The sequence below is a fragment of the Parasteatoda tepidariorum genome, chromosome 2, assembly GCF_982258835.1.
Source record: "Parasteatoda tepidariorum strain Cologne lab strain chromosome 2, Ptep-v5.0, whole genome shotgun sequence".
Taxonomy (NCBI): domain Eukaryota; kingdom Metazoa; phylum Arthropoda; class Arachnida; order Araneae; family Theridiidae; genus Parasteatoda; species Parasteatoda tepidariorum.
Genome location: NC_141756.1, coordinates 18,126,771 through 18,198,859, shown reverse-complemented (window position 1 = coordinate 18,198,859; position 72,089 = coordinate 18,126,771). Strand labels below are relative to the sequence as shown.

At 28.9% G+C, this 72,089-nt stretch overlaps 3 protein-coding genes across 4 annotated transcripts; all 3 read right to left on the bottom strand.

The window, feature by feature from the left end:
• Positions 1-19,839: 19,839 nt before the first annotated feature.
• LOC147814563 (uncharacterized) lies at positions 19,840-33,717 on the bottom strand. The gene is made up of 4 exons (XM_087156918.1): positions 33,619-33,717; positions 27,495-27,544; positions 24,917-24,950; positions 19,840-21,281 (listed from the first exon to the last, which is right to left on the bottom strand). Exons 2-4 carry the CDS (start codon positions 27,519-27,521, stop codon positions 20,914-20,916), a joined length of 429 nt encoding a protein of 142 aa, XP_087013044.1. The 5' UTR covers positions 27,522-27,544; positions 33,619-33,717; the 3' UTR covers positions 19,840-20,913.
• A 6,278-nt stretch (positions 33,718-39,995) lies between these two features.
• LOC107454834 (uncharacterized) lies at positions 39,996-51,312 on the bottom strand. 2 transcript variants are annotated; one of them, XM_087156917.1, is made up of 5 exons: positions 51,170-51,266; positions 48,399-48,464; positions 48,261-48,300; positions 45,633-45,666; positions 39,996-42,033 (listed from the first exon to the last, which is right to left on the bottom strand). In XM_087156917.1, exons 2-5 carry the CDS (start codon positions 48,410-48,412, stop codon positions 41,432-41,434), a joined length of 690 nt encoding a protein of 229 aa, XP_087013043.1. In that variant the 5' UTR covers positions 48,413-48,464; positions 51,170-51,266; the 3' UTR covers positions 39,996-41,431. The 2 variants fall into 2 exon arrangements, with proteins under 2 accessions (XP_087013043.1, XP_087013042.1); XM_087156916.1 differs by lacking the exon at positions 48,399-48,464 and having other exon boundaries at positions 51,170-51,312.
• A 9,860-nt stretch (positions 51,313-61,172) lies between these two features.
• On the bottom strand, positions 61,173-71,862 carry LOC107454833 (uncharacterized). The gene is made up of 5 exons (XM_071177205.2): positions 71,686-71,862; positions 69,937-69,985; positions 67,381-67,414; positions 64,593-65,009; positions 61,173-61,915 (listed from the first exon to the last, which is right to left on the bottom strand). The coding sequence occupies exons 2-5, from the start codon at positions 69,961-69,963 to the stop codon at positions 61,803-61,805; spliced, it is 591 nt and encodes a 196-aa protein (XP_071033306.1). The 5' UTR covers positions 69,964-69,985; positions 71,686-71,862; the 3' UTR covers positions 61,173-61,802.
• Positions 71,863-72,089: the final 227 nt, after the last annotated feature.

Genomic DNA, 72,089 nt, shown 5'->3' with positions numbered 1-72,089 from the left:
TAAGATGCGAAAAGAAAAACGAAACATCATAATCTTCGTAGACAACTGCGCTGCTCATTCCAAGGAGAATAAGTACACTAACATCAAGTTGCAGTTCTTACCACCAAATTCTACTTCTGTTCTACAACCAATGGATCAGGGAGTTATTAAGGTATTTAAGCAGCATTATAAAATGCGACTTGTGAAACGGATGCTGGAAGGACTTGAAAATACTGGAGAGCTAAAAAAAAGTCAATATGTTAGAAGCGATTGAGTTAATTGTATCAGCATGGGAATTAATAACACCATCTGCCATTGCTAACTGTTTTCGGAAAGCTGGATTCTCTGACGGAGATACAACTGAAGAATATCTCTTAGAAGCTGAATATGAAATATCAGATGAAGACGAAGAAACAAACGTAAATTTTGTTAATGATTGGAAGTCATTCAAAAATAAACTTAATTTCACAGCATCGTTTGAAGAATATGTATCCGTTGACGACGAAATTTTACCTTGTGATATGCTGACATTAGAGGATATTTGTGATGTTACAAATGATACAGAAGAATTCAGTGAAACTGAAGAAGATATTGCTAAACCACCTAGCTTTTCTGATGCCAGGAAAGGGCTGGATACTTTTAGGAAATTTATTTACACTATTGAAAATGTACCCCCGGAAATGTTTAAATTTTTACAGCAGTTGGACAATTTTCACTTAAAGGTAGGTGAGAAAAGACAAAAACAAACCACTTTACACGATTTTTTCTCACAGAAATCTAGTCAATTATTGTAACAACGTATATTACATTGTATGAAACAAAAAATAAAGTAGGTTACTTTGTTTTTATTTATTAGCAATTTTTTTTCTAAATGAATATTAAAATTCAATATTTATTTCATTAGGCTGAGAATTTAATATAAGTTACACAATTTCAAATTTTTTAGTTTTTTATTAATGTGTTTTTAAGTTTCACCGTTTAATAAGTTTTCCCGTTTAATAAGTCGTTTCTTTCCACTCCCTTGAAAAACTTCTTAAACGGGTTCTACTATATATATATATATATATATATATATATATATATATATATATATATATATATATGTAATACAATAAGTAAATACTTTTGTATTAATAAAAGAATTAAATCTCTTTCGTTTTCATAAAATGTCTTTGTTAAAGAATAAGCGTAGAGAGATTCTATTTTGGGAATTCAAGGCTGAAAACATACCATTGAAATATAAATAGATTTATATTTCAAGGGAAGAGTTATTTTTAGAATCGTGCCCTTTTTCAATTCCATATAAGGAAGCAGAAATGATTTTCCTTAATGCGTAAGGATACAAGGAATGTACGAATGTGCCTTTTTACCTAAAATCTATGTTGGTATAAAACCTAAGAGCGCATAGTTTTGCGTGTCCTTTTCATCATAATGTGATCCTGATAAGCTGTGCCGGAATTGTCCGGAGTCTTGTCCACTCCCCCTCCTTTGCAGGAGTGGGGACGTGACTGTTATCGATACCAGCTATATATAAATAAACCTGTTTAGAACGTATGATGGCTTATGACTGCAATTATTTCAAGCTAAATACAACACTGATAACAGGGTTGGAGCCCTGTTATTACAAGTCGACAGGATAGTTGCTTCTTGCGGAGAAAGTTTACCCATTTTGACTGCTTCGTGGAAATTTTCCATCACCCCCGGAGGAGAAAAAAATCGGCAGTGAAAAAAACGTTGAAGGAAGGAAGGAGGGACGATTTTCTCTCGCCGCTTTCAGAAGAGACCTTGGCTGGAGATTGTCCCCTGAAACCAGTGAAAGTATCCCATCCGATGACCCTACAATTCCATAGTGCCTATAAGTTGGAAGAAACATCATCCAAAGTAGTGATTCGACACCGAGTGATCCTACAATTCTTACTACTCAAGTCGTAAAATAAAAAGTGAATGTGCGCGAATTTTAATCATGAATATTCATGAATTGCTAAGATTTAAGTACGCGAAAGAAAAAAGAAAAAAAAAGTGATATATTTTGTGTCTCTCGTCAACGAAAATAGATGAAGGTCAAATGGAAAGGATTTACTGTAGATATATTTTTTTTTCTCTCTCATTATTTTTTCTTTCTCAATGTTGTGATTGAATATTTTAGTAATATTAGATATGAGTAGTAATCTAAATATTTTATTTTGAATAATGGAATAGAGTATTATAATGATTAGATTGAATTTCTTGTGTTTAAATATACTTTTTTTTATATAATATTGATATAATATTGTTCTATCGTGCATATAAAATGTTTTTTTTTTCTTCTCTTCAACGAAATTGATGAAGGTCGGCGTTGGAGAGTGGGTTGTTCCTATTTTATTGAAGTTAAATTTGAGCCTTGCTCTAAACTTTTTTTATGAATAATTCAATAGTATATTATTATGATTAGATTGCATTTCTAGTGTTTATATTGTTTGTTTTTTTTAAATTATGATATAGTACTGTATTTATCGTGCATTTTGAAATGTTTTTGAAGAAAAAAAAAATATGGTTCAAACGTCAATTAAATTAGTGACGGCTAACTAAATTAAGTTTTTTAACTTTTGTTTCCAAATGATTTTTCAGATCTAACCACATTAAAAATTAAATTTTCCAAAACTATCTTTTGAACCTAACAATGAAAAGTTTTCAAACAAAATGAAAGAAAGTGTAATATTTTTACTTTTTCGGACTTGGTCAAAATTAAATATTCCTAATTTAAAAAATGCGAAACCCAAACAAACGGACAGTTAACACTTAACAAAATTTGTGAGACTCCCTTATTAAGATAGGCCAAATTTTTAACTCAGTTAAGTTTTTTATACTTGATACTGATTTACCATATGCTTTAGTAGGGTTGTAGACTTGCAGGGATTTTTGTTTGTTTATTGATTGTGTCGGGCCAGTTGTTATTCTATTTGGTAAGAGACTGATCATCTCTGCTAATTCTAAAAGTGACAACTTATCTTTGCACATTAAACAGCAGAATTCTCAAAATGTTAAGGTTAAAAATGGTGAAAAAGATGTTTCAAAAAAAGTAAACATCGAAAAAAGAAAAGAATGATGTTTCAAAAAAGTAAGCATCGAAAAAATGAATGTTAAGGATGTTTCAGTAAAAGTAAACATCAAAAAATAGAAAGAAAGAATGTCCAAAAAGTTCAAATGATTCGAAGATAGATCTAGGTAATGGATGCGTTCATTATCAGGTTAATATCGACGAAAAAATATGTAAAGGGTAACAAAAACAAAAAAGCAAAGGAAAAATAGGAAAAAGAAGAATGACCAAGAAACTGATTACAAAAACAAAAAGAAATTTAAGTAAACAAAATTTTGAAAAAGTACATGTATCAAAGCATAGGAAATATCAAAAACCACAAATGTTGAAATTAAATTCTGAATAAATGACACTTGTTGTCCAGTTCATTTGCATAAAAAGTTTTGTAAATTTTTGTGTGAAAAATTTTTTGAAAATTTTAGTAGAAAAGTTATATTTCATCAAGTAAAAAATATTTTTAATTACCTACACAGAATCTTAAAGTCTGATTAAATGACACTTGTTGTCCAGTTCGTTTCCATAAAAAGTTGTATATTTTTGTGTGAAAAATTGTTTTTGAAAATTTTAGTAGATTAGTTTTATGAATATGTTTAATTTTTCTTTCTGTTTAGTTGAGTAAACAGATAATTTGCATAATCATGTTTTTCATATTTTTGTCATTGTAAATAATTTTTTTTCTTCTTTACATAATTGAAGAAATGTTGTTTGTAGTAAGGAAAAAGGAACAGTCGTACCAACCTAAAAATTTTAAATTTAAAGCATTCTAAATTTTTTTTTATTTTGGTTTGCCAAAAATTTTTTTGGGGGGGGATGTAATACAATAAGTAAATACTTTTGTATTAATAAAAGAATTAAATCTCTTTCGTTTTCATAAAATGTCTTTGTTAAAGAATAAGCGTAGAGAGATTCTATTTTGGGAATTCAAGGCTGAAAACATACCATTGAAATATAAATAGATTTATATTTCAAGGGAAGAGTTATTTTTAGAATCGTGCCCTTTTTCAATTCCATATAAGGAAGCAGAAATGATTTTCCTTAATGCGTAAGGATACAAGGAATGTACGAATGTGCCTTTTTACCTAAAATCTATGTTGGTATAAAACCTAAGAGCGCATAGTTTTGCGTGTCCTTTTCATCATAATGTGATCCTGATAAGCTGTGCCGGAATTGTCCGGAGTCTTGTCCACTCCCCCTCCTTTGCAGGAGTGGGGACGTGACTGTTATCGATACCAGCTATATATAAATAAACCTGTTTAGAACGTATGATGGCTTATGACTGCAATTATTTCAAGCTAAATACAACACTGATAACAGGGTTGGAGCCCTGTTATTACATATATATATATATATATATATATAATAAATTTTTAGTAAATTAGTATTGAGAGCAACATGATTAACGAGTCCAGTTTCGGCATAATATTTTATTTAGCTAAACGATGGTGAAATAGCAGTTTCACCCCTCTCCAGATGGAGAGGGAGAGACAGAGTTACAGTCAGATCTGACGAAGTTTAGTTGGTAAACATTATACACCAAAAAAGCCACGCTAAAACATTGCTCCTGCATTATATAGGATGATTAAAGGTTGTGAAGAGGTTAGTCATATTGCCTTTTTCTGTGTATTCTTGCGCCTCATCAATTTATTTATTACTCATAGCAAATCGTTTAATCTTTCCATATATGGAAGTGAAAGATCTTAAAATAACTTCTCTTTTGAAGAATAAATCTAATTATTATTCATTGGCATGTTTTTAGCCTTGAAGTCCCAAAATAGAATTTCTACCCTTATCTTTTACTAAAGATATTTTATGAAAACGAATGAAGTTTTAATGCTTTTATTAATACAAAAGTATTTAATTTTTGTATTACATCCCCCCCAAAAAAAATTTTGGTAAGCCAAAATAAAAATTTTAAAATACTATGAATACATAAACTTTATGTTGGTATGACTGTCCTCTTTCCTACTACAAATAACCTTTTTCCAACATGTGAAAAAAATTATTTACAGTCACAACAATAAAACATAATAATAAAATTTATCTGTTTAGTGAACTAAACAGAAAGAAAAATTAAACATTTTATATAATTATTCTAAAAAACTTTTCACACAAAAATATACAAAACTTTTATGCAAAACGACCTGGACAACAAGTGTCATTTAATCAGAATTTACGATTCTGTATGGTTAAAAAAAAATATTTTAAAATTTTTATGTGAAAGATATGGACAACTAAGTGTCATTTAATCAGAATTTTAGATTCTGTATGGTTAATGGGGTTTTTTACTTGATGAAATTCTGTATTCCCCGTTTAAATGGAGGAAAACAGAGTTTCATGAAGCACTGTGAAATTGAGAGATCCAGACTGGATAAAACAAAAATAGTTTTTAAATTTTTTTTTTTTCACTGTGTTGAGGAAAAATATTCAAGTTTCCTCGCCAAACATCTCCACACGCGATTCGGATCTCTCAAAAATATAGGGATTACTTCTTCCTTTGAAGAAAGTAAAAACATTTATTTTGAACATTATTCATGATTTAATTTTAACATTTGTGGGTTGTGATATTTCCTAAGTTTTGATACCTGTACTATTTCAAAATTTCGTTTTCTTACATTTTCATTTTATTTATTTTTTGTAATCTTGGTCATTCTTTCTTTTTCCTATTTTTCCTTTTCTTTTTTGTTTTGTTACCCTTCACCTTTTTTTCCGATGTTTACTTTTATTGAAACATCTTCAACTTTTATTTTTTCGATGTTTACTTTTGCCGAAACATCAAACCTTTTTTTTTTTTTCGATGTTTACTTTTGCCGAAACATCAAACCTTTTATTTTTTCGATGTTTACTTTTACTGAAACATCCTTAACTTTCATTTTTTCGATGCTTACTTTTTTTGTAACATCTTTAACTTTTCTTTTTTCGATGTTTACTTTTTTTTTGAAACATCTTTTTCATCATTTTTAACCTTAACATTTTTAGAAGTTTGCTGTCTAATGTGCAAAGTTAAGTTGTCATTGTTTGAATTAGCAGAGGTGATCAATCTCTTACCAAATTAAGTAACAACTGGCTCGACACAATCAATAAACAAACAAAAATCTTTGCAAGTCTACAACCCTACTAAAGCATATGGTAAATCAGTATCAAGTATGAAAACTTAACTGAGTTAAAAATTTTCGCCTATCGTAATAAGGGAAACTCGCAAATTTTGTAAAGTGTTAACTGTCCTTTTGTTAGGGTAACATTTAATTTTTCACATTTTTTAATAAGAATATTTAGTTTTGACCAAGTCTTAAAAAGTAAGAATTTTTTAAATTTCTTTAAAGTTTTTTTTTTTTCGATTTAATCGTCATAAATCATTAAGAAACCAAAAGTTTAAAAAAAAACTTAATTTTGTTTGCCATTACTAATTTAATTGACGTTTGAGCCGCATTTATTTCCTTCAAAAAAATTTTAAATGCACTATAAAAACAAAATATCATATTTTTAAAAAAAAGCAATATAAACACAAGAAAAGCAATCTAACTCTTAAAAATATTCTATTCAATGATTCATAATAAAAAGTTTTCTCATAACTCATATCTAATTTCCATAAAATATGAACACTCTACTCTCCAACGTCGACCTTCATCAATTTCGTTGAAGAGAGAAAAAAAAATAAATCATAATTTAAAAATGAAACGAATATAAATATAAGAAATGCAATCCAACATTAATAATATACTCAATTATTCAGAATAAAAAAAAATTTTGATCACTAAAATATGTAATCATAATAGTATCATAAATTTTGAGAAAGAAGAAAAAAAAAGAATTTATATATCACTTTTTCTTCTTCAATATTTGGCGAAGAGGAATAAAAATCATTCGCGCACTTCACTTTCTTTATCACTCGGTGCCGACTCACTACACTTTTTTTTTTTTTTTTTTCACAACATCATGATTAAGACTTTTCTAAAACACTAATCCGCACACTTCCATTGTGTTTCTTGGGCACTAACAGGCACAAAACTTTATGAGGGCTCAGGCAAAAGCGAACGGTCTGATTCCAGGCATCAGCATCGATAAGGAACAGATTTTGACGAAGGGATGAGGAATCCTTCAGACGGCGATAGGCGATTTCTTCCGGGTGTCTAGGATGGGAAGCTTCGGCGATTCTCTTTTTCACCCCCGCTGGGTGATGGGATGAAAAATTGCCATAGCCGGCCTCTAAAGAACTGCGTAGCACTGCCAGACCTAAGATTCAAATTTTTAAACACTAGTTTTCTTTTACAGGTTTCCTCCGCAAAGCAAGCATCCTGCGAGGCTTCTAATAATTTTTTAGTAAATTAGTATTGAGAGCAACATGATTAACGAGTCCAGTTTCGGCATAATATTTTATTTAGCTAAACGATGGTGAAATAGCAGTTTCACCCCTCTCCAGACGGAGAGGGAGAGACAGAGTTACAGTCAGATCTGACGAAGTTTAGTTGGTAAACATTATACACCAAAAAAGCCACGCTAAAACATTGCTCCTGCATTATATAGGATGATTTTAGTTGTAAAGAGGCCCAGTCATATGCCTTTTTCTGTACTCTTACGCCTCATCAATTTAAAGTTGATAGGAAAGAATTATAAATATTTTTTTTCTTTTCGTGAAAATGATTCATAAATTCACCGAGAGAGAAGGAGAAATTGAAGCTTATTTTTCTTTGAGTTCTGAGTATGGAATGTCGAACATCTAAGTAGACCATCGTAAACCATTCCGGAGTGTAATAACACTTCATCGACGATTAAATCCAAAGCAGTGGGGAGTCCAAGGGTGGTGAAATATTGAAGCTCAACTCTCTAGTTGCATCCTTCGCCTTCAGAACGTTAGACATAAAATGCAGCATACACAAACGGAAGGTAGTACACGAACGGAAAGTACCACTGGATGTAGGTATCATTTAAACAAATGAAAAGTTTGACGATTAAAGAATTTGCTTTTTGTTGAAGATACTCGATGAATTATTAATTACCATGAGTTGCAGAAAATTTTGACTTGAAAAATTTTCAACTGTCCATGCGAATGAGATATTCGATATTTTCGATGCATTTTTTCACCGCTGATTTTTCCGAAGTCCCAGCCTGGCTCCGCTAATCTTAATTTTTGAGATAGAAATGCGTAAGTTTCCTCCGCAAGCAACTGTGCTGCCGACTTCTAATATAAGGGCAACAACCCCTATATTTTGGTGGATTTATTTGTCAAGAAAGCAGGAATAATGAGAACATATTGTGCACAAGATTTTATTTACTAAATAGATCGTGAAGCCGAAGTCACATCCCCGCTCTCCCGGCTGGAGAGGGGGGGGGACAAAGTTCCAGTCAGATCCGACGGAGTTTAGATGGTAAACATTATACACCAAAAAGTCACGCAAAAACATTGCTCCTGCATTTTATAGGATGATTTTTAGTTGTGAAGAGGTTAGTCATATTGCCTTTTTCTGTGTATTCTTGCGCCTCATCAATTTATTTATTACTCATAGCAAATCGTTTAATCTTTCCATATATGGAAGTGAAAGATCTTAAAATAACTTCTCTTTTGAAGTATAAATCTAATTATTATTCATTGGCATGTTTTTAGCCTTGAAGTCCCAAAATAGAATTTCTACCCTTATCTTTTACTAAAGATATTTTATGAAAACGAATGAAGTTTTAATGCTTTTATTAATACAAAAGTATTTAATTTTTGTATTACATATATATATATATATATATATATATATATATATATATATATATATATATATATATATATATATATATATATATATACAAGGTGATTCTAAAAAGATGGGCTTAGATTAGAAAAATCTGTGCTGTGGCTAACTATTAAATGTTGTGATGTAATGTCCTGTGATTGTCTTGTTCTTAAAGCCATTAGTCTTTATGTGTAAACCCTGATGGATGCTGCAATAGAAATATTAAATAATTTTAATCAGACACTTCCCCTCTCTTTCAGATGTAAGTGACTAAATTGGAGATCTGCAAAACGAATTGAAAAGAATCGAGCAACAAACCTAACATTGCAATAATTTAAACTCCTCTTTTTATGTCTTGATTTTTAAGTGACAGATGTTTCAAATCCCCTAGTATGAGTTGAAGTGGTACTTCCACCCAAAAGAGCTGTGAGACCCCTCTGAAAGTGTCGCAAGTAACCATATGCCTGGAAAAAGATGGATATGCCAGGTTTAATAATTTTTTTTCCGTTAATGTGTGCTTATAACACTTTCCTAGTAATTAAAAATGTTCTCTTAAAATGTATACTTCTGTGCTCTGTGTTCTGTGTCCCTCTTTCACTCTGTAATTCAAGTTGATTCGAACTAATGTATGCAATCCCTTATTAGATTCACAGTTTGAAGAGATGTGCTTTTATCTATATACTTAACCATTGATTGAAATCTTAACAAGGTATCTTGATTGCAATATGATTTGAAGAAACTTGTTCTCTTCTAGCATTTGCCTGGATTCTACTGATGATTCATATTTGTCCCGGGGAATAGTCTCACAGCATTGTCTGCTTAAAGCTTTTCTGTGAGATATGTTTACCAGGACTTGATGTTTCTACAAGGGTGTATGCAGATTCTCATTTACTTTGAAGAAAATCTCTGTGCCGTAACAAGATAACATTTCAGTCATTGATTTTGCAGTATGTGCTAGATATAATTGTATATTTTTAAATTCATTAAAATAATTAAGCTCCTTATTTTCCGGCACGGTTGTAAGTTATTAATATAGTTGAAATCTTAGATTGGATTCTGACCCACTGCTGAATTTTAAGGTAACACGATTTCTATGCTTCTGTTTTACAACTGACTAAGCAGACAATAGTTATAAAGAAGACCTTTAGCTGCTCCTTTTCTCAGGACAGGATGTTGCCACTAGTAGTGGTCACATCTGCACCTCATATAATTACACGTGCAAGCATTATAGAGTCAAGCTGGCTACCATACTCTTTGTCTATATATTGTGTAAGAACGAAAAGAAATATACATACTTCAAATTCTCTCATCTAATTTGATAAAAAAAAATTCTTCCTATTTTATACTTTTTACATATGCTGTACTCTTGCCACTAAAAAATAAATAAATGAAAAGAAAAAATAAATATATTCAAAAGAAAATGTATCTCATTTATTTGTCCTTTCTTGAAAATGCATATCAAGAGAAAGATACTATTTTATAGTATATATATATCCAAGGTGCTACTACTATAACACTACAGCTATTTCAATTTAAAGGAATCTCAAGTTAGAATTTAATGTTTAATTAAAATTTAGAAATTACGTCCAATAGTACGTTTGTTGAAGTCATTTGTCTAAAATATTGATAATTACTGAACAAAAGCTAGCTCTTGACCCGAGAAGAAGCCTGAGTTTCGGGAAACGAAAAGCGTTAGTTAATTTATTTTTAACGAACTAATTTTTATAACTGTAATTCAACTTTTTTTTTATTTTCAACTAGCTGAATATCCGCTTTTCGAACAGGAATGATAAAATTAAGAAAAACAATAACTCGGCACTGAACAACGAAAAAACTGAACGGTATATACTGTCAAAATTAATAAGCAAAAACATAGCAAAACCTGTTTACTGTAGTATTATATCCTTAATAATTAATTTTTTAAAAAAATATTTACACATAGTACAAAAGTTATTAGAAGCTTTATCAACAACTGTAATAATAAACTTATTCTTAAGTATTTTAATTTTCTCAAACAAATTGTTGTCAATAACGGTACCACTAGGATAAAAACAAAATTTGAAACTATTTAAATAATATTTAACTTTTTCTTCAATCCTTGTCTCCCAATCTGTAAAACCTTCAATGGGCCAATGATATTTTGTAGAAACTTTAGCAATAAAACAATCAAGATCGCCTTTAGCCGATAAAATAAAATCATCATTTTTCATTTCAAACCTTGTTCTAAATTTAGATCCTCTACTCAAAATACTAATAAAATCCAACAATCTCTGAATTCCCGGTAATAACATGACCATAATCTTTATCAATATACTGAGAAAATTCGTCTTTATTACAATAACAATCAGTCGATAAAATACAATTTAAATTCCGAATTCAAAAATAATTACAAACTTACCCTAGGTACGTTATTATCTTATTTAACGTTATTATTAATGTTATCTTATTTAATGTACGTTATTATTATTATAGTAATTTTAATAAAAGAGAGAGAGAGAGAGAGAGTAGAATGATAAATTTAATATTAATGCTTTTTGCGTAACATAATAAAGACATCACTAATGAATTTAGGCCTAATGTCTTCTAATCTAAATCAATTCTATATGCATTTAGAAGTCTATAATCTTAAAAGACCCATTTGATATATTGGTGTTGATGACTTAGTATGCACAGCAAGTAAAGAAAAAGTTTCCAATGTTTTTAGGTCTGGAGAGAGATGAACGATTTTGTCTGAACATTCAAAGATTTTAGTGGACAATTGCTTGCTGCCTTCTGCTACTTTTGATCCACCCATGATTAGCATTATTAAGCCACCACCAGCCATGCATGGAGAAAGAATCAAGTAGCTCAGAGAAAGAAATGTTCGGTATTCTGATTTATATGTAACAAGTACACTGATTGTGACGAATAAATTGCTCATTAGAGCTAAATACAAGAAAAATACTCCAGAATTGAGAGATTTTTGAATTACTGCGTAGCAGTGATATATCTCTTTATAGATACAAATATATCTTGATAACATTGCGCGTGTACAATCGCCATTGATTATCTTTTTCTTTAACTTTTTGGCATACAAACGTAATAAATTATAGAGACAAAAGTAGAAATTGTCACAAATTAGTAAAATGAGTAAGCAGTGTACATTTCCCATATTAAAGCTGAAAATTACTGCAAAGAGTACTAAACTCGTAAATTCTTTATAAAATGTTACTCCTTCAGGTAAAGTGCTTTTTACCAGATATTCATTGCGAACAGAGTTACCGCCGAAATATAAAATATTTATAGCAAACATGCCAGAAGTAAATAATAGTCCAATTAATATCTTCAATCTGACATTTTGGTACCCTATATAAGCATGGTGATCCAAAGATAAGGTGATATAATGTATCTTTCTGATGGTTTCAACAATACTATGTCTATTTACGATCAAAATCCACATATTTATATATCCTAAGATGCTACTCGCATTATAAGATAATGAGGTTGTCAGGTGTGGAAGAAAAAAACGAATATAATACAGGTTAATCAAGCAAAGAATTGTTTTAATTATTGTTGTGAAGGAAAACCAGGTTTTTTCACCACAAGTTAAAGCATAATCATTTTCTTTTAATGAGCGATGTGTTAAAGGAAATCCAAGAGCAGGAAGAACCCGAAATAGCACGGTAAAACCATTATTCATTCCGTTTGATTTTTCGCGAATAAATTGATTTTCTCTTGATATTTCACCGTTTGAATCAATAGAATTCTTCACAACAAACCATCTTGAATTTAGTTCAGCCATGACTTTTGATTGAAATAACGAACTAGTTATGGCATTTATAGTAAAACATTTAACCAAATGATAACTAAGATCTAATGATCAATAAGTAAGGAAAAGAAACTAAGGATTAAAAAAAAATGAAAGAATTATATATACATACTTATACAAATATTACGTATTAAATCTCTAACAAATGTTACTATAATTTAGTATCGAAGGAAAAAAAGAAATTTTGACAGTTAAAGATAGTAAACTAAATTATTATAATTATATTTATATGGTAATGATAATGGTTAAAGATGTTTTATGATAATTTTATGATTTTGTATATAAATCAATGAAAGAATAAATTTTTTGTAGAAATGGACTTTTTAAAAGTTTGATGTTATGGCGTATTTTTAGTTTTAAGTACTGCGATTGTTTTCATCGTTGCATGGATACGTTTCAAAACACTTCATGCAATGTTTTTTTGTTGTAACTTAGATTAAAAAAAAAAAAAACATTGTACCAATCTTTAGTTATTTGTTAATCAATAATGAGGGCAGAAATCGTTTCTGAGAAGACAAACAGATAAGGACAATATTTGCTCGTACGCCACAATAACCGAAAAAGCTGATGAAACAAATATAAGTATTATCTTGCATTGTAATATGTTGTTGTTGTTGTTTAGTATTTCAGCAAATTATACCAGGGAGATGTTTGGACATCGTCGAACTGCCTCATCTTTCTTGTATAGTGCGCAGGAAAAAAAAATGTGGAACATTCTGAATAACTTTTTATCTAGTGATCTGGTTGTCACATATTAGGATTCAATATTTATGGTTTATTGGTTTGACCTGAAATATGCTAATTAGTTGACACAGACGATGTTTCAAGTTACTAAATCAAGCACAAAAAAGTACTTTATTTGTATAAACATTCTTTTTTCCGATGGATTTGGATTTCTTAACCTCAAAATATAGGGAGAGAGATTATGGCCCCAACATCGGGGAATTACGGTCCCATTAGATTAGTCGGAAAGCGGTAGAAAGTTTGGACTCTTGCATGAATATAACTTTTTGTGTATTTCAACATATCTTAAAGACCTTTAAAGAAAAACCAATTTTTTTTCGCACATAAATACAAAATTAGTTTATTTAAAGATAACTCCATGCAAAAATAATTTTTGATAATTATTTATTATTTTTTGTTATTTTAGTTAATTAGGAAAATTAGTTATATTAGGAAAAAGTTTTGAATTGTAAGCTTATCATCTTTATGAATTTTTCAAAAATTTTATTGCACAAATTGGTATTAAATTAATTCCCCGATTAATTCAAATCCATCCTTTTCTCACTCTACTTGAAACTGGATTAAGCAATAATTATTTGTACTTAAGAGAAAGACACACTGTACACTGATGTGTTATGTTTTAAAAACTTTTTCTTATCTAAGCTAATAGCGCACCAAGAGGGGACCACAAGTCTTGACTACAAAACAAATCACTCAGTACCTTTTTTACATTCTAAATGATGTGTAAGTGAAGTATAGTTTGTCTAAAGTAAGAACTCTCCTAGACATTTGTCTGAACCCGTGGCGGTGACTATATGGTAACGAGGTATAATTATTTCAAATGTAGGTGTGGGTCACTATTTAGGACAGGTTTTGTCTCGGTGGGAGAGAAAGAAAATCTTTTTCTTCGTATTGCCCTAAAGCAGTGATTCCCAAAGTGGTCCATATCGACCCCCAGGGGTCGACGACAGCCTGAAAGGGGTCCATGTCAAGTGAAAAAAAAATTTGTGTTCATGAAATGAAAATGGGGGTCAACGATAGTGGATCTCATCTAAGCACCTCAGACCATGTGGCGGGGGGAGTTCTTAGCATAGACAAACTATAAGTACTCTGTTAAATTCTGCATCCATTTATAATTACATTCATGTTTTTAAAATATAGAAAAAAACAAGTGAGTGCGAGCGAAAAGGACACATAGCCTCTAACATAATTGGACATAAATAGGAGAACAGTTTTTAAGTTATCTTAAGTTAAAGTTAATTTTTTTTTCCTTTGGTGTAATTTAGTTATGCTAAAATTATAAGCAGTAAAATTATGAGCTTTTGCAGTCACATTCAGTGATCGCGGGAGTACCTATAGTGTGGAGGGACTCTCCCCCCCCCCTCCCTGTATATGTAACATAAAAAGTTTCAACTCATCTTTTTATGTTATTCCTTTATCGATGTTCTTTTCTTAATTTACTATTCTAAACTAAAAGCTCTTTCTCACACTTTAATATTCACATCATGTCTTTTAATCTATTTTTCATGTCTTTTAATCTATTATTATTATTTATTTAAGTGTTACTAAATCATGCATTTAGTAACATTTTTGATTTTTCCCTTTATTTGAACTGTGAGAAAGACTTTATCACTCGCCCTATTTAAAAGATCGATTTTATTTTTTATTTTATAACCGTCGTTGTACAGCCGACCCAATTTTAGGTTTACGACTACTAATGTTCAACTCTGTAGTCTTTTAATTTTGAACCAATTCAGAAGACAAGGAAATTTTTGTTTCAGTACCCCCAGAGGTATTGATTTGTTATAGGAACATGGAGGACTTTACGACTCGACAGATTTAACTTGCATCAGTTACCATTTACTACACGAGGAGTCTTCGGCCGGCGGTGGTCGAACCCACGAACTCTTGGACATAGGTCCAGTGCCCTACCATCCAGACTATCCCGGCCTTTAATAGATAGATTTTATTTTTATTTATATCCGTCGTAGAACAGCTGACCCAACTTTTACCTTTTCTTGGGTTTACGACTACTAATGTTCAACTCTGTAGCCTTTTAATTTTATAATTAAAAATTGGAAGGTTCCACCCCTTGTTCACGTTGCTGATCAACCCTTTCTCTGCTGCCCGTTGCCGATCAAAACTCGTGGGTGCTTCTCATTAATCATTGCTGATTAAGAGAAAAAACGGTTTATTTCCATTTTTTTTCTTTCATAAATTACTAGTGAATTGCTATTTACATTTTAAAGATGACTAAATTTAGACATATCAATAAAATTGGTACCAATCAACAAAATTGGAAAATTCATACTTCCCGTAGAGTTCATACTCAGTGAAGATGGACTCAAGGGAAAGAGCATTCGGCTCCGAATGAGGTGAACCAGATTCGAATCCCAATAAGGGCTGGTCGATACGAATTCCGCACCCGGCTCGCACCTACCACAGTGCTGACATAAAATATCCTCTACGATAGACGGATTATGGGATTTCGTGGTTTTTTTCTTCATGTAACGCAAATGCTGGTTAGTTCCAATGGAAATTTCTCCCATCACTTGATCCAAGAGTTTCCTTGTCTTCTGGATTGGGTTCAAAAGTACAAGGCGACGGTATTGAACATTGGTAACAGTAAACCCAAAATTGGGTATTTTATGCTTCAAATAAATATTTTTATGTATTTATTATTTGATTGTTACAAAATTGTTTTTCTAATAAAGTTTAAAAAAAAAACATTTCAATACTTGCCACTTGACGTAACTGTTAATACTCAGCAGTAAATAATCTGTAATCAAAAATCTAATCTAACCTCATAAAAATGAGTATTCAACTATATTCGAAAATAAATTTTAGGTAACAATAATTTTTTTCATTTTCAATACAATTTCCAATGAATTTTTATCATCTCAATATCATTGTTTATCATAATGTGCTTGTATTCACAAATATATTATTACTTTTCATTATTTCCAAATAAATAAATAATAATTGATAACCACATAAAAATTTTATTGATACATTTCTTTTTCAACAGCAAATTCTAGCCATAGTTTTATTAACTTTTCAACGCATGTTATTAAAACTGTACGTTACAAATTCATTTATAGCACTAGTAGAAACACTTTCAATTTCGAATAAACATAATATATAAACACTTAAACATCAATTTAAACTTTACTGCAGAATTATTTTCTATGTTACAATTACAATGCTTAATAATTAAGTACAAATGCTAGGAAATATGCATTGGATGATTAGACTTTACATGGCATAACTATTATTATAATTCAAATCCGAATTTTCCTTGCAACAGAAAGTAAGAAAATTACATAAATATTGCAGCTTAACTTTTATAAGAGAATTCTTAATAATTTAAAAGTAATTAAGAGCACCTGTTAATATACTCTTAATATCAAAATGACATAATTTTTCTTAAAAACAAATAATAAACTTAGCAAAGAAAGCATACATTTTTATTGTTACATTTTTTAATATCTAAAAATTCTAAAACATTTTTGCCTAATTTCATTTCTTAAGCACAAATCTTCTCTTTTCTAATGGTTGTTTATAAAATAAATGTAAACACAATCCTTCAATTAATCCATTGTGGCAACACACCAAATACCAGATTATGCACAAACACAGACACTTATGCACGAAATTATTTGAATTTTTATTTTAATTCTCAATAAACGCGATAACTTTCCGAATTCTGTTGTTTGTTTTTTCTAATGCCACTTGCCACACGGGCAAGCGTTTCTTGTTTTTCAGTGGCGCCATCTATGGCCAAGAATTCGACTTCTGCCACACGATACGTCGCACCCGTTTATAGGGCGGACCCATTCATACATCCATTCATTCATTCATTCATCCACAGATCGTAATTTTGACCTGAATCAGAGAACGATCGATCTCCAATCCAGTACCCCCAGAGGTTTTGATTTGTTATGGGAACATGGAGGACTTTTGTGACTCGACAGATTTAACGTGCATAAGTCACTTTACTACACGGGTAGTTTTCGGTCGGAGGGGATCGAACCCACGAACTCTAGGACATGGGCCCATCTCGCCCTACCGACCAGGTTATCCCGGCCGTTTTAAATTCTTGCAACCAAGAGTGATATTCAACAGCCAATCACAATGTGAAAAGCCCATTGATCCGACGTTATCATCTCCTTGTTGCCATTTTGTAGTAGAAACTATGGTTTAAAATTAGTTACCAATTCCTACGAAGATAGAGACCCGAAGATGAAGCTTGGAGACGGGGGATAGAGGACTATCTCTTATCGCCCACCCAGAGTTTTTTTTTTTTTTAATTGCAAAATATTTTTTTTATTTGCAAGTTATTTTCTTAATATTTCAAAAAGCTATTCTTGATTTATGTAAAAATTATTAAATTTCAGGCAATTTATCAAAAATTAAATGAAATAACTCTATATTTATCACTTAATGTAAACGGTTTTTTAAAACCCATAAATGTCTTTTAATTATAGCTAATTTAGTTAATAATTTTAGTTTGTAGTTATTTAATTAAATTTATGTTATGAGTTAAGTTATTAATTATTTACTAATTATAATAAATTTCTTATAAACATTGTATAATGATTTTTAAAGAAATTTTTTTTTTAGAATGTGTAACTGGTATTATTTTTAGTATCATTTCAACTCATTTTTGTTTCATACTATTAAACGATTTAGTGCTAGTTTTGAACTCTAAGCTTAGATTCTGATTTGCTAAAATTAGAAATGTCTAATTAAAAATTTAATAAAATATTTGTGTTTAATATTCTTATGATTTTTATCTAATAAGTTCTCGATGGTTTTAATGTTGATTTACATTTTTAGTTTAATTTATGAGCATTTTAATTTTTCTTTTTAATTTACGATAACAGTTCATTTTAATTTACGTTACTCAAATTATACCAGTTGGCATTACTAAGTGTAGTGTTAGCTCCCTCATAAGTTTTTAAAATTACAATTTTTTTTAATGTTATTTAAAACCTCTAAAAGTTACATTATTTAAAATCTCTAAAAGCTATTTTTGATTTGAATAAAAATTAATAATTTCAGGAAATGTTTAATAGTTTTACCAAATAATTCTATGCTTATCACTCTTATGCTATTTATAAAACCATATTTTTTTTCATTATTTTACTATAACTTAATGATTTTAATGTTAACTTGCTTTAATTTTAGTTATTTCTTTTAATTTACTGTGCAATATAATTTTTCTGAATTATAGTGATTTTTATCAACATTTTATAAAAAAAAAATTAGGAGAATTTTCAGTTTTTTTTTTTACTGTCAAAGGTTTTCATTATCGTTTCAACTTATTTTTTTATCATACCTACTTTATTTTTTTATTCGTTAATTTATATTTAAACCACTATTTCAATAAAAATACATTTGTGTATATTAGGATTATATTTGCTTTTGTATTATTTTTTTAATCGCCTTTCGGTTCTTTCGAAAATCAAAAATGCTTTAAGGCTTTTAACATTTCACTTTTATGTCTCTGACTAAGGAAGTTAAAAACAGTTTTTATTTATTTATTTATGCGCTTTAATGTTAATTTTAGTTCCGGGGTGCACAACCTTTCTCAGTGCAGGGCCACTTGCGCAGCATGTTTAGTCATGTTGGCGGTAAATATGATGATTTTTATGTAAACAAATAGTGTTCTAAGAACTTTTTTTAAAGTGTACTTAGAGCAGTGGTGGCTAAGGGGAGAGAGCGTTCGACTCCCAATGAGGTGAACCGGGTTCGAGCCCCAGCCATTGTTTCCAAGCCATTTTCTGGAACATCCATGCTTGTATCAATATCTTAAACTTTTCCATTTGAATTTAATTTCACAGAACTGATGCTTTTAAAAAATATATATATACCAGAAGAAAATATTATATAACTTATTTCATGTGCGCAATATCCTCGAAACTATTTGATAAATAAAGGATAATCATACCTAATTTCAATAGCCCAGCTTGCTAAAGTTCTCTAATGGTACAATCATATCCCGGTTGACGGATTTATTGTTTTTGTTTCTTTTATGATAGAATAGAAAATTCTGTCATTCATTGTTAATTATGTTATCAACTTTGTGTAAAAATTCATCTTTAGTATACCTGTACGTGAGTGAATCATAAACTACTTTGTCTGGAAAGAATGGAAAGCACATTCACTTCTTGATTGAGCATTCACCTCTTATTTCAATCTCTTCTTTTCTTTCATTGATTTTTTTAACATAGGTTTAGTCATCATTGTGCATTTTGAATTAAAATTATTGCAAAGTAGCAATATTAAGAAAAATAATTAGAACATGAAAACATTTTAAAACCTTTAAAATATAATTATATTTCCTAAAGAACTGAAAATAAACCTATTATTAGAGATCTAATCTAACTTATAGCTTTTGACCAAAGATATTGCAAATTAAAATAAGAAAGTTTAGGTTTAGTTCATTTAAATAAACAGTTAATTTAATAAGCAATTTTTTATTTGATAGTAGTAAGAAATAAAATATAGCATTATGGAATGTATTGCTTTTTATTTTGAGAACACAAAACATTAACAATATTTTTATTAACTGCTTAAAATGTACAAATATTTCTTTAGTAACAATATTTAGTATTAGAAAATTAAGACAAATATTTAGCATATAGTCACGACAATATAAAAAAAAGTTATATTAAAATATATTCCCAACAAAAATAGAAAATATATACTTCATTATATTCATAAAATATATACTTCATATATTTAAATATAGCTGTTGCAAATATACTTAAATTCGTATGTATATATTTTAATTATATATTTGCCGAAAATATTTTGTTGGTAAAAAACGTAAGTCAAATACTGCAAAAATTGGACAAAATGCTTAAAATTTAAAACAAAACGAAGCTTGAGAGTAGCAAAATTTTAGAATTATGATCCAATACCACCTCACTGGTATCAAAGTTTAGTGTTGGCAGAGTTGAATCTTCTAAATAATTTGAAACTTCTGTCGCCTAAATGACAGTAACTAACCAAAGTAACTTAATTTTTTTCCTTATTTATCTGAAACAGTAAAAAATGTTTAAGAATTACTAAAACACTTTTCTTAAAAACTACTCAATATATTTAAACTAATTTTGTTGAGGTTTAGTATGTATCTAGTGAAGAAAAAAATAATTTTAACAATTGAAAAACTCATGGAAGATGTTGACATTCGTATTGTAAGTGACATAAATGTATTTACTTACCAAAATGATTAATAAATTCAAGAATTATTTCGAAAATGAAAATTATTTCAAGCGAAACACGACATTTGACAGCTAAAATAAGATCTCAACTCAATATACAATTTAAATAATCACATTTAAGTGTTTCCCAGCAAATTTTAATTTACTGAATTATGTCAAGAAAAAAAAGAGTACTTTATTTTAAATTACAGGGAAAGAATTGATGCTAGTAAATAATGATACAAGAAAAAAAGTATTTTAAGAACTTTAAAATAGTTTTTTTTAGTCACTGTACTTTTTACTTTTTAATAAGATGCTGAGTGATAGTGAGAGTGAGATAGTTAATTCAACATCAATCCATTTTCAAGTTAATCGAATTCATAATCATTTATGAAAGTATCATGTAATTAATTTTAAAGAATTACTGGGATCATCAACTCTATAATTAAAAACAAGCTTCATTGGAAGTTTTTTGTTTTCTCTTGCACTATTTGTGGTGCCTGCTTCGGGACCAGGATCTTTGCAGTTTTTTTTCATCAACTTTGCATTATCCTTTTCTCCAGTTTCCTTATCCACATCCTCCTCCTTATTATTTTCACTCGATTTATCTGAAGTATGTTCACGATCAGTTTCATTATTTTTCTTTAATCCTTTCAAATATGGGTGACCATCAACAATTACAGCACCGTTATACGCAAGTTTATAACCAATAAGACGAAGAGCTAAGGCAAAAACAGCATCGGATATTGCAGATTTTAAACCAAACCCTAAAGAAAAAAACTATAAATAAACTGAAATGAATGTGAGGTTTAATGGCACTAAGTTTTAGTAAGACTTGCTATACCAAACCAATAACTAAAAATAGATAATTATGTTATTAATATTTAAGTAAGAGGAAAAACTGTCTAACTGCTACTAAGTATGAGTAGGAAAAGAACTTAAGCAAATATCAGGATCATGGGATTAGTGGTTACCTCATGAAGAACAATATAGCTAATGACAAACCCTGAATGGCAAATTCTCTTTCATTGGCATAAATAATTTAGAACTTAAAGCTTAGAGAAAAGTGAGCTCCAGTAAACCTAATTTAAAATGATGTTTAAATGTTTGGTTTAAATGAAGTTTAAATGTCAAGTAAACATTTTTTTTTCAGCGTTTTTTCATTCTGAAAAAAGGGTTTCAAAATGTCAAGATGCAAAAAAAAAAAATCAGAACTACACAGTATGGAAGTAATCCTGTCATAATGTGTTTAAATTTCAATATTTTCAAGACATTTTTTCAGCATTTGAAATTTAGGGTTTACTTTAGGTTTAATATAAGTTGCTTTTTTAATAACTGTAAAGTTTAAAATACCAATGGAAGTGAAACAAAATTTGCCATGCAAAGTTCCTCTTGCACTATTGTATCCTGGTATAGAGGTTAATTCTTATAGAAAACTTTATTTAAAAATCAATGCTTTTATCCTTGCTGTGGTGAGTGGGCTTGTATGTGTAAAGGACCTACTCCACATACTGAGACGGGACACTCATGTCGGACAGGTCACCAGTTAGACACCGGACTAAACACTGTCGTCCTTAAGATTGGGGTTTTGAGCTATGGGTTGACCACCCTATCCTCCAAAAAACCCTCTGAAACACACTCACAACATAGAAATTCCGGATTTACTGAGGGTAAACACTTAAACCAAATAAAAGAAAACAGTGCATAGAACTATATATTGGAACATGGAATGTTATAACATTTCTATCCAAAAGAGAAAGATATTACTTAATCTAGAACAAGAAGAAAAGGCATTTCTATTTTCCAAGAAAGAACACCTTTCAACCTAGATCAACAAATTGTAAAGATAAAAAGGGAAGTATTATTACTGATTTTTGTTTATAAATGTCATTACTTTTTTCCCTTTTTTATTTTTTTAAATAAATAAATAACAGAAATTTTTCTCTAATTTTCTCAAAAATAAAAACAATTAATTTATGGAATTCAAAATAATGATTAAAAGATCAAATAACTTACATAGATTGAGATATACTTGAAATGTAATGAGGATATGGCTAAAAACATTTACAAAGAAAAACTATCTACTTAAAAAACTAACTACCTAAATACCAAAAAAAATTGGTTTAAAAATAATCATCAAATTTTATCAAATTATTATACTTATGTGCATTATAATTATTAAAAATATTATATAATATAATTATAAATTTTAAAAAAATCTTTTTATAGCAAGGTAAAAATTAAGAATCTTTTCCTTTTATTCATAATTTATTTTTGTTAATAGATTAAGTTCAGAACGAAAATTGAAGATAAAAATAAAACCAAAAAAGCAGCGATTTACAAGTAACAGTAGCCCTACTAAAATTAATTGACAAGAAATATTAAATTTTAACAGACAAAAACAGAGGGAGAAAAGTGATGAAATAATGTACTACTATCGCTAAGTAGCAAAAGTCCTATTGAAACTAATTTACAAGAAACGTTAAATCCCAACAAAATAAAATACACCAGCGAGCACAAAACAACGTTAAATCCCTGTGAAAATAATATTTATGAAACGTAAAATACTGGAGCGAAAAAGGGTGCATAAAGAAACTGTGCATTGCGTTCTACAATTCAACCCCAATTCTCGCACGAAATTGTGACATCTGATTTAATTCGCTCTTTAATCTCTTTATCTTAATTTACTCTTTAATCTGATTTAATTCGCTCTTTTGATTTAATTTGTTAAATCGGTTTTAGAGAAATTTTATTGTAATAATTTTACTTTTATCTCCGTATACCTCCCTGGGGTGGGTCGGAGTTCAACCAATCTTATTGATGTTTTAATTCGCTCTTTGCATTACAAAATGCATTTGCATTGCATAATTTACATTACAAAACATACATAATATTTGTATCAAGACGAAGTTAAAATCGTCTTCGTCAGCGCTGTAACAATAGGGCTTGTTAAATCGGTAACCGATTTCTGATGCTCGCAAGAAACGAAAGCAGCTATATCGGTCTAGCTATGCATGCATTAAATCGATAATTCATGATATATCGATTTATCACACAGTCCTACTTAAGATAGTCAAAATTTACCACAATCAAGTAATTTTCTCCGGAACTTATCCTTTACCGTAGATGATGAAAAACCTATTACAATACAGTAGTACCTAAATTTCTATATTTCGTACCTATTACCATAATACGAATAATACAATTATTATTACAGTAGTATATAAGTTAGTATAGTTGCACCAATTACTACATTAAAATTTATTCACATTAACGTAATAATCAGTTTTAGACATAATTTAGTGATTGACACTAAAATTAATTAAGAATTACTGTCATCAATAATATAAAGATGGTGATTATTACGTTTCCCTTTTTGAATCAGTACCTTTTCTATGTCGATTTTGTTTTTTTAGTACTAACTTTTAGTGAATAACTTTATTTCTTTATTTCAATTACCATTGAATATAAATTATTTAGCTGTATGAAACATATTTTAAAAGCAGAGCATTAAACAAAATAATCACATGATTTCAGACAACTTTAGAAATTCTAATTTAGTGACATATTGTATCCACGTGCCATTCACATTGATTACTGAACTTGAAAAAAAGTAATTAAACAATAAGGAATGCGTAATAAAATCTTAAACAAAATAATCTGTAGTTTTATTTATAACAGCGGCTTGAAGCAAATGCAAAAAAAAAATCATTTTTCAAACATCTCTCATAAGGGGGCTAATTTAAATTTTTAAACAATTTATAGGACCAGGAATTAAAATTGCTGTTTATAGTCTATATCTTAATTTCAAAACTTTAGCACAACTGGTTCTGGAGTCATAATAGATTTAGCAAAGTGTTCCCGCACCATGGACTGAGAAAAATACTGAGTAAGCACAAAAGGAGAATAAGGAAAATAAAATAGATTGAAATTAATAAATAAATTCAAACATGAAGACATTTAAACATGTAGAAAACATCTAAGATGACTTTTTTTTTATGTTTCTTTTTTTCTGGTGTTTCTTTTTTTTTCCTTCTAGATATTGCAAGTTACTTCATTGAAATAATTGAGTGGAGAGAAAAGAATTTGCAAAAGGATTACAAACAATTGTAGTAACTTGTGGGAAAAAATACCATGTCAATTAAGGAAGCCATTCATAAGATATAAAGTAATGTTGAATTTGAAAAAATGAGTTTAAACATATTTTGCTTTTTTCCTTATTAAAAAACCATAAACTTTCTCACACAAAATTTGAAATGGTTGAAAATTTAAAAAAAATTACCCCATGAATGTTCACAAAGAGCAGAATAAATTAATTGTGATCCAAATAGAACCAATCATTAAAGTACACAGAGTAGATTTTAAATTTTTCACATAAAGGGATAACCAACACAACACTTACATCCATCATCCTTCCTGGTGCTACTTTCACCATCCTAAAACAAATGGAATTATTAGCAAAACAAATAATGATAAAAAATTATTTATACTGATAACAGTTTAACTCACATCATAATTTTAGGGTTCCCAAAGGGATAATAAGAACCATTTTCAGATAAAACGTGAAATTAAGGAGACCATTTAGGTTTAAAAAAATTTCCGGATAACCATTAAAATTTTTTAAAGAAGTCAAGAAAACCATTAATAGTTAATAAATGATTTAATTTGTCTTTTTTAAGGAAATAATAAAAATTAGTTTGAGGAGACACATACTAACAAGAGAGAATTTTTTGATTAAGTTTCATAAAACAGTAAAGTCTGAAATTTTTAAAAATTAAAAAGGTTCACTAAGGAGAATTTAAATGAAAACAAACCAATTGTAAGTTCGCAAAGTTCATTTAATATTTTACACCTTTAATACTGGCAACAGAAACTGAATAATAATAAATAATAAAAAAGCAAATTATGTGTAACAGAAAATAGTCAACTTAGAATGAGGGAGAATCAACTTTTGTGCAATTTTTGCCGTTATGTTATGAAGGGAAAAAATGAAATTAGAGAAACTCTTTTTTACAACTGGGGAATTTTTTCCACTACAAAGTACCTATTATTAATAGCTTTCCTTGGTCTTATCATAATCATTTTAATTTTTTACACTGAACTGATAAAGATGTGTCATTAATTAGGCAGATAATCAGAAAATCATATTAGATACATAAATAATCTCTTAAAATTTTATTAATTATTGAATCACAAACTGAATCAAACAATGAAATTACAATCTTCCATAAACACTAAAAATTGTAACATTACAAAATTGAAAAATTTATTAGAAAATCTCATTAGGAAATATTATCTTAGTTTGAGATAAGATTTAATATTGGTTATTTCAATAACTTTTCAACAAAAAAATAATACATTCTAAAAACAATTATCAAAGGTAAATTTGTAAAAAGTCCCTCAATTCACCACATTGATAAATTTATGATGATTGAAATGTTAATTTTAAATATTTCTAAATAGAATGACAATGGAATTAATCAAATATTTAAAAATGATATATCTAAATCATATAAGATTTGTCACTACACTAGCCAATAATTTGGATTAGTAGATAAATAAGACTTTTTCTAATTGATAATACAAAATTATTTAAGTGCTGAAACTTTTAAAAACCACAAATTTGGTCTGATAAATAAGAAGCCTCAATATTTTTAGAGTAAGTGGACAGTTTTCAGTTGCAAATTTCTTGCTTTTAAAATTGCAAATAAAATTTATAGACATGATACAGCAGGTTTGAAAAAAATATGCTGAAGTTTACATGATTACATAAAACTTCAAAAACATTTTCTTCAAACTTCAAATTTACCTGCATTAAAATAACTCTATTACGGAATCATTACGGTAAATATAATATAAATTAAATTTATATATATATTTTTATAAACAAATATTTAGTAATTTCACTTTAAGCTATATGATACTGGTTATTATTAAATCTTGTTGCTAAATTAAAAATTTTGTATTTAGAAAAATAAGGCTAACGAAAGATTGAAAGACTTTTATATAAGAATTAAATATAATAGACCATAATAAAGAAAAAAATTATTTTATTCAAAATAGGTTGAAATAAAAGTTAGGATTTTATTTTTTTGTACTTAAATACAGCTTTTTTAAGAATTCCAAAAAGAAAATTCATTACCATACAACTTATCAAACATATAAATGAAAAATGAACAGAAGTTATAAAAAATAAACGTTTTCATGCGCATTATGCGTAGCATAAATAGAAACTAGGAAGTTGTTAGGATGGAGTGTCAAATGATAAAAATAAATGGTGGCGAATTATGGAAATTTTTTGGTGCCCACTTTATTTTATTTATTTGCCATGTGAAAGTGGCAACCGCTAATTTTGCTCTTTAATCTTTACTTTCACTCTTCTGTAATTCTCCCTTCTTTTAATTAAGTTTCTTGCATGCTGCTATCCAATTGTTGCCAAAATTCGGCAACTATTTTCTCTCAGAAAAAAAATCCATTTCATATTATTAAAAATCAGCTGCAAAGTGTAAGTAGTAGAAAATTTTCAAATTGTAATAGATATGCTAAGTATATCAAAAAACGCATTCAATTTTTTTCATCAATATTTTCTGAACTGCTGTTTTGTGTGCACGTTTTCTTAGCGTATTGTTGTGTTGAAGTACCAATGTGGAAATTTTGATATCAAGTTAATTGGAGAATCCGCTTAAAAATCTTTATACTAACCATTTGTTTCTAATTTTTTATTATTGAACAAAATTGAGAAAAATGAGTTAGTTACGCAAGAAAACATAACTTTTCAGAACTCTCTGGTAGCAGGTAAAAACCATGTGTTTTAATCCATGTAATGTAATTCGGAAGTACCTTTAGCAAGAAATTTACATGCATATTTTCTTAATAGCTTGATAATTAAAAAAAATTCAAAACAATATGTGCATAAATATTCTGCTAAAAACTAAAATTACACTAATTTTTTTTTAAATAAATGTTCACAAAAAACTTACATTCTTATCTTTTTTCTCACCAGCCATCTTTATTAGACTCAATTTTTCCCCTAAAAATATAATCAAAATGAGGAAAGTTTATGTGTAATATTTAAATGAAATATATCTCGAATGAAATGTTTAAGTGTAATATTTAAATGAAGTATTATTCTAAACTAAACTGTTTAACACAGTTTATTTCAATTTAAGTTTTTTTATCAGCATACATATAAATCGATAACGTTTTAAGATAAATTATCTCTATTCATTTAAATTTCTGAAATAGAATACATTTCTGAATCTCTTAAATCTTTTATGTATTCTGCTTACTCATAGAAGTTAACTATAAAATTATTCTTACAAACTTGATTTTGCATAGTATTTTATATGAGTCATTCCTAAATGCAGAGGAAAGTGTTGTAAATTTAACCAATTTAAACTTTATATCATTTTTAACCAACAATTTAAAAATTTAACAGAAAATACGTGATGCATTTATCTGTAAATAATTTTTTGAAAAATAAATTCTGTCAAGAAATTTTTTTTAAAAAAATTGGTACCTCGGACCATTGAATATTATTCCTCTGATGACAGTCATTTTGATTGCTCTGCTTCTAAGCTTATTTATTAATTGAATTTAGTCATTAAAGTAATTAAAACTTCAGTGACTTATTTTAAGTCTTACAAAAAATAAAAATTTACGTATTATAAGTGCAAGCTCCGTAGTATGCAAAATCAAAAAACAATAAATAAAAAAATCAGGAGACATTCAGACTAATCAGTCGAAAATCATTCAGACAAATTTCTAAAAGAACAAACAACTATGAAAAGTTTAGCTTGCACTACTTAAAAACAATAAAGGCAAATTTTATCTAAACAAAATAATAAAATATACTATTTTTTAATACTTTGTATAGAACGAAAAGTTTCATCAGTTTCTAGTATAATTTTATTAATGGAACACGGAACCACTCATATTAATGTAAGATTAATTAATGGAAATTTTTTTGTAGCAATGTGACTTAAAAAATTAACTATAATCAATTATTTTTACCAATATAGCTTGTACCAATATTCAATTAAAATAATTTAGTACTTCATTCATTCAATAAATTTAAAGTAATATTTCAATAATCTTGACCTGAAAATACAGCAAACATATTGTTTCATATTTTAGTACAGCATAAGGAATTTATTGGATTTCCTCAGCTATTCATTATTTGAAATTTTTATGATATGAATATTGTATTGATAAGACCTATCATTTTTAAAATCTGATGAAAGAAAAGAACCAATAATAATGAAACTGATAAGATTTATTACTGCATTTGCTGAAAATGATAAATAAGCATATGATATTTGAATTAATCACCATAAAAGTTTGATAATGTAAATTTATTAATTGAGTTTCTTTATCATAAAATGATTTAATTTCCAAAACTTTTGAAACAATGAATTCTTCAGATACAGCAATAAGCCTCTAAAAATTGTATAATCAGTAAATTATCTCAAAGTTTGAACAATCATATTTTATTTAGTGATTTTTACTAGCATTATGAATTAAAATAAAAAGATGCAGAAATCAAAATAAAATCGTTTTATTCGTCAAATTAGTAATTTAATAATTCACATTTTACGTTCGTAGAAAATGAGATATTCTGAACTTTCACACAGAAAATATCAGAAGAAAAAGCTAAAATTAAGGTAATATAAAATATGATAAAAATAAATAATAAACGATATACATAAAGCAGTAATTGATGAAATGCAGGTGTATTCGATTCCATTTGAAAGCAATATGTATATTTACTATATATAGCCAATTTTCTTTTACTGGAGTGCAAATGATAAAAATTAAAACAAATTAATAAAACATTAATTTGAATAAATATTATTACAAGAAAGCAAAACATATTATTATACTAAAATTGCAAATGAACGAAAGAGAAAAAACATAAAAAGATTTTCATTCTACTCAAAAGTTACCCTTAACTGTTGTCAAGGACCGATCAAGGCAAATTCAGGCCCAATGCCCACCAAATTCTCCGGGCCCCTAACAAAATATTTTGAAATTATAAACATTATAAGAAATTTTGAAAGTAGACAATTGGAGATTATTTTTCTAAAATAAAGTTTACGTATAGTATATAAATTAAAGCAAAATATAAAACAACAAAACAATGTTATGTCAAAATAAGAATAGTTTGGTTACCACAAATAATTGAAATCAGTGATTTTTGCTAAAAGTCACTGATTAGCTGAATTACTCTTTTATTGTAAGTTGTAATTATTTTTTATTTAGTACTTAAGCCAACACAAAGCTAGCCCACCTTTCATTAGACTTTTTACAAATTTTTAAGGCCCCCCTAGAAAGTGTGGCCCTAGACCCATGCCTATTGGGCCTAGGCGATAGTCAGGCCCTGACTGTCATTCAGAAAACAAAATTTATTGCTTAAGCTACAAATATTATAACAGAATAATCTGATTACTCAAGATTTCCATATAGGTATCGGGGCAAACAAATTTGCCAAATTTCAACTACAAACTAGCAGTGGCATGCAAGAAACTAACAAATAAAAGTAACTAAACAGAACCATCTCAAAAGTTGACCCCCTAAGAGAAGCTCAAAAAAGTTTTGCGAAACTTTTTGCAAATTAAAAAACCACTACCACCTTAGTAATTCCAGTTTTTACGAACAGGTTCCGATGTAGAAATATCACTGCTTGCTCAAACAAATTGTTAAAGTCACGTAATATTTTATTTATCTATCTTTTAGAATAAGAAAAGTGTCTCTTTTTCAATTTATTTAAGAAAATTAAAAGAAATTGCATTTCACCATAGTTACTGACAAAAAAAAAATCCATTGCCATGAACAAAATTTTAAATATAAAATTATTGCAATCTGATACCCTACGAGAAAATGAAACAGATTACTTTATTCATACAGGACACGGCTAAAAAAGATTTTTCAATTGCTTTCTTTAAATATTATATTTTAATTACAACAACAACAGTTAATTACAACAACAACAATTTAATTATAAAAACAACAATTGGGGGCAGTGCATCTTCTTGAAATAGGTTTGATCCCACCCCTCTCCCTTTCTCTCCATTTCTGAGGTTGGAAAGTAGGAATGTTTTCACTTTTCATACGTGATGGTTTGTCTATAACTGCATTTTTGCACAATTTATTAACAGTTTTGTACTATTGGTTAAGATATTTCCATGAAGAATTTATTTATACCATCCATGTTGATTATATCTGCCAGCTTATTTTGATTTAGAAGAAAGGAACAAAATGGCGATTGGCAGTGCATCTAACCGACAACCAGTACAAGTAGTTTCTCTTGACTATCGCATTACTTCTTATAACGTGCAGAATCTTTGTACACGTGATGCGAAACTAAATCTGAGTATGCTGTACCCCTGTATGAGTGAGCTAATCAAAATGTTAACTTTTGCCGAAGACAATTAATTAGGAAAAACAAATGTTAAGATTTATTTTAATATTGATATCACACATTTAAGTATACAAATCAATGATAAACAATGAAAAAACTAAAATTAAAAAATAGGAATTTAGAGACAATTTTAAATTTTATTTGAGTAAGAAAATATATTTACTGTCCCCTAACTTAACTCTCTGAAGACACAAGAAGAAAATATTGATTTCCCTTTTTATGAGTCAAAAATTAATAATTAAATAAAGAAAAACACTTTAAAATATTTAATTAAAATTTTTAAGAAAGCAGGTTACATCTAAAATTTTGAAGAAATATTAAGAATTATCACTTTTATTTTTCGAATACTTTAAGTAAAATGTTATTTTTAAAGTAAGTGCACAATAATTTAAAACCATAACTCTAGTCATTTATACGCATAAGTTAGGAACACATAGAAATTGATGTATACAGATCAAAATATACAAATTATTCTAAGAATATTGATTATACATAATCAAGTAAACAACACATTATATCAGAATATTTATAATTTATCTCTGTAACTCATATCTAAAGATGTCATCATAAAGACATAAGACAGAGTTGAAGGGGTAGCCAAAGCAAAATTTATCAGTCTTTTAGATTTCGCCTAGGGTTATTGGCCACTTAAACTAAGTCCAAACGTTCAAAGATTAGCTGCTTCTGTTACCAGTTTCGGAACTTCAAGCTATTGCGACGTCCATTTGGATTGAAGAATGTCACTTATTTTTTTATTTATTTTTTTATTGAAGAATGATTTGGAAGAATTTGCAGTGTCGTATCTTAAAGATATAGCAATTTTCCTGGATACATGAGATCTTCATTTAGAACATACGTGTGTATTGCATCGGATTATTATCAAGAAACCTTCAGAATACCGTTTCGAGCAGGATGATATTCCTTATCTAAGATATATTGTCGGTCATGATTACAGACAAGCCTTTGCTTTGAAAATAAGAGCAGTAGACGAATTCCCAGTACCTATGATGAAAACTGAGTTTAGAACAATGTGGGGGCTGGACTATTATCGACGATATTATAGTCGATATATACCAAATACCGATATTTATATGCACCAATTGGATATATATATATATATATATATATATATATATATATATATATATATATATATATATATATATATATATATATATATATATATATATATATATATATATATATATATATATATATATATATATATATATATATATAGATCAATTGGTACAACCATCTATTATAGTCGATATATATCAATGTTCTTTGTTCTAGTGTCACAATTAAATTGACACCTAAAAAAAGCATAACTAAAAAGGGGGAAATTATCTGGACAACCGAATGCGAAGTAACCTTTAAAAAAGTAAACGAAGAATTAACAAGCCAGCCTATACTTTTCTCTCCCAACTATGAGCAAGAATTTATCTTGAAAACAGTTCTATTTCCATGTATTTATTTTATGTGAAGTTAAATTATAATATTTTATTAAATTTCGATTATTTTGGAATATTATAGTTTAATATCTAAATCGAGTTGCAGGTGAATACTTTACTAATGTTTATTGCATGAGTCTAAAAAATAATTTAGTGATTTTAAGTTTTCAAATTAAATATTGTGCACAATTTCAAATTTAAAAATTGTATGTTGCATTTAATATGATAATTAAGAAATATACTTTTAGCAGTAAAATTATTTTTTGCAACAAAATGCATTGATTTTAACCTAAATGTTTGAGGAAATATGTACACAAACGAGTTCAACTTTCCCCTTGTTTTCACTGGAAAAGTTCTTCTAAGGCAGTGTTTCTTAACCTTTTTGTTATAATGGACCCCTTTTAAAAATTTTTAAGAAGTCACGGACCACTGTGAAAAAAATTATTACAAAAAGCATCAATTATTAGAAAACATTTAATTTTATTATTTTAATAATATTTAAAATTTTTAAATTTTTAATGTGAAGGTTGCTGCTGCTTTTTCTTAATTAATAAATTGGATTGGGGGATGGTATTCGACAAAGCAACGCGCATATCATGTTCAACATTCAATCGATTTCGATATTTTGATTTTATTGTCACAAGTGTGGAAAATCCAGCTTCGCAAAGATTCACTGTATCAAATGGAATTATAGCTGCCATAGCTCGCTTTACAAGCAATGCTTCCAAACATTTTAAAAATTAGGAGTAGTCAGCGGACCTCCAAAATGTGACTCATGGACCCCTTAGGGGTCCATGAACCACAGGTTAAGAAACCCTGTTCTAAGGGGAAGGAGTTACGGAGTCCTAAAAATATCCAACTAACAAAATATGTAATGTCAGCTACTTTACGCCATGTAGTGTAAAACAACATCTTGCTGTTTATCTGCAATAAGAACTATCCTTGAATCTGGGTGAAGTGAAACCCGAAGAACCAAGAGTTATCTGACAGTGTTGTTAATTATAATAATGACATTTACTTAGACATCCTAAAGACAAAGATATTTTAATTTCTTTTTCAGATTCTATAATGCCATATCTTATACTTTAATACATCAATAATTAGAAAAAAAGTAAATAAATAAAATGATATATCTCTTAAATTTTCCCCAATTTAAAGGAGAGAGAAAATCTTTCATTAAAATTTCCTTTCTATCATTCGGGTATTGATATTAAGAAAAAAATAACTTACAATATGATAAACAGGTCTTGATTTTGACAAAGAACTTATGATGATCACTTTAGGTAGGAGATTATATATACATTTTATCAGCATTATAATTATCGGGGAGATGATTTTGTTAGCGCATAAGTCAGGGAATTCCCCTACGAATTTAAACGATAATAAAACGATAATGTGTTTCAATGTTTTATCTAATCCTTAAAGTTGCATCATAAAATGTCGTTAGTAATTAAAAACTGAAATAATTTTTTTTTCACAAAATGGTTTATTTATAAGTTCTTATTACTTCGTTTCATTATTGATAACAGAGTTATTGTAAACTTAATTTTATAAAACAAAGAGGGATTTTAGTAAGATTGTATTGCATCAATAACAATAGTAAACAATATAATAACAATAGTAAATAATAGAGTACAATAGTAAATTATCCTAACTTTCTTGAATTATGTACGCATGTAGTAAATGAAGGTTATGAAGGAAAGGCATTGTTTCAAGATGAAAATCAGCAAAGAATTTGTCAATACTTATGATCTGCTTTTCCAATATTATGATCTGCTCTACCGTCATGTAAGAAAGCTATCAAGGGTGATAAAAGAGCAGTGAGTTCCAGTTTGAAAAATTTAATTTCCAAGTATTACGAATGCTATATTTTTCATTTTCAGACCTCATAAATAATAATTTTTATTATTCTAAAAACTGAACACAAAGGCAAAACCCTCGAAAAAATACACTACCCTGCAATAATGGAAGTGACATTTTTTTAAATTTCTCAAGAAATACTTAAAGGATTACTTTTCAATTTTAGAGATGTTTAGTTTATTGGTTATTTTTAATAAAAAAGAGAAATTTCGTAAACCTAGAGTAAACATTTATGGAAATATGGAAAATTGAAAGAAAAAAAAATTTTTTTCGCCTTACGTTTTTTCATTACAACTTTATAGATATTCAATAGAATTTTAAAAAAAAAGTGGAGCAATTTAAGATTAATTACAAAATTGTCGATTTAAAATTTTACTAAAATTCGTTAAAAACTACTCAAGTTATGAGAATTTAAGCTAGTTCTTTTATACAGCGCATGCTCTGAAAAAATTGTGAAAAGTTTTTTCTCAATTTTGTAGTAAATTGTATTTTGAAACTAATTAAAAAAAAATTTGATTTGAATATCTTAAAAATTTAAAACATATAAAGCAATTTTCTTAATAGCTTTTGTTATTTAAAAGAAGAAAAAAAATAATAGTGCGTGGAGTCCCTCCACGCGGAAGAAGTTAAACTTCGTAACCTGCGACGTTAATTGTAGAAGAATCAGCAGTCTTAGATGGATCACTAGTTCTATTCAACGACTCTTTTTTTCCTGCTCCGCTCGCTTCCGTGCTCTGTAATAACGGTAATATTGAGCATTTATCCCTCATGGACCTCTTGAACCAGTGGAAGTGCTTGTGGTTGCCTCATCGTCTCGCCATGGAAAATGTATTTGTATTAATAATGTATGTGAATGCGTCATAATGTAATTTCAAAAGAGAAAACCTAACAATGAATTGATATTCACAAGAGACGTACCTTGACAAAACCTTAAATCCGTCGCATTGCCCGTGGGATTGTTTTCACTCATTTTTTACAATTGTTGTCCACTAAATTTGAAAATAAAAAATACTACCCTATTAAATTATATGTGTATCAAAACAAACTAAACAAATATTTACAAAAAAACAGTACTTTTATGACTTTTATGCTAGTGAGAACCAAAACAATATGGAAATAAATGAGGGAAAACTGGATCCTACCACGTGATTTCCCAGCCAATATAAATGTAGCGTTAAACGTTTAACGCTTCATTGTTGGAAGTCGCATGAAGTATAACTTCAAAAAAAGCTTAAATCGATCAGAGGTTCTTCGCAATTTTTATTTTGCATCCTAAGACAAAATTTAATAAAAAATTATAATTCCTTGCAGTAATTGTCCAAAAAACTACACTTTGATGGTATTGAGAAAAAAAAGCATACATGGAAACATGCTTTTAAGGGGGTGATACCTCACAAAGCCAGTCTTATTTTTCATAAAAAAGTCGTATATAGTTAAAATTTGATTTCTCAGTAACTATTCAACAGATTTCGCCACGTACAATTACGTACTTAAAAACGATGTAAGAAATTGTGTACCTTATAATTCAATTTTTTTCTACTATTATTAATTAAAATAATAAAAAATAATAAATACTTACTAAAACCCATTTTTTATGTAGAATTATCTTTGGACAAACAAATTTTTTCCTTTCGCAGAGAAAGTTCTCGAGATATGGCGAATTATGCTAAATGTAAAGTTAACATTAAGGGGTCCAAACGTTGAACCGCTCTCCTGCCCAAATAATGGGGCCCATATTTCCCCGATTTCGACAACCCCCTATATTTTGGAGGTCAAAAATTCGAATCCGCTGAATAAGAAAGATATGTTTATTCAGAGAAAGTACGTTTTTGTGTCTGATTTCATAACTTAAATAATCGTCTGCACTTTTTAATTTGCATAATTGAGGTCACCCTCTCGAATCATTAAGATTGAGTCCTAGAACGTAAAGATCCAATCATTAGATGAAAAGTCATTCAGGATTTTTTTTTTTTTTTTGGCGCACTGTACAATGCGTTTAAATTATAGCAAATTCTACATGAGTTACAGAAGAAAAAATTTTCTTTTGTTTTTAATAAATAATATAACTCTGAATCTCACTAAGTATTGTTTTTTTTACAGTGCATTTTTGTTATGAGTATTATAAGAATAAAATTTTGTTACGATTTGTTTTCTTGCTACGTAAATTTTATTTTTTGAATAAAATAACACTCCAGTTTGTATAATATTTACAACATAAATATTTTTAAGGATCTTATCTTTTACTTATTATAACACAAATAGGCAATATTCCTTTTCAATTCATTCTTATCAAAGACTTTTAATATTTAATAACGCAAATATTTTTAAGTATCAATATTCAATAAATACAACATATGAATTTTAAAAAAAGTTTCTATATGAAAAAGAAATTGTGATAAATTATGTATATATAATAAAATGTCATAAATATATCAAAAATAACGTTTTAAATATTTTGAAAAAAAACGGCAAAAAGAGAGAAAACAATTAATTTTTTATTTCCGATAAATTTCCTAAGTAATATCAAGATGATAAATTTTGCTTGCAAGGGACTCTTATATAGCCATCAAGCGCAGAGTTGTTCTGATAATGTGAGCACACTAATTTTATCGGAAAGTAATCAGTATTTTGATTGACAATAATAACGCCATAAATTCTAACTGTAGCTGTCGGTTGAACGGTTAAAACTAAAATTATTATCTAGAATAAAGGTTCAGTTAAAATTTCAATGCTCTAGCGGATCTTAATGCTTTCGGATTTTTGATTCCCGATGAAGTTTATTTGACAAGTTTAACTGTAAGAATTATGCCGGTAGCGGTCCAGACTTGATTAAAACTTGAATTGTCATCGATCACGAAGCTTCAGTAAAATTTTAAATGCTATAGCTCGACAAAAAGTGGTTGAAATTTTGACTGCGAGATTCTATCAACAGAAAAGCTTAAGCGAGTTATTTTTAGTTAAATAAAATTTAGTAACGTAGAAAATGATTTTTTTTTATATTAAAGATAAAAAATATTAATTTAAATGATAATAAATATTTTCACAAAATTGTAATGATAACAATAAAATGCACTTTACCTTATTATCATGAAAAATCTATTTCAGTTTCATTATAAAATATTATAAAAAACTTATATTATAACATTATATTATATTATATTACAACATAAATAATTATAACATCGCATTCTACTAAAAAAAGAAACAAAAGTTTAAAAAAAAACACATTATAAGTGTAAAGGTTCCAACTCTTGTGAAAAAAAAAATTATTTGAGGGACACTTCGTCAAAAAAAGTAATCCAATATTAACTAAGCTCCCAGTTTCTGGCAACTTTTGTCAACGAAAGTTAGATATATTAACTCTAATTAGCCCTAACAATATACTTCAAGAGTATGAAGTGTTTGCATAGTCAAAATATTTACTGTTTACAATAATAAAATCAATTACATGAGATATGGAATTGCATGAATTAGTTTTATGCGAATGACAAAATCGAAAATCAAAAATTTAACCCGAGTACTAAGATGGCGAAGGTTGAATTTTCTAAAGATACACAAGGTATTCTGTAAAGACCACCCTTAATGTATATTTTTAGAGAAAAAAAAGGCATTCCCATTGAGGTTCACAAATTAGTGAGTAAACGAGGAAAAAACTAAAACGTTATTGAAGTCTGAAAAATCACAAGACAGGAAATCAAATATAATAAACATCAAAACAGGTTTGTTCGCGGCATGGAGAGGGAGGGAAAAAACATTGGCCAATTATCAGAATTTTTGTATGTTTGTTTGTTACATTAGCCTTATTTTACAGTAATTTGCCAGTTTTTGATGAGGATTTTGCTTCCGTGTTTAATACATACGGTAGCAGCTTTATATATATATATATATATATATATATATATATATATATATATATATATATATATATATATATATATATATATATATATATATATATATATATATATATATATATATACATTTATATATATAAAGAGAAAAAGAGAGAATTTTTTTTTTTCGTTTTTGATAAAAGTTTTTAAAAATGCACATTAAGAGCGCTCTTTACATAGCACCCTAAATACATATAAATATATATAACAATTGAACTTACCACCAATGTCATTGAATACTTTTTTGTAAATGTCACCTTTTTTCAGTCAGTCCATTATTTGCACTGTAATGTAACCATGGTGGTTAAAATAATTTAAATCTATTTCTTTCAACAAAAATGAAAAATGTTAAAGCATAAATTTACTATCATTCTAAATATTTGAATAAAGAATATTTGAATAAATGTAAATAATGAACTCTTGCGGAAAAGGTAGATGCTGGAAACTAATGATCTCATACATTATTTCTTTATCGAAATGAAATTTTCAAGTAGACTTAGCATGTAGCTCTATAAAGTTAATTTTTTTCACAAAATACAAGGGACTCTTTTGATTGTTTTTGGTTATTCTAGGATAAATTTTTACTTTAAAATTTAATTTCTTTTGATAAATTATCTTTTCTGTGCATTTTTTTTTTTTTTAAAGTTTTAATTTTTCAGAGCCATTTTTATTATTTTGATTTAAAAAAAAAAAAATTTTTTTACAACCTTCACATATTTTTGGATATTAAAGGATTAGTTGTAAATAAGAAAGCTTAATTAATTATAAAGTAAAACATCAACCGTATTTCTTTTCTATTGCTAAATTCATAAAGATTCCTTCAGAGGTATGAAATTTATCAGTAGAACGATTTTGTTGTTGTCTCTTTTTAACTGACAAATGAAATTTATAAATCAAAATAATCACAAATTCAAGGAAAAAATTACATTGGCAAAAAATTTATTTTCCGACCACGTTATAGATGGCAGCACGAAATAAAATACTCAAAAATTGTGAAATAGTCGTAAAATAACCTACAGGAAAAATTAAAACAGGGACATAAACAGGTAGAAAGCAAAGCTTTCTTTTCTTTTTAATTATGGATAGGGCATAATATACTAAACATGCATTAAAATATTATATGTTCATATAATATATATTATTCACAAAAAATTCTACCTAATACTTATATAACAAAAAATTGCTTCCAGGAAATTTTCTGGAATTATTTAAGACATCCGTGCTTGTCTCAATATCTTAAACATTTCTATTTTGATTTGATAGAACTGATTCTTTTAAAAAAACAATTAATATTTACCAGAAGAAAATATTATGCAACTTATTTCATATGTGTGCAATTTCCTCGAAACTATTTTGATAAATAAAGGGAAATTATCAGGATAATCATACACAATTGCAGAAGCTTTCCCCAGTTTGATAAAGTTCTCTGTACAATCATATCCTGATTCACGGATTTATTGTTTACATTTCGTTTTAGTGGAATAGAAAATTTTGTCATTCAGTGTGTTAACTAACTTCGCGTAAAAAGGTAACTTTAAATAAACCTGTAGGCGTGTGATTCGAGAACAACTTTGTCGGGACTACTTACGTAAAATCGTGAACTACTTACTTGATACTACTTTGAATCGTGAACAACTTTAAAAATAATTAGAATTTAAAACCTCTTAAAGCCTTTAAAAAAGAATTATTTCCTAAAGAACTTAAACCAACCTTATTATTAGAGATCTAATGTAACTTACAGCTTTTGACCAAAGAAATTGCAATTTAAAATGAGGAAGTTTAGGTTTAGGTAATTTAAATAATCAGTTTAATAAGTATTTTTTTATTTAATAGAATGACAAATAAAATATAGCATTGTGGAATAAATTGCTTTTTATTTTCAGCACACAAAACATTAAAATTATTTTTATTAACAGTATAAAATTTACAAATATTCCCTTAGTAACAGTACTTAGTATTACAAAATTAAGACAAATACTTAGCATAGTCACATCAATATAATAAAACAAGTTATATTAAAATATAATCCCAACAAAAATATATATCTTAGAATATTAACAGTGTAAAATTTACAAATAATTCCTAGATTAAAATATTTAGTATCACTAAATTAAGACAAATATTTAGCATATAGTCACAACAATATTTTAAAAAAATTATATTACAATATAATCCCAACAAAAATATATATCTTAGATTATTAACAGTGTAAAATTTACAAATAATACCTTGATTACAATATATAATATTAATAAATTAAGACACATATATTTAGCATATAGTCACAACAATATAAAAAAACAAGTAATATTAAAATATAATCCCAACAAAGATATTAAATATATAGCTGTTGCAAATATATTTAAATTCATATATAGTTTATAATTGTATATTTGCAGAAAATATTTTTGTTAGTAAAAAGCGTAAGTCAATAAAGGCACGTAGCTAATGTAATAACATTTCACAATTAAATTGGAGTGTGTTCAAAGTTCATTGGCATCGGCCGGGATCAAACCAAGGACACCTGGGTTTGTAGCCATATGTTCTAAACACAGGTGAAATCGTACATATCTTAGTGAACCGAAATATTGTAGAAATGCTATCTATGCTTCTTCAATGGGTCAAACGCTCCAAAAATTGGACCAAAATGCTTAAAATTTAGAGTAGCAAAATTTTAGAATTATGTCCGAATACCACCTCACTGGTATTGAAGTTTAGATTAGTCCAATGAAACAGCAGAGCTGAATCTTCTAAATAATTTGAAACTTCTGCCGTCTAAATGACAGTTAATTAGATAAAATGTTTCCCAAAGTAACTTAATTTTTTTCTTTATTTACCAGAAACAGAAAAAAAATTTAAAAATTATTAAAACACTTTTCTTAAAAACTACTTAATATATTTAAATATAATTTTGCAGAGGTTTAGTATGTATTAAGTGAAGAAAAAAATAATTTTAACAATTGAAAAACTCGTTTCAGATTTTGACATTCGTATTGTAAGTGATATAATTATATTTACATACTAAAATAATTAATAAATTTAAAAAATATTTTGAAAATAAATATTATTTGAAGTGAGGCAAGACATTTGATAGCTAAAATAATATTTTAACTCAATAACCAATTCAAATAATCACATTTAAATATTTTCACTGCAAAATTTAATTTACTGAATTATGTCAAGGAAGAAAAAAAAGATTACTATATTTTAAATTGTAGTGTAAGAATTGATGCTAGTCAAGGAAAAAAAAATTAAGAACCTTAAAATAGGTTTTTCAGTCACTGTACTATTCATTTTTTAATAAGATGCTGAGTAATAGTGAGATTTTCATTTAATTCAACATCTTTCCATTTATTAAGTGAATCCAATTCCTCATCATTTATGGAAGATGATGTAATATTGGTATCATCATTTCTACGACTAAAACCAAGCTTATCTGTAAGTTTTTTGCTTTCTCTTGCACAATTTGTTCTACCTGTTTTGAGACCAGGGTCTTTGCAGTTTTTTTTCGGCAACTCTGCTTTGTCATTTCCTCCAGGTTCCTCATCGACATCATCCTCCTTATTATTTTCACTCGATTCTTCTGAAGTATGTCCACTATCAGTTTCATCATTTTTCTTCAATTTTTTCAAAGCTGTGTGAGCACCAGCTACTACCGCACTGCCAGCTACGACAGCAGCTTGTGTACTTGCAGCCAATCCAGCAGCTCCAACACTTTGCATAACTGCAAAAGCACTCCCAGATGCAATAGTACCCCCAAGATATGCACTCTGAAAACCAGCAGCCAAAGAACCTGCAGCAACACCACCAGCAGTAAAACCAATAAGAGGAAGAGCTAAAGCAGTCCCACCAAGAACCGCACCGGATATTGCAGTAGTTTTTAAAGCAAACCCTAAAGAAAGAAAAATATTATAAATAAACTTAAACGAATATGAGGTTTAATGGCACATAAGTTTTAGTAAGACTTGCTCTGTCAAACCAACAATTAAAAATAGATAATTAAGTGATTAATATTTAAGTATGAGAAAAACTATGTAACTGCTGCTACTAAATCTGAGTAGAAAAAGAACTTAAGCAAATATCAGGATCGTGGGCCTAGTGTTTACCTCATGAGGATACTATAGCTAGGGACAAACCCTTCATGGCAAATTCTCTTCCATTGACATAAATAAATTAGAATTTAAAAAATAAAGAAAAGTGAGTTCAAGTAAGCTATTTTTTCAGCATTTTTCAGCAAGCCATTATTTTATTTTTTCAGCAAGCCATTTTTTTTTTTTTCAGCATGGGGTGTAGTGTGGCAGGCCTCCTTGTGGTGCACCCTGGGTAATGCTGAATCTGCTACAGCCTTCGCCAATCTCTTGCTGGATCCGCCACTTTTTCAACTGGTAGAGCTGGAGCTGGTGCTTACTCCAAATATTTCAGCCTTAGAGAACCTCTTGACACTTGGGCAGATAATTTTGATGGAGAAGTGTTAGCAATCCTTATGGCTATTACAGCTATTGGTGAACCATCTGAACAAAACATTGTTATCTTTGTCGATTCTCAGGCTGCTATTCAGACCATTTCTGAATATAATTTATATCCCTCTGAACTCGAATTTAAGTGTAAAAAACGCATTGACTCTCTTCTTTGTTCTGGAAGAGAGGTAGTCCTCCAGTGGATCCCTGGCCACTGTGGCATTTACGGAAATGAACGGGCTGACATGTTGGCTAGAGAGGCTTCAGCACTGCATCCATCTTCTCATCCAGTTCCTCTTAGAAATGCAAGGCGGCTTCTTAAGAGCAAATGAAGGCACAGAACAATATCTGCTCTTAGGGACATAGCTAATGGAAAATCCTGGACTAGCCTTCTTGATGACCAGCAGCGCTCTCACCTTTCCCTCCTTCCCAGAGCTGAGGGAGTTGCTTGCCTTAGATTAATTACCGGACATGACTACTTACAGGCCCATTTATTTAAAATTAACTTGGTCAATTCACCTCTTTGTGTGCTCTGTAACACTTCGCCAATGACTGGGGAGCATTTATTAGATTGCCCCTCTCTTCTTGACATTCGTTCCTCTGATGACTTTTGTGCCCTCTCACCTTCTGGAGCTACTTCAGTATTGTATTGGACTGCAAGATGCCTTATGTCTGAGAAGACGATGGCGGGCGTAATTTTTAAAAAAAAAAAAAAAAAAAAAAAAAAAAAATTATTTCAGCATGTATAATCAAATACTGAAAAAATGGCTTCAAAATATCAAAATGCAAAAAAATAAAATGCCAGGATTACACTGTGGAGAAATAATCAGGCTATAATGTGTTTTAATTTCGATACTTTGAAGACATTGTTTCAACATTTGAAACTTCATGGTTTACTTTAGGTTTACCATAAGTTACTTTTTTTCTTATCTTTAAGGTTTAAAATACAAATGGAGTTGAAACAGAATTTGCCATCAAAAGTTCCTCTTGCACTATAGTATCCTGTTATGTAGGCTAATCCGTGGAGGAAACTTCATTTAAAAAACAATGTTTTTGACCCTTGTCGTGGTTAGTGGGTTTATGTGTATAAAGGACCCACCCAGTGAGATATGCCCAGCAGGGTCACTCACGTCGGACAGGTCTCTGGTGAGACACCCGACTGAAAGTAATACTCTCGTTTTCAAGGTTGGAGTTTGAGCTTAGAGTTGACTGCCCTATCCTGCAAAAAATCGACTGACACACACTCAGAACATAGAAATTCCGGATTGACTAAAGGTAAACGACTTGAATCAAATAAAAGAAAACAATGCGTAAAATTATATGTTGGAACATGGAATGTTATAACACTTTTATCCAGATTCTGTTACAGAGTTTTATATGTTAAAAAAGAAAGATGTTACTTGATCTAGAACAAGAAAAAAAAAGCATTTCTATTTTCCAAGAAAGAACACCTTTCAACCTAGATCAATAAATTGTAAAGATAAAAAGGGAAGTATTATTACTGATTTTTGTAAAACATGGCATAGGCGTAAAGAATATTTTTCAGAGCTGCTTACTGCAACAAACATGATGGATGGCAATATTACATACAAGATACCAAGACACCCAAAAAATAGTGACGAAATAATGCACAACAATCGTTAAGTAGCAGAAATCCTATTGAAACTAATGTACAAGAAGAGTTAGGTTACTTAAGTCCCAGCAATATAAAATGCGCAGCAACCACAAAAATAACGCTAGTCCCATTAAAAATAATTTTCAAGAAACGTAAAACCATAATACTAAAATTAATTCACATTAGCATAATGATCAGTTTCAGACATAATTTAGTGAGTGGCATAATAATCACTAAAATTAATTATGAATTACTGGCATCAATATAATAAAGATGGTAAATTATTATGTTTCCCCTTACTGAAACTGTACCTTTTTCCTATTGATTTTGTTTTTAGAACACAATTTAATTTTATTTTCTTAAGTCCAATTGCCATTAAGTACAAATTATTTAGCTGTATGTAACATGTTTTAAAAACAACACAATAAACAAAATAATCATTTGGTTTCAGAAAACTTTAGAAATACTAATTCGGTGACATAGTACATACATATTATACCACGTTGATCACTGAGCTTGTAAAAAATTATTAAACATTTAAGAATGTGATATAAAATCTTAACAGAATCCTGTACCCCTCCTCCGATGCAATGAAAAAGATCCTTTTTCTAACATCTCTCTAAATGGGACTAATTTAAATTTTTAAACAATTTATAAGATCAGGGATAAAAAATTGCTCTATATAGTCTATGTCAAAATTTCATGTCAAAGTCTATGACTAGCACTAACAGCTCTGAAGTTATAAGAGATTCAACATGATATTACCACACCTGGGAGCAACAAAAATACTGAGTAAACAGGAGAAAATTATATAAGGAAAATAAAATAGATAGAATTTAACAAATAAATTGAAACATTAAGACATTTAAACATGTAGAAAATATCTAACCGGAGTTTTTTTTTTCTTTTTCTTTTTTAATTTAGCAAGTTTAAAACTGGTATGCTTTTTTTCTTTTCTTGATATTTCTTGTTTTGTTTTTTACTGCATTGAAATAAAAAAGATAAATACTATGAGCCATGCTGTTTACCCAAACCAATTTAGGAATAATATTAATGAAATACTTTCCAAATTGCATGCAAATAATTTAATTAAGAGGAGAGAAAAAAACTGCAAAAGGATTTTTTAAAAAATATCGTAGTTAAGTTGTGTGGGAAAAATATCATGCCAATTAATGAAGCCATTTAAATATAAAGTTTATGTTGAATTTGAAACAATGAGTTTAAACATATTTTGTTTTTTCCTTGTTAACAAACCATAAATTGTCTCTCACGGATTTAAAAATGGTTGAAAATAAAAAGAATTATCACATGAATGTTTACAAAGAGCAGAATAAATTGTGATTCAAATAGAAACAATCATAAAAGTACACAGAAGATTTTCAATTCTTTATATAGAGGGATATCCAAATTAATACTTACATCCAACATCCTTCCAGGTACTACTTTCACCACCCTGAAACAAATAGAATAATTAGCAAAAATTAATGAAGAAAGAATCAGTTATACTGGTAACAATTTAATTCACATCATAATTTCAGGGCTCCCAAAGGGGGAGAAAAAACCATTTGCAGTTAAAAAAAGAAATTAGGGAGATCATTTAGGTTTAAAAAATTTTTCAGGATGATCATTAAAATTTTAAAACTAATTAAGAAAACCATTAATATTTAATAAATGATTTAATTAGTCTTCCTGAAGTAAATAATAAAAATTACTTTGAACAGAATTATACTAACAAGAGAGAATTTTTACATTAAGTTTCCTCAAACAATAAAGTCAGAAATTATAAAAAATTAAAAAAGATTCACTGAAGAAAAATAAAATAAAAACAAATCATGTGTAGCTCTCAAAGCTTATTTAATATTTTACACATTTAAGACTTACGACAGAAATTGTGATAGACAGAAATAGACTGAAATATTAAAAAAAGTCAATTATGTGCAACAGCAAATAGTCAACTTAGAAAAGGGAAAATCAACTTTTGTCATTTTGCAGTAAAGAAAAAAAATGTAAGTAAAGAAACTCTTTCTTATTCCTCCTCTCCTCTACTGTCTTCATCACACCTGAGTAATTTCAGTCCCCAGAAAGTAACCATCATTAATAATTTTCTCTGGTCTTATCATATTTTATTTTATTACACTGAATTGATAAAAATGTGTCCTAAATTAGGTAGATAATTAACACCTAAATTAAATTATATTACATACACAAACAACTGAATAATCTCTTAAATTTTATTTGATTATTGAAACACAAACTGGATCGCACAATCAAATCACAATCCTAAATGAACACTAATAATTTTCAAAATTACAAAACTAAAAAATGTATTAAAAATTTCAGCTTAGAAAATGTTCTCTTAGTTGAAGATAAGATTTATTATTAGTAATTTCAATAACTTTGTCAAAACAATTATCAAAGATAAATTTATATAAAAATTACTTAAGTCACCAAATTAATAAATTTATGATAATTGAAATGTTAATTTTAAATGTTTTTAAATAACATGGAAAAGCGATTAATCAAATTTTTTAAAATGATAAATCTAAATCATAAAAGAAATACCAGTACATTTACTAATAATTTGTATTAGTAGATATTTGAGATATTTTAATGGATAATGTAAAAATATTTAATTACTGAAAATTCTTAAAACCACAAATTTGGCCAGATAAATAAGAAGCCTTAATATTTTTAGAGTAAATGGACAGTCGCTCAGGTGAAAATTTCTTAATTTTAAAATTATGAATATAATTTATAGACAGGATACAGCAGGATTTAAAAAAATAAGATAAAGCTTCAAAAACATTTTTCTTAACTACAAATTTTATTACATATAAACAACTCTTTCATGGAATCATTACGGTAAATAAAATATAAATTAAATTGATATTTTTATTAACATATACTTAGTAATTTCATTTAAAATTATATGATACTGGCTATTATTAAATCTTGTTGCTAAATTAAAAATTTAGTATTTGGACAAATAAAGTATAAGAAAGATTGATAGTCTTTTGTATCACAATAAAATAAAATAGACCACAATGATGAAACAAAATCATTTCATTCAAAAAAATAGAAAAAAAAGTTAAGATTGAATTTTATTGTACTTTAATACAGTGTATTTAAGAATTCCTAATAGAAAATTCATTACCACATATAACTTAATAATCATTTAATTGAAAAATAAACTGAAGTCGGAAAATAAACGTAACGGAAGAAGGAAAATAAACGTTTTTATGCTCATTATGCGGGTGCATATCCAGGAACTAAGAAGTGGTTAGGATGGAGTGTCAAATGGCAAAAAGTGGTGGTGATGAATTAGGGTAATTTTTGATGGAAACTTTATTTTATTTATTTGCCATGTGGCAAGTGACAACAGCTTATCTTGCCCTCAATCCTTCTATTCAGTCCACTTCTGCAATTCTTCACTTTTTTTAAAATTTAGTTTCTTGCCTACTACTGCCCAATTGTTGCCAAAATTAGCAACTATTTTGACTCAGGAAAAAAAAATCCTTTTAATATTCTTAAATATCAGCAGAAAAGCATAATTAGTAGCAAGTTTTAAAATTGTTATAGAAATGCTTTTAAAAAATGCATTACATTTTTATCATCAATGTTTTTCTCACTGCTGCATTTGTTTTTTGTTTCTTAAGAGTATGCTGTGTTGAAGTACCAATATGGAAATCTTTATATCGAGTTAATGGGTAATTGGGGAATCCGTTCAAAAATTTTCTTACCAACCACTTTTTTTATTATTGAACAAAATAGAGTAAAACTAATTAGTTGAGCAAGAAAATATAACTTTTCAGAACTCTCAGCAGGTCAAATTGTAATTTTTTTTTAATCCATGTAATTTAATTTGGAAGAACTGTTGACAAGAAACTTTTGTATACATTTGATTAAATAGCTTGATAATTAAAAACTGCTTGTATCAACATATTTTAGCAACTATTATAAAATCTATTTTGAGAATAAAATATTCTTTTAAAAAATATAAATAGTGCCACTAATTTCTGTTTAAATAAATTTTAACAAAAAACTTACAGTCTTATCATCAGACATCTTTATTAGACTCAATTTTCCCCTAAAAATATAATCAAAATTAGATAAATTTGTGTGTAATATATATTTACATGAAATATTATTCTAAACTAGTCTGACTGCAGTTTAGTTTTCATTTACCTTTTTATCAGCATACATATGAGTTGATAATATCTTCAACTAAATAATCTCTATTCATGTAAATTTCTGAAATGGAATACATATCTGAATCTGTTAAATCTTTTATGTATTCTGCTTACTTATGGAAGTTACATATAAAATTATTCCTACAAACTTGATTACGCATCATAATTTACATGTAAGTGTTGTTCCTAAATGTGGAGAAAAGTGTTGTAATTTTGATCAATTTAAACTTTAGGTATATTATTTTCATACAACAATTTTAAAATAGAATACATTTTCCATTTATCTGTAAATAATTTTTTGGAAAATAAATTCTGCCAAGAATTTTTTTAAAAACTATTGGTCCAAGGCACAACATAGTACTGTACCTTGGACCATTGCATATTACTTTGTGGATAACATTAATTTTGATTTCTCTACTTCTGAGCATTTTTATTAATTGAATTTAGGCATTAAAGTAATTAAAACTTCCTTGTCTTATTTTATTTTAGCTTGCATAAGCTAAAATAAGTCAAATTAACAAAGCATAAATGTAATATTAAATAATATGTTGTTGAAATATTTCCTAAATATACCTTAAATAAAATAAAAATTTACAAATTATGAGTGCAAGGTTGGTAGTATGCAAAATAAAATAATTTTTTTAATAAATCAGGAGATTAATTATATATATACATGTGCAGACTAATGTTAAAAAGAACAAACTATAAAAAGTTTAGTTTGAAGCACTACTTAAGTATAATAATGGCAAATTTTATTCTAAAAGAATAATAAAATATACTATTTTTAAATACTTTGTGTAGAACAAAAAGTTTTAATTAACAAAGCATAAATGTAATATTAAATAATGTTGTTGAAATATTTCCTAAATATGCCTTAATAAAAATTTACAAATTATGAGTGCAAGGTTGGTAGTATACAAAATAAAACAATTTTTTTTAATAAATCAGGAGATTAATTATATATATACATGTGCAGACTAATGTTAAAAAGAACGAACTATAAAAAGTTTAGTTTGAAGCACTACTTAAGTATAATAAAGGCAAATTGCATTCCAAAAGAATAATAAAATATACTATTTTTAAATACTTTGTGTAGAACAAAAAGATTTATCAGTTTCCAGTATAATTTTAATGGAGCACAGAACAACTCATATAAGTTAATGGAACATTTTTACAGCATTGTGGCATGAAAAATTAACCAGAATAAAACCATTATTTGTATCAATATTCAATTAAAATAATTTAGTTCATGATCTCATTGATTCAAGTAATATTGATAAAGTAATATTTCAATAATCTCAGTGTTTTCACTACAGCGCGAGAACGCGAGAATCTCGCATATTTTTTTCTTTTCTCGCATTAAAAAATGATTACCGCGAGAAATTCGCGCATTCTATAAATCAATTTCAAAATTCTCGAATTTCTCGCATTTTGGTAAAAACTTCGAATTACGCCATTTAGAATAAAATCCGTTTATCTTTTCTTCCTGGATCTTTCATTATTTTCAACATCTGCCCCATTATCTAGCTTCCCTATTTACCAGTATTGTTCAGAACCTCTTCGAACAACAGAACACAACCATGGAACCCCTTTCAGAATACATTTCTCTGCAACCAGGCGTTTACCGTAGGTAAAGTTTCTTCATGTAAGACGTTCAAAATTTTTATGCACTTAAGATGGACAAATACCTTGTAAAGGCAAAATCTTCTATGATGATGCACCAAAAATATTCAATGCTTTAAAAAATAGAAGACGTTAACAATGTATTATAATTAAAGAAATGATTTTTTTTCAAGAGTTTTTGTTTTTTTAGAAATCTCACTTAACTTTTTGAAATCTCACCCTGTTTTTGAGAAAGGGTGAGAAATTCTCACCCATTTTTTTTCTATGATGAAAACACTGAATCTCCAGATGAAAATACAGTGAACATTCATATATTAATACAACATAAGCAGTTTATTGGATTGACTCATCTATTCACCATTTAATTATTTCATGACATGGATACTATATTGTCAATCTCTCAATTTTAAAATCCGATGAAATAAAAGTATAATAGTGAAACAGCAAAACTTCACCCAACAAGATTTATTACTGCTTTTGATTGTTAAATTGTAAATTGAGTTTCTTTTTCATAAAATGGTTTTATTTCCAAAAAGTTTGAAACAATGAATCTTTCAGGTATGGCAATAAGCCTGAAAAATTGTATAATTAACGGATTGTAAAGTTTGAATAATCATATTTTGTGATTTCTACTAGCATTATTAATATAAATAAAAAGGTATAGAAATCAAAGTAAATCGGTATTTTCATAATTCACATTTTACGTTTGTAGAAAATTAGAAATTCTGAACTTACACACAAAAAATAGAAATGTCAGAAAAAAAAGCTAAAATTAATGGCACATAAAATAAAAATTATTTACAAAGCTGCAATTAATGAAATGCAAGTTATTAGATTCTATTTGAAAGTAATATGCATATTTACTACATATAGCCAATTTTCTTTTACTCGAGTGCAAATGATAAAAATTAAAACAAATTAATAAAATATTAATAAACACAGAAAAGAGTTGTCAAATAAATGAAATAAATTTTTGAATTAAAAAAAGCAAATGCATGATAATCAAACAACTTACATAATACTTCAATTAATTTTTTTAAAAAAAAATACGAAAAATCATTGTTATGGATTAATTCCAAATTAAATATACTTTAAAGCAAGAATAAACGTTTGGATCATAGAACTTGTTAAAATATGACTTACGCTTGTTCTCGTTGAAAATTCAACAAACAGTTATACCTGTTCAACAGATAACATGAAAAAATAACAAAACGTGAAGGAATCGGGAAATTCCCTTTTCTCACGTCACTTTTGTGCGAAACGTTCATGTTCGCTTTCACCTAACTTCCTAACTAAAGGATCACGCCATGGAACCGGTCTTCACGTGTCACAATGTGAACGCTTGAGTACGTCGTCTAGCGGAGCCTGAAAATATCAGGCATTTAGTTCTATACTTCATTTCACCTTAGGGTGGACAACATTGACTGGATGGTCGCACTGGAGCGAAGGCAGACCGGATTACAGCCGTTGTCATGGAAACTGAGTTACTGGAGATGAGGTAGTAAAAAAAGGAGAGTATGAAAAAGAAATCATAAATATATTAAAAATAACGTTTTAAATATTTTGAAAAAAAGTGACAAAATAATTCATATATTATTTATGATGATAAATTTCTTTTAGTGATATTACGATGGTAAATTTTGATTGTAAGGGAAACTTACATAGTCATCAAGCACAGGGGTGTTCTGATAATGTGAGCACACTAGTTAATCAGGAAGTAATAAGTACTTTGATTGACATAATCAGTTCTAGCATAAAGCCGGCATTAGAGTTCTTGGATTTTTGATTCATGATAAAGTTTATTTGACAATTTTAACGGTATGAATTATTCTGGTAGCGGTCCAGAAATGATTAAGACTTGGTTTGTCATCGATCGATGCTTCAGTAAAATTTTAAATGCTGTAGCTAGACAAAAAGTGGTCAAAATTTTGACTGCAAGATTTTATCAGCACAAACGCTTAAGCGAGTTAATTTTAGTTAAATAAAATTTAGTAACATGAAAAAGGATCTTTCTATTAAAGATAAAAACAATTATTCAAATGATAATAAATATTTTCATAAAATAATTAAAAAAAAACAATAAATTGTACTTTACCTTTATATCATGAAAAATCTGTTTTAGTTTCATTATAAATATATACTTAATGTATCATCGCATTCCACTAAAAAATAAACTGAAATAAAAAAAAAACAGGGAATTAAATAAATAATAAAAAATACATTGTAAGTGCAAAGCTTCCAACGCTTGTGAAAAAAATTTGATTTGAGGGACACTTGGTCAAAAATGGTAACCCAATATTAACTAAGCTTTATTTCACATACCCGGTTTCAGACAGATTTGAAGTTTTTGTCATTTTAAGCTCTATCTAAAGTTAGATATAAGAACTCTAATAAGTCCTAACACAGCGATTCTCAACTTGTGGGGCGCGCTCCCCTAGGGGAGCGCGAGCACACTAGCGGGGTGGCGTGAGCAAATCCAAGGGGAAATATAACTTGAAGAAATTCGTTTACTGACTGAAAGGAAAGCGCACATACACATAGAACACAAAATAAATTTCGACATATTTTATAACTTATTAAAGTAAAAAAAAAAAAAAAATTATTAAATCAAAACTTAAGGTGGGAGCCAAAAGTGTGGAAAGCCAAAAGGATTTTTATAAATTTACTGGTTAAGTCTGAGTAGCTGAAATTTTTTTGTAACATCTTACACCTATCTCTAATATTTATCACGTGTACTTTTAGTTGTAAAATAAAATTTCATTTATTTTATAGTACAATTTCAAAATTGAACCTTCTGTGCTAACTTCCTTCTACGCCTTTGTGCTTTCTTCGCCACTTCTGCGGTCTCCCACAGGTTACAAAGGAGGGCAATATATTTAAATCACTTTTTCTTCTTCTTCATAAGCGCAACAGCCTTTCACAGGCCAAGACTGACTCGCAGATTTTCCTCCATCTGGCCCTGTCCAGTGCGACGGCCCGCCATCGGTTGACTCCCAATAACTTGAGGTCCTTTTCAGCGTCGTCTATACATCTTGCAGGTGGTCGTCCCCTACGTCTCGTCCCTTCAATTGGCGATCGAAATGGGCTGCAGGTGGCGTAGAGCAGAACTCTTTTCCTATGGCAACACTTCACATGCTTTCCCCATTAGCGTGTGGAAAGTCATAGAGGAAGGAAGTACGTTGGTTTCTCTCTTGATTTTCATATAGATTAAAATCTTTTAACTTGAAAAACTATATGGAACTGGGAACTACATTAAACATAGTTCTAAAGAAAAGCATCATGGAAATTTTAAAAAATATTTTTATTAAATATAAGGGAAAAATATTAAGAAGGGGGAAAATATCGTAGTACATTCCTATACAACTCAAAAGAGGAGGAGAGGGAAGGGAGAAGGGCTAAAGGCATGAAACCGGTCTTTCCCCAGATGGCGTATTCGAGTGTTGCGATCGCGAATTGTGGAAAAAGTCACTTTTTTGGCAGAGACGGCATCAGAATTTCTGAAGAGGTGGCCCAGCCTCCTTGTTGTGAAATGAAGTGCAGTGAGGAAAGTATTGGCGATGCGCGCCTCTGTGCTTGGCGTCAGATTTTGTCATTCAATGTTATGATTCCGTCGGAGAAGCAGCTCTGACCAAGGAGCTGTTTGTTTTGCTGAATAAATGTTCGTTTCGTATTTAGAAGGCCTATGTGCCACTTTTATTTCCAATGCACCCAGCATCTGGTAGATGCAGCCCATGAACGATCTGGAATTTCTCCTCCGGTTTCTAACACACCTAATGCGTGATGCTTTAATAATTCTCACAATGTCGGTCTCACCGAATTTGTCATATTTTTTTGTAAATTTCGTGATTGTTATTCTCTTGAAGAGATCCAAAGATTTTCCTCAAAATTTTTCTTTCAAAAATTAGCAGTTTTTCCTCCCCTGTTTTGTTTAGGGTCCAGCACTCACTTCCATACGTAACTATAGGCCTGATTACAGTTTTGTAGATGTTTAACTTTGTCTTCACACTGATGAACTTGGATTTGAGTAGGTTTCTGAGGCCGTAGAAACTTCTGTTAGCCATGAAAATTCTGTTATTTATTTCGATTTTCAGGTTGTTGTGGCTAGAGATCAAGGTTCCTAAGTACTTGAACTGGTTAACAGTTTCAAAAGAGTAAGTCATTATCTCCAGAGGAGATCGATCAGGAGTTGCGATCAAAAACTTGGTTTTGTCTGCATTTATATTTAGTCCCATCTCCTTCGCTGCACTCTCAAGCGCTACAAAAGCGTCAATGACTGAGCGTTTTGCTCTTCCAACTATGTCGATATCATCAGCAAAAGCGAGTAGTTGGACAGTTCTTTGTAAGATTGTTCCATTTGTGTTGATACCAGACTCTCTAATGGCATTTTCCAAAGCTATGTTAAATAGCAGGCAAGAAAGGGAACCACCCTGTCTCAGGCCTTTTTCGGTGAAGAATGGTTTAGAGTGACTTGACGAGATTTTTATTCTGCACGAAACTCTTTTGAGTGTCATTCTTGTGAGGCTGATTAGCTTCTTTGGGATGTTAAACTCCAACATAGCCTCAAGTAGTTTTCCTCGGTTGATGCTGTCGTAGGCAGCTTGAAAGTCAATAAATAAGTGGTATGTGTCAATGTTATACTCTTTGGTTTTCTCCAAGATCTGCCTGATAGTATGCAATTGGTCAGTCGTTGTTTTTCCTTTCTGGAATCTGCATTGGTAATTTTCAATGATTCCCGAGGTGTAGGTCTCCAATCGCTTGCATAAAATAATGGAGAAGATCTTGTACGCAATAATCACTTTTTCACTTACTCAAATTATCTTTAGAAAAGACTCTCGGACTGGCAAACATCTTTTAAAAAGACACTTGTCTTGCTGGTAAGAGCAAGTTTTTCGACTTTAAAAAAGATATTTGTTTTTAGAGTGTATAATTTGTTTATTGATTTTACATTGTACTGTAGTAACAAAAGAATCTCTATAGAGATTCTTTTGAGTTAGCTCATTAGAATTAATCAAGAATTACTGAGTCAATTTTTTCAAAAGGATTAGCTAACAAGACTTTAACCATAGAGTTAACTAACCTAATCCATAACTAGTATAAAAATACCCAAATTTACAAGAAAATGCCAGAATCGACCACAAAAACACTCATAACTACCACAAAAATGAAAAATTACTTCAAAATTCAAACAATACAAAAAACTTGAAACAAAATATCGCAAACTCTACTAAAGTGCAGAGAACGTCAATATATTATAAAAATTTAAAAAATACCAAAGTTCCACATTTTCTTAAAATGAAATAAATCAATTGGCATTCAATTCAATCATAACTTTTTGAGAAATAATATGCTACGTGATGATTTATAATAAACTTTTTTATAGATGTCACGTTTGTTTCCGAAGGTGGCCCACGAGTCCCCAAGGTGGCACCGGTGTCGGGCAACCTTGGGAACATGCCATTCTCTCACCATTTGCACGACTTAAAACTGTTATTCTGATAGATTAATTCGAATTAAAGTAACGTGGTTGAAGAAAAAAAATAACCTTTCAGAAAACATATTCTAACTCAAAGTTCTAAGAATTTAAACACATATAAATTACAATATCTTCTCATCCGGAAATTAGAACAACTGCAAAAAATTAAATCACTTCATACAATGGAGGCCATTGAAGGAAATATCTTCCAATTCAGCCTCGTGCACCTCAGATACAGGATTTACAATGCAGCAGGGACATCGTATGATTCAAAATAAATTTAATTTTACTTTGGGGGGGGGGAGGACGCTAGGAGCACTGGCCACCTTTTTCTTACTCACCTTACTGAATCAAAACATACTAAATTTTTTAAAAAAATGAATTATTTTTAGTGACTTCCTTAGGCCTGTCTTTCAGAGCAAAGTTTTTTGAGGTGAGGCTTAATATTAGAAGTAGCCACTCTCAGTTCAGTTTCTATATTTAGCCGTGATCTATATTTTGTCTTCAAAGAAGCCACAGCAGAAAATCCAGTTTCACAAAGGTAGGATGTTGAAAATGGTAATAGTAGAATGCGAAATGCCCTTGTTTTTACTGCAGAAAAATCATCCTCCTGTCCAAAATTCAAATAGTGATTTATTACTAAATTGTATTTTGGTTTCGCCACTTGTCGTGAAGTCTATGAATTTTTCTTCCTCATCAATTGAGAGCCTTTCGGGAGTTTTATGAAATGGATTCCTAACCCATTTGTAACTTGCTATCAGTTTGTCGTCGGCAGGAAAATACTTTTTAAAATTCCTTGTCAGCGTGGCTAAATGATTTCCAATGGTTACAAAAACAACTTTGGTTACCAAACAATGGTTACTAAAACTTATAAGGTTGAATTCAACCTTATAAGTTTTAGTACAATTATCCACAATTGCAAACATTGTTAAGTTTTTTGCTTTAAATTTCTGCCCCATAATTCCAATTTTCTACAAAAAGCATTAACTTTATCACTCGTATCCAACATATGTGTCTTTGCTCCTTGGAGTTGAAAATTCAAGTTATTTAATTTCTTGAATATGACGACCAATAGCTCAATTTCATCACAAATAAACAATAGTGAAATTCTCGGTTTCCGGTCTGTTATCTTCTTCTGGGAAAATGGCGATTTCTTCTCTTAATTCATAAACACGTTGCAAAAATTTCTAGTATAAAACTTCTTAAAAATTTCGCATTTAAATAGTAACTCTAAATGTACTGAACCCATGTCATTACAAAGAGCGGAAAAGGTTCTCAGGTTTCTCATTTTTATATAATTTGCAACAGATATAACCGTAGTTAACACAATATTTAAACCAGGACGCATTTCTTTCGAAGCCAAAGCGAAGCCTCAATACGTCTGGACACATTGCATGATCCACAAAGAATTCTTTGTGGATCATGCAATGTGTCCAGACGTATTGAGGCGATTTTTGTTTTACAAATACTTGTATACTTTCGAACCTTCCAGATATTGAACGAGCACCATCGGTGCATATTCCGATGCAATTTTTGCATTCTATGTTTGCCTCATTCATAACATCACTTAAAGAAGCAAATAAGGCTAGCGCTGTTGTTTTGAGTTTTATTGATTTGCTGAAAAGTAGTTCTACTACTGACATATTACGAAATTAAACATAGTCAATTAAATGAGCATCTTTATTAACATCTGTTGCTTCATCAAACTGTATTGAAAGCATTTTGTCACGCAACATCGAGAAAAGCTGATGCTACATTTTCAGCTGTATCACCAATTCGACGAGCAGCAGTATCATTTGAAAGAGGTATGAACTCTAATTGTTTTGAAACATTAACTCCAAATATAGTTTCTACAATCTCAATTGCTGTTGGCTTTTACTTTACTTTTGTTTTGGCAGTTAGTTAAAAATAATTTAAAGACAGAATTCAGAATACTCAATACACATTATTGTTGTATACATTTTACTGTGAGTGGGGGGCGCGATGAAAATTATGATTGAAAACTGGGCTGCGAATACTGAAAGGTTGAGAAACGCTGTCCTAACAAATATGAAATGATTGCATAGTCAAAATAATGACTGTTTACAATAATAAAATCAATTATATGAAATGAGGAATTGTTTGAAATAATATTATGCAAAGGATAAAAACGAAAATCAAAATTTAACCGGAATAGTAAGATGGCAAGGTGTTCTGTAAAGACCTCCCTTAATGTATATTTTTTGAGAAAGAAAAAAAAAAAAGGACATTCCCATTGGGGATCACAAATCAGTGTTTAAGCGAGGAAAAATCAAAAACGCTCATGAAATCAGAAAAATAACAATTGGCGATCGAAATGGGCTGCAGGTGGCGTAGAGCAGAACTCTTTTCTTATGGTAACACTTCACATGCTTTCCCCATTAGCGTGTGGAAAGTCATAGAGGAAGGAAGTACGTTAGTTTCTCTCTTGATTTTCATATAGATTAAAATCTTTCAACTTGAAACACTATATTAAACTGAAAACTGCATTAAACATAGTTCTAAAGAAAAGTATCATGGAAATTTTAAAAAATATTTTGATTAAATAAAAAGGAAAAATATTAAGAAAAGGGAAAATATCGTAGTACATTCCTATACAACTGAAAAGAGGAGGAGAGGGAAGGGAGAAGTGCTAAAGGCATGAAACCGGTCTCTCCCCAGATGGCGTATTCGAGTGTTGCGATCGCGAATACAGGAAATCTGAAAAATAACAATACAGGAAATCAAATATAATAAACATCAAAACAGGTTTGATTGCGGCATGGCAGGGGGAGCCAAATTTTTTTCCGCCTAGTATCAGAATCCTGTTTCAAAGTAAATTAAGGCAAATAATTATTTGCCTTAATTTACTTAAATTTGTCAGTTTTAGAAGAGGTTTTTGTTCCCCGCGCTTAATACATATAGTAACAGCTGTACATATATAGATTTGTATATATGTAGAGCTGTTACATATATATGTATACCTGTATATATTTTCGCTTTTCAACTTAAAGCAATTCTAATAGGGTAAATACACCGAAGATTTATTACTATTATTAGTGAATATAACCTTTTTCTCGTTTTCTTGATGGCACAGGAAAACTACTCAATTGGCGATCGAAATGGGCTGCAGGTGGCGTAGAGCAGAACTCTTTTCCTATGGCAACACTTCACATGCTTTCCCCATTAGCGTGTGGAAAGTCATAGAGGAAGGAAGTACGTTAGTTTCTCTCTTGATTTTCATATAGATTAAAATCTTTCAACTTGAAACACTATATGAAACTGAAAACTGCATTAAACATAGTTCTAAAGAAAAGTATCATGGAAATTTTAAAAAATATTTTGATTAAATAAAAAGGAAAAGTATTAAGAAAAGGGAAAATATCGTAGTACATTCCTATGCAACTGAAAAGAGGAGGAGAGGGAAGGGAGAAGGGCTAAAGGCATGAAACCGGTCTCTCCCCAGATGGCGTATTCGAGTGCTGCGATCGCGAATAATTACCAAGGAGTAAGTAACAAAAATATATTTAAATAGTTAACATGATAAATACGGTACAATGGTAGACATTCCTACTACTACATTACAATGGAGATGTTCTTGCTTTTTTACACAATCTTTGTTTGCAGTTACGGTTACAATCTAATGATAAACTCCGCCATCTATCGGTGGTTCAATAACATGTATTTCTACATATATATATAAAGTTGTTGCTGAGAGGTTGGATAAAAACAGGTCTTAGACAGGGGAAGAGGACATCGATGTTTATTTAAACTTTACGGTCAAAGTGCAATCATCCAAGTTACAAGCCCTGAGTAAAAATTAGGAAAAATCTTGCAAAATAATCCCGATGCACATGCAAAAAGGGAAGCGTTAGTAATTACGTTTGGTTCATAAAATAGGTCGAGTGTTCATGCACACTTCCAATTATAGAATAAGAAAGATTTTAGTTTGGAATAATAAATTGAAAAGATTTAGATAAAGAAATAACATAAAAAGATTATATATATATATATGTTGTAGTTAATTTACGTCGTACTAGAGCTGCACAATGGGCTATTGGCGACGGTCTGGGAAACACCCCTGAGGATGATCCGAAGACATGCCAACACAATTTTGATCTTCTGCAAATGTGATGGCACCCCGTCTTCGGTAGCCCGACGACCTGCACGCTAAGTCGAGCACTTTACGGTAGCACAGTTTAACGAGGGCCAATACCGCACACCCTCGGTCCTACGCAGACTGACCGTAGCCATTGATGCTTGACTTCGGTGATCTGCTGGAAGCCGTGTCATAACGATCAGTCCACTGCGGGACATATATATATATATAGAGAGAGAATTTTCTTCTTTTTCATTTTTGATAAAGTTTTTAAAAATGTACAATAAGAGCGCTCTTTACGCAATACCCTAAATATATGTCACAACTGAATTTACCACCAAAGTGATTTAATATTTACTTATAAATGTCACCTATTTTCAGACCATTTATACAAATGTTTGCACTCTAATGTAACATGGTGGTTAAAATAATTTTAAATCTATTTCGTTCAAAAAAAATAAAAAATGTTAAAGCATATAATTACTCTCATTTTAAATGTTTGAATTAGAAATCTTTGAATATATATTTTGAACAATATACATAATGAACTCTTGCGGAAGAGGCTGAAGTTGGAAACTAATTTTCTCATACATTCCTTTATCGAAATGAGATTTCTATGTATACTCATGTAGATCAACAGTGTTAACTTATTCCACACTTGATAAAGTTAACTTTTTTCACTTGAAAGTTTAATTTCTTTTGATAAATTATTTTTTCTGTACATGTTTTTTTTTTAGTTTTAATCTTTCTGAGCCATTTTTATTATTTCAATAGGAGAAAAAATATAAATTATTACAACCTTTTGGATATTAAAAGATTAGATGTAAGGAATAGATCTGAGTTAGGCCAAATGCTCAACCTTTAAAACAAGAATAGATTTATACCAAAGACAGAAAAAACATAGATAGTATACTTTTATTTATCACCCCTCCATGAAAAATACGACAATGAATAGATTTTGTAACTAAATTTTTTCCTTGGTGTTGCCATCTCCAATCTAATGTCCAACATCATTTGGAAACATCAACCGTATCTTTTTCTATTGCTGAATTCATTCAGAGGTATGAAGTTTGTCAGTAGACCAATTTTGTTGTTTCCTTTTGACTTGCAAAATTTTTAAATCAAAATAATCACGAATTCAGAAAAAAAATTACATTGGCAAAAGATATATTTTATGACCACGTTATAGATAGCAGCACGAAATAAAATGCTCGAAAATTGTGAAATAGTCGTAAAATAACCTACAAGAAAAATTAAAAGAGACAAAGGCAGGCAGAAAGAAAGCTTTTTTCATTTTAATTATGGATTGGCCATAATATACTAAGCATGCATTAAAATATTAAATGTTCATATAATATTATATATATATATTAATCAGAAAAAATTCTACTTAATACTTATATAACAAAAAATTGCTTCCAGGAAATTTTCTGGAAATATTTAAGACATCCATGCTTGTCTCAATATCTTAAACACTTCTATTTTGATTTGATAGAACTGATTCTTTTAAAAAACAATTAATATTTACCAAAAGAAAATATTAGGCAACTTAGCATTGTGGAATGAATTGCTTTTCATTTTCAGAACACAAAACATTAAAAATATTTTTATTAACAGTATAAAATTTACAAATATTTCCTTAATAACAATATTTAGTATTACAAAATTAAGAAAAATACTTAGCATATAGTCACAATAATATAAAAACACAAGTTATATTAAAATATAATCTCAACAAAAATATATAGCTTAGATTATTAACAGTGTAAAATTTACAAATAATTCCTTGATTACAATATTGAGTATTGCTAAATTAAGACAAATATTTAGCATATAGTCACATCAATATAATAAAACAAGTTATATTAAAATATAATCTGAATAAAAATATATAGCTTAGATTATTACCAATGTAAAATTTACAAATAATTTCTTGATTACAATATTTAGTAATACTAAATTAAGACAAATATTTAGCATATAGTCACAACAATGTAAAAAAAAAACAAGTTACATTAAAACATAATCTCATCAAAGATATAAAATATATAGCTGTTGTAAATATATTTAAATTCATATATAATTTATAACTGTATATTTGCAGGAAATATTTATATTATAGTAAAAAGAGTAAGTCAATAAAGGCAAACAGATAATGTAATAAACGTTCCACAATTAAATTGGTGTGTATAATAAGTCTACTGGCATCACCTGAGATCAAATCCAGGACACTTGTGTTTGTAGCTGTATGTTCTAAACACTGGTGCAAGAGTACATATCTGAGAATTGTAATATTTTTGCTGCTTCAATGGGGAAAACGCTGCAAAAATTGGACCAAAATGCTTAAAATTTAAAACAAATTATAGACAGAGCTCATTCTAGACAGAGAAAAGGGCAGGGTGCAAAAGTTTAAAAAAAGGGCATTATTGTTCTAAAAAGGCAATAATTTCCTTCTATAGGCACTACACGTTCAATTAAAAGACATTGTCAATTAGTAAAAGAATTTTTATTTTACTAAAAGTAGCAAAGCAATCATATAAATTACTAATTTGTATCAATAAATTAACATATATATCGAGTTAATGAGCTAATTAGCTTAGTAATTTATTTAAAATGCATGCATATATTAATAAAATAATAAATGTTTTTAAGTGTCTGTAGTTATGATTTAATAATTAAAATGATTAATAATAATTATGGTTTAATGATAGTGGAAGTAACTGCAAACTTTCAAAGACAAGTGCAACAAGGGGTTGTGATGGATATTTTTCCCTTCCCATATAAATCTATGTATTGACAGCAATGACAAACTAAATAAAAAGAGTTGAAAATAACAAAAGTTTAGGAACTCCATTGCAGAGTTTGGGGGGGGGGGAATAAAGAAGGACTTAGGGAAAAAAGGGCAAAAAGAGTATAGACTCTATTACATCAGGGCACTAATTTACTTCAGGGGCAACAGGGTGGATTCTTTTGACTAAAAGGGCAGCAGGGCGCTGTGCCCTGCTTACCCTGCCTAGAATGAGCTCTGTTATAGATAAATGTGACATTGAGTCACCAAATCTTAATTTTTCTGTTGGGATTGTGACCTAGAAATTAGGCCGACACCCCTGAACCCTCTACTGTGACGCCTCACTGTCTGCCGACCTTCACGCCTGTGACCTTCGGCAGCCTTTGATGTCAGCACATGGTTTAGTTACTGTATGGTCACCGTTAGTGTTTAATTATGCTTAAATTTAAGGGGTTAGTCAACTCACTTCAATTCTCTCCTTAAGCAATTTTAGTGTTGCTTTTTAGGGAGTTTAACTTTCACTTCCGGCTGTTTATATAAATACCGCCCATTTTTTTGAGCGGGCAGCATTCGATATTTGTTAGCATTCAAAATCTACGATCCTTTAACAGGGATTTTTCATTTCCACCCTCTCCTCTCTTCGAGAGACGGAGTTTTTTTTTTGTTTAATTACATGGAGGTCATTATTCCACCCCCCGTGGGTGCGTGAGCTGTCCGGCTCGGCTGTGCTGGAATTCCTTCGCCATGGATTAGTTGGTTTTCTTTCTTCCTTTGGTTTTTTAAAGTAAATCACAAGCGTAGTGAATCCGCATCTCGTGTGCCATGGTGTCTTTGACAAAAAAAAGGCATTCCAATTCATCAAATCAGCCTGGGATCGTGATTGAAAGATCTTGAGTTTCTCGAGTAAAGTGATGATGTGTTCCCTACCAAAGTGTGTGAATTTTCTTGAAAAACCGTGCTGTCTCCATACCATAAAAAAATCGATGTTGTGATTCCCTATGATGTGTTCTATCGAACCTTCTGCAGCAAATAAAAATAAAAGAATCTGTTTCAGTGGTAACCAGAACTCATTTATTCTGTTTCTTTTTTAACAACATTAGTTATTGTTTTTCAACATTTCAGACAGCTCAAAGTAAACCTGCAACAGGTATGTGGAACTCAATTACAATGACATATTGATCTTTTTGTGTGTTTTTCTTATTTCTAAGGGTTATTGCTTGAAATCTTTAAGTACTTTTTCACTTTTGGAGTAGTCACGCGCCATAATTAACTTGTCTTTTTATTTTTTTTCAACCTTGTAACAAAAGTAATTAATTAACTAAATTTATAATGTTTTTTCCAACTAATTTAACTGCAACATTTTGTACCTCACCAATGTGTATTTTTATGTTAGTTATTGAGGCACATCGCATAATTTAATAATATTTTATTTTCGGCCAACTTTTTTTTAAATTTTAACAACAGCAACTTCAAGTAACAATGACCCCACTGGTATTTAAGTTCAGATTAGTCCAATGAATCTTCTGAATAATTTAAATCTTCTGCTTCCTAAATGACAGTTACTTAGGTACAATGTTTCCCAAGGTAATTTAATTTTTTTATTTATCAGAAACTGTAAATAATCTCAACTATTGAAAATATTGGAAAACTCAAGTCAGATTTTGACATTCGTATTGTTAAGTGATACAATTATATTTACAGACTAAAATTATTGATAAATTTAAAAGTTATTTCAAAAATGAATATTATGAAATAGAGCATGACTTTTGACGGCTAAAATAATATCTTAACTCAATAACCAATTAAAATAATTAATAACCAATTATAAAATAATTAATAATTTAAATAACCAATTTAAGTGTTTTACTGCAAAATTTAATTTATTGAATTATGTCAAGAAAAATAGATTACTATATTTTAAATTGTGGGGAAAAAAATTGATGCTAGTAAATAGTTTAATTATGATACAAGAAAAAAAAAATATTTTAAGAACTTTAAAATAGGTTTTTCAGTTACTGTACCTTTTACTTTTTAATAAGATGCTGAGTAATAGTGAGATTTTCATTTAATTCAACATCTATCCCTTTTTTAAGTGAATCCAATTCATCATCATTTATGGAAGATGATGTAATATTGGGATCATCATTTCTACGACTAAAACCAAGCTTATCTGTAAGTTTTTTGCTTTCTCTTGCACTATTTGTTCTACCTGTTTTGAGACCAGGGTCTTTGCAGTTTTTTTCCAGCAACTCTGCTCTGTCATTTCCTCCAGGTTCCTCATCGACATCATCCTCCTTATTATTTTCACTCGATTCTTCTGAAGTATGTCCACTATCAGTTTCATCATTTTTCTTCAATTTTTTCAAAGCTGTGTGAGCACCAGCTACTAACGCACTGCCAGCTACGACAGCAGCTTGTGTACTTCCAGCCAATCCAGCAACTGCAGCACTTTGCATACTAGCAAAAACACTCCCAGATACAATAGTACCCCCAAGAAATGTACTCTGATAAGCAGCAGCCAAAGAACCTCCGACAACACCACCACCAGAAAAACCAATAAGAGGAAGAGCTGCGGCAGTCCCACCAAGAACAGCACCAGATATTGCAGTAGTTTTTAAAGCAAACCCTAAAGAAAAAAAATTATAAATTAACTGAAATGAATGTGGGGTTTAATGGCACTAAGTTTTAGTAAGATTTGCTATGCCAAACTAATAATTAAAAGTAGATAATTAAGTTTATTTAAGTAAGAGAAAAACTATATAACTGCTGTTACTAAGTCTGAGTAGGAAAAAGAGCTTCAGCAAATATCAGGATCATGGGCCTAGTGTTTATCTTATGAGGAAACTATAGCTAGGGACAAATCCTTCATGGCAAATTCTCTTTCATTGACATAATTTAGAATTTAAAGTTTAGAGAAAAGTGAGTTCAAGTAAATCTAAATTAAAATGATATTTAAATGTTTTGTTCAAGTAAACCATTTGTTCAGCATGTGGTTTCAAATACTGAAAAAATGGTTTAAAAACATCAAAATGCAAAAAAAAAAAAAAAATGACAGGATTACACAGTGGGCTCTATTATCACAAAGACCATTTAGCTTTGTGGTTTTACTCATGATATCATTTTGGGTAGAAGTAGAACTGCCTTAATCTAATAAAAGCAGCAAATAAAGTAAGTCTCACTATTATTATTTTTTAAAAAAAGAAAATTTATGGCATAAATAAAATCTACCACAATTTCAACAAGCTTGTGGTAGATAGTTAGAAGTTAGAAAGAGTTTTCAGTTTCATCTACCTTGGTTCAACTATCAATGACAGGAACAATACTAGAAATTAAAGGAAACAAATGTTTTTACTTATACCAAAACTTATTTAAGGACAAACTTTTTATGAAGAAAATCAAGTTGAAGATCTATAAAACAGTCATTAGATCTACATATGGCAGTAAAACTTGGACTCTTAATAAATAAAGAAGAATCAAATCAACTAATAAATGGAAAACTTTGAGAAGAAATTTTTGACCAATTCAAGTAAATAATATATAGTGGCGGTACCATTTAACTCAGGCAAAAAACATAATTTGAATTAGTAAATTCAGATGTCTGAATTTGCTGGGATACATTGAAAGATTAAGTGGTAATAGAAATTGGCAAAAACTTTTGAACTGGAAACTTTTGAACTAGCGATCAATAGGAACACCGAAAAAAAAAAATGGTTTAAAGATGCTATTAAAGATCTAACCACTTTAAATATGAAAAGCTAAAAGTCGAAAACCAAAATGATTTATTTTGGCCAGTCAAAGCTCAAAGCGGTCTGTAGAGTAAATGTAGAAAAGTAAGTAATGTTTTTGACAGGAAAATTATTTACAGAATGAGTTCACTCATACTTTGCTAAACGTTTCTGTAAGTTACACTTAGATTGGATATATATAGGATTGGATATAAGAATACAAAAATTACAATTGAAAATGTGCTTGAAAAGAAATTACAAATAAAAAACTTATGTTTCTGATTTGAAAATTAAACTTTTCATGGTTATAACTTAGTTACAACTAAAATGCTTTTTTTTAAAAAAGTAATAAAATTTTATCGCTTAAAATGAAAAAAAAAACGAAGATAAAAAAACAATGAAGAGTTTTTCTTTATTTTGTATTATTCGTTATTTCTTTAGATTAATATATTGAGCTCAAAGCGAAAATTAAAGATAAAAATAAAATCAAAATAGCATCGATTTCAAAGTAACAGTAGACAACTAAAATTAATTGAAAAGAAAGATTAAATCCCAACAGACAAAAAAAAAAGAAAAAAAAAAAAAATCTAAAAAAAAACTTGACAAAATAATACAGAACGATTGCTAAGTAACAGAAGTCCTATTGGAACTAATTTACAAGAATTTTTTATTTATAACAATGGCTTATTTTAAAAACCAATGCAAAAAAAAATCCTTTTCAAACACCTCTCTTGATGGGGCTAATTAAAATTTTTAAACAGTTTATTGGATCAGGGATTAAAATTGCTCGCTATAGTTTACGTCTAAATTTCAGAATCCTAGCACAAACGGTTCTGGAGTTATGAGAGATCTAGCAACATGTTCCCACACCGTGGGCTGACCGAATTACTGAGTAAACACAAAAATTTAATAACAAAAATAAAATAGATTTTCCAAATGGCATGCAAATAATTTAATTAAGTTGGGAAAAAAGAAATTGCAAAAGGATTACAAAAAATTATAGTAACTTATGAGGAAAAAAAAATACCATGCTAATTAATGAAGCCATTAATAAGATATAAAGTAAGTTGTATTTAAAACAATGAGTTTAAACATAGTTTGTTTTTTCCTTGTTAACAAACCATTAACTGACTCCCACGGATTTTAAATAGTTGAAAATAAAAAATTACCCATGAATATTGGCAAAGAGCAGAATTAATTGTGATCCAAATATAAAAGTACACAGTACATTTTTAATTTTTTACATAGAGGGATACCCAAATTAATACTTACATCCAACATCCTTCAAGGTACTACTTTCAGCATCCTGAAACAAATAGAATAATTAGCAAAAATTAATAAATAATTAGTCATACTGATAACAATTTAATTCACATCATAATTTCAGGGCTCCCAAAGGGGGAAAGAGGCCTATTTGTAGTTAAAAAAAGTAATTAGAAAGACCATTTAGGTTTTCAAAATTTTTTAGGATGACCATTAAAATTTTTAAAAATTTAAGAAAATCATTAATATTTAATAAGTCTTCCTTAATAAAATAATAAAAAATAGTTTGAACAGAATTATACCAACAAGAGAAAATTTTTACAATAAGTATCATAAAACAGAAATTTCAAAAAATAAACAGTAAAGTCCGAAATTTTAAAAAATTAAAAGATTCACTGAAGAAAAATTAAATAAAAACAAACCATGTGTAAGTTCTCAAATCTTATTTAATATTTTGCACATTTAAGACTTACAACAGAAATTGAGCAAATAAGAAGTATTAAAAAAAGTTAATTATGTGTAACAGAAAATAGTCAACTTAGAATAAGCGAGAATCAACTTTAGAGAAACTTTTATCGTTTTGTTATAAAGTAAAAAAAAATTTATTAAAGAAACTCTTTTTTATTCTTCCTCTCTTCTACTTTCTTCATCACACCTGGATAATTTCAGTCCCCAGAAAGTAACCATCATTAATAATTTTATCTGGTCTTATCTTATCAATAATCATATTATAATTTTTCAGTATTAACAGATAATGATGTGTCCTAAATTAAGTAGATAATTAACATCTAAATTAAATCATATTACATACATAAATAACTGAATAATCTCTTAAGTTTTAATTGATTATTGAAACCCAAACTGGATCAAACAATCAAATCACAATCCTCCATAAACACTAAAAATTTTAAAAATGTTTTCCTAGTTGAAGATAAGATTTAATATTGGTAATTTCAATAACTTTAGAAAAAAAAAAATACATTGCCTAAACAATTATCAAAGATAAATTTCTAAAAGTCCCTTACTTCATCACATTGATAAATTTATGATGATTGATACATTAGTTTTAAATGGTTTTAGATAAAATGAAAACAGGATTGGTAATCAAATTTTTTAAAATGATACATCTTAATCATAAAAGATTTGTCACTACATTTGCTAATAATTTGTATTAGTAGATAAATGAGATATTTTAATTGATAATGCAAAAATATTTAAGTGCTGAAAATTCTGAAAACCACAAATTTGGTCAGATAAATAAAAAGCCTTAATATTCTTAGAGTAAATGGACAGCCCCTTAGGTGCAAATTTTGCGCTTTTAAAATTAAAGCTTAAAGACATGATACAGCAGGTTGTAAAAAAAATAAGATAAAACTTAAAAAACAGTTTTTACAAATTTTATGACATAAAAACAACTTTTCCGTGGAATCATTACGGTAAATAAAATATAAACTAAATTGATATATATTTTTATAAACATATGCTTAGTAATTTTATTTCAAACTGTATGATACTGGCAAATATTAAATCTTGTTGCTAAATAAAAAATTAGTATTTGGACAAATAAGGCATAAGAAAGATTGAAAGTCTTTTGTATCATTATAAAATATAATATATCATAATGAAGAAATAAAATCATTTCATTAAAATAGATTGAAAAAAAAGTTAGGATTGAATTTTATTGTACTTTAATACAGCCTATTTAAGAATTTCTAATCGAAAATTCATTACCACATACAACTTAAAAAACATTTAGTTACAAAAAAACAGAAGTAATTAAAAATTAACGTTTTTATGTGCATTATGCGAGTGCATATCCAGGAACTAAGAAGTGGTTAGGATGGAGTGTCAAATGACAAAAAGTGGTGGTGACGAATTAAGGTAATTTAGGTGGCCACTTTGTTTTATTTATTTGCCATGTGGCATGTGACAACCGCTAATCTTGCATGTAATTCTATTTTTACATTTAGTTTCTTGCCCAATTGTTACCAAAATTCGGCAACTATTTTGACTCGGGAAAAAAATACATTTAATGTATTTTTTTCCCGAGCATTTTTTCAGCAACAAGGTTTTAAATTATTTTAGAAATGCTTTAAAAACAGGTATTAAATTTTTATCATATGAGTTCTCTCCACTGCTGTATTTGTGATTTTTTTTTTTTAGAATATTGTTGTGTTGAAGTACCAATATAGAAATCTTTATATCAAGTTAATTGGGAATCTGTTCAAAAATCTTTGTACCAACCATTTTTTTTATTTTTTATTATTGTACAAAATAAAGAAAAACTAATTAGTTGAGAAAGAAAATATAACTTCTCAGAACTCTTCAAAGCAGGTTAAATTGTAATATTTTTTTAATCCATGTAATTTAATTTGAAAGTTCTGCTGGCAAGAAATTTTTTTATTATTTGCTTAAGTAGCTTGATAATTAAGAATCATTCATAACTGTTTGTATCAACATATTTTAGCAGAAATTATAAAATCCATTTTGAGAATAAAATATTCTGTTAGAAACTATAAATGGTGACATAATTTCTGTTTAAATAAATGTTCACAAAAAACTTACATTTTTATCTTTTTTATCATCAGACATCTTTATTAGACTCAATTTTCCCCTAAAAATATAATCAAAATTAGGTAAGTTTGTGTGTAATATATATTCACATGAAGTAATATTCTAAACTAATCTGACCACAGTTTAGTTTCAGTTCAACATTTTATCAGCATACATATGAGTCGATAATGTCTCCAAATAAATAATCTCTACTGGTGTAAATTTCTGAAATGGAATACATTTCTGAATCTTTTAAATATTTAATGTATTCTTTCTTACTTACGGAAATTACACATAAAATTATTCCAGCAAACTTGATTTTGCATTATAATTTACATGTAAGCGTCGTTCTTAAATGTAGGAGAAAATGTTGTAATTTTGATCAATTTAAACTTTATATTATTTTTCACAACAATTTAAAAGACAATACATTTTACAATTATCTGTAAATAATTTTTTGAAAAATAAAGCCTGTCAAGAACTTTTTTTTACAAAAAGTGGTCCAAAGCACAACATGGTACTGTATCTTCTTGGATTGCATTTATTTTTATTTCTCTGCTTCTGAGCTTGTTTATTATTTGAATGCAGGCATTAAAGTAATTAAAACTTCCTTGGCTTATTTTATTTTAGCTTGCATAAGCTAAAATAAGTCCAATTAAAAAATTATAAGTGTAATATTAAATAATATTTTGTTGAAATATATCCTAAAAATCCTTATTAAAAGTAAAAAATTACACATGCTATGAGTGCAAGCTTGGTAGTATGCAAAATAAAACAAAAAATAATAGAATCAGGAGATTAATTATATTAATATACATGTGCAGACTAATTTTAAAAAGATCAAACATAACGTTATAAAACATTTAGTTTGAACACTTAAGTATAATTAAGACAAATTTTATCCCAAAAGAATAATAAAATATACTATTTTTAAATTATATATATATATATATATATATATATATATATATATATATATATATATATATATATATATATATATATATATATATATATATATATATATATATATATATATATATATATATATATATGGATTTATCTCTGAAACACATATCTAAACATGTCATCATAAATCTATGTTTATGTTCTCTGAACTGAATTCTGCTTAAATCAAGAACTAATTATAATTTAAGTTATATTGGCTAACAACAAATTGTGATATTAATGGCGGCTTTATTATCTTCAAAAAGTTGAGGTAAAATATGGTTTATGATTAATGGTCATGCATGAAGAGAAGTTCATGTCTTTGAACATTTCTTTTTTTAATTTAGTCAATTAAAATTACAATGGAAAATATGATGTAAAAAGAAAGACATAAAGCAATGCATTTTTTAAGAAGCATACTCAGCTATAGTCTAAGAAAAATAAATAATGTATACCACGAAATTATTATTATTTTTTTTAACTACAACACAGCATGTAATTTTACAACAGGTGAATAAAAATTGGAAATATCTTTATCTTCAAAAGTAAAATGAAATAACTAAACATATTTAATATTCATTATTTTCTGAAAACAAAAATTAACGCAGGAAATAGCTGTCAAACCAATGAAATATGTATGTGAAATAAATAAAGCAAATGCATGACAAACAAACAATTTACATAATACTTCATTTAATTTTTTTAAAAAATGCGAAAAATCATTGTTACAGATTGATGCCAAAGTAAATACGTTTTGAAAAAAGAATAAACGTTTGGATCATAGAATATGTTAAAAAATTACAAGAATATTACTTGTAGTTTAATAGTATTCTTGTTGTAATGGTTTTTGTTTTCGGCAGGCAACGCCAACAAATAACAAAACAGAAAATATCTCCAACTGGGAAGAGGAGGAGAGGGAAGAACCGGTCTTCTAGATGTTGTCCCAGATGACGTTTTCGACCGTTTCGCGATTTTAATGTTGTTTCCTGTTTCAATTGATTTGCTCTTCTTTTTTTATTTTTGAAAGTGCTGTTTCCAAATAAAAAAAAAAGTTATTCATACTTTTTGTCTTTAACTCTTCATATACTAATTTTTTATTCTTATGCTGTACTTTTGCATTTTATTGTACTATAATGTCACGTTTTATATTCAAAATATATACGTCTCTACTCATAGAATATCTGTAATAGTTTTGTAACTATGCAATTGATAATGTT

Excerpts from the sequence above, each read along its gene's own strand:
- LOC147814563 (XM_087156918.1), bottom strand. The coding sequence starts at position 27,521 with ATGGCTGGTGAGAAAAAAGATAAGAAT. Across the intron at positions 24,951-27,494 it reads GTGAGAAAAAAGATAAGAAT|GATGGTGAAAGTAGCACCAG; the intron begins GTAAGTTTTTTG and ends CATTTGTTTTAG. Across the intron at positions 21,282-24,916 it reads CACCAGGAAGGATGATGGAT|GGTTTGGTTTAAAATCTGCA; the intron begins GTAAGTGTTGTG and ends TTTTTTCTTTAG.
- LOC107454834 (XM_087156916.1), bottom strand. The coding sequence starts at position 51,294 with ATGAACGTTTCGCACAAAAGTGACGTGAGAAAAGGGAATTTCCCGATT. Across the intron at positions 48,301-51,169 it reads AATTTTCAACGAGAACAAGC|GGGAAAATTGAGTCTAATAA; the intron begins GTAAGTCATATT and ends TTATATTTTTAG. Across the intron at positions 42,034-45,632 it reads TACCTGGAAGGATGTTGGAT|GGTTTGCTTTAAAAACTACT; the intron begins GTAAGTATTAAT and ends TTCTTTCTTTAG.
- LOC107454833 (XM_071177205.2), bottom strand. The coding sequence starts at position 69,963 with ATGTCTGATGATAAAAAAGATAAAAAT. Across the intron at positions 67,415-69,936 it reads ATGATAAAAAAGATAAAAAT|GATGCTGAAAGTAGTACCTT; the intron begins GTAAGTTTTTTG and ends TATTTGTTTCAG. Across the intron at positions 61,916-64,592 it reads AGACCCTGGTCTCAAAACAG|CGTTTTCCCCATTGAAGCAG; the intron begins GTAGAACAAATA and ends CAATTTTTGCAG.